General features: G+C 49.3%; 5 protein-coding genes across 5 annotated transcripts in view; 3 read left to right on the forward strand and 2 right to left on the reverse strand.

Annotated features, from left to right (window-relative positions):
• Positions 1-9,564: 9,564 nt before the first annotated feature.
• Positions 9,565-10,482, forward strand: LOC311202445 (olfactory receptor 14J1-like; the record flags this gene model as incomplete). The annotated part of the gene is made up of 1 exon (XM_084277030.1): positions 9,565-10,482. One exon carries the CDS (start codon positions 9,565-9,567, stop codon positions 10,480-10,482), a length of 918 nt encoding a protein of 305 aa, XP_084133156.1.
• Positions 10,483-19,364: 8,882 nt separating this feature from the next.
• LOC311202520 (olfactory receptor 14A16-like) lies at positions 19,365-20,288 on the forward strand (the record flags this gene model as incomplete). The annotated part of the gene is made up of 1 exon (XM_084277101.1): positions 19,365-20,288. The coding sequence occupies one exon, from the start codon at positions 19,365-19,367 to the stop codon at positions 20,286-20,288; it is 924 nt and encodes a 307-aa protein (XP_084133227.1).
• Positions 20,289-36,067: 15,779 nt separating this feature from the next.
• LOC311202446 (olfactory receptor 14A16-like) lies at positions 36,068-36,991 on the reverse strand (the record flags this gene model as incomplete). Its single annotated transcript, XM_084277031.1, has 1 exon — positions 36,068-36,991. One exon carries the CDS (start codon positions 36,989-36,991, stop codon positions 36,068-36,070), a length of 924 nt encoding a protein of 307 aa, XP_084133157.1.
• Positions 36,992-50,059: 13,068 nt separating this feature from the next.
• On the forward strand, positions 50,060-50,983 carry LOC311202447 (olfactory receptor 14C36-like; the record flags this gene model as incomplete). Its single annotated transcript, XM_084277032.1, has 1 exon — positions 50,060-50,983. One exon carries the CDS (start codon positions 50,060-50,062, stop codon positions 50,981-50,983), a length of 924 nt encoding a protein of 307 aa, XP_084133158.1.
• A 17,300-nt stretch (positions 50,984-68,283) lies between these two features.
• LOC311202448 (T-cell surface glycoprotein CD1b-3-like) overlaps positions 68,284-70,897 on the reverse strand; it is a gene marked incomplete at both ends in the record, with an annotated part of 5,978 nt that continues 3,364 nt past the window's right edge. Inside the window, 4 exons of the mRNA XM_084277033.1 lie at positions 68,284-68,311; positions 69,884-69,980; positions 70,131-70,415; positions 70,520-70,801. Of these exons, the coding sequence (XP_084133159.1) occupies positions 68,284-68,311; positions 69,884-69,980; positions 70,131-70,415; positions 70,520-70,801 (692 nt within the window). The remainder of the gene's footprint in view (positions 68,312-69,883; positions 69,981-70,130; positions 70,416-70,519; positions 70,802-70,897) is intronic.

Genomic DNA, 70,897 nt, shown 5'->3' on the forward strand with positions numbered 1-70,897 from the left:
AGCAGATCAGCTCTGGTAGGAAAAGTTCTTGAGGTTTCTCTTTGTAACACCATGGAGGGTTTTGCCAGGGTCTGCTGGAAGTGAAGTTCCGATGTGTCAGTGGTTAATGCGTGCATGTAGAAGCATCTGGTGACTTCTGGTGCCTCAGCAAGAGGCATTAAAGGACATGATAGAAAATAAATAAAAAGAGGAGAGAGTAATTTAAATGCTTCTGGTGGTTCAGCCCCAAACAGTGGCTGAGCACCACACACCACTGGCTCACTCCCAGAGGAGAAAGAGACAGAGCCTCTGTCAGTTGGGATAAGGAGAGATTACTGAAAAAAGCACCATGAAACTAGAACAATAAACAGCCCATGACACTCATACCCGGTGAGAACACAGAGTACCTTACCCACCTGAGGATTACAGAGTGCTGCAGGACAGGAGGACCAACCCAACAGCCCAGCTGCATTCAGACTGCCCTGGAGGCACCCAGGAGTGGTGCCCAAACCAGCTCCTTTACAGAGAAGTAATGTCAGGTGGTGTGGAAAACAGCCAGGGCTAACTCAACCTCCCCAAGCAGCCAGCACAGGTGAGATAACTGCGGCCTGACCAGAACCAGGACATTATCCACCCCTTTTTGCTCACCATCTACATCATGCTCAGATGGGTTTGCCTCTGCACTCCCAGTTGCTTTGTTTCCATTGCTGCAACCATCCCCACAGGGCAAAGGCCACCATCCAGGAGTGAGTATAGGGGTAGAATTTTGGCCACTTTTCTCATTTGGAAATGTTTAAAGCCAGCTGGATGGCTTTTACCTCTGCAAACTTGCCCTCTAATCTTGTTCATCATATTACCTGTTTACTTCTTGCAAAAAACGCTGAGCAGTCCCTTCAAGAGGATCACAGGCACAATAACAGTCTGGTGGGCTGTCTACTGGAAACTGGTGCAGCATTCTTCCTGGAGAAATTTCTTTTTGTAACTGTTTTTCATTGCAGCTTGTTCACTCAGGATTGGAGGTGGGTTTCCCATCTCACCTCCTCATGTCTTCACCATGGTCATGCAGAGAGAACCACAGGATGCCTCTTGGTGTGTACTTTTTTCTGGAACAGGGGAAGGCCTGCTTTGGATAGCTCTTTGAGTTGCCTGACCTCTCAAGACAACTTATCCACAGCTGAGACAAGGGAGGAACAAAGACAGTCTTCAAATAGACAGAGTTGGCCAGATACCTCAGCCACTGTCGGTGCTTCTTCCTTTCCCCAATCTATTACTGCCAGTGAGTTGGCATATGATGCTGGTGCACTCCACACAGACTTACACCACATGGGTGAGGAACATTGGACATCATCAGGATTGGTGGGTAGCTGCAGATCATCAGGATCATAGTAATTCATCTCTCACATGGCTAATCCCCTCAAATACTGCACACTCTGCTCTGTGGTCATGCACTTGCCTGGCCAACACATGACATCTTCACTGAACGGGTACCTTTCCCCCACACTGGACAGAAGTCGCCTCCAGAGGCTGAGAGCTTGAGACTTCTTTCCAATCACCTTGTCAATGACTCCTTCTCTGAACAGGGATCCCAGCTGCTTGGCCTCCCTGTCTTCAAATTCCAGGCTGTGTGCCCCACTGTCCCAGCATCGAAGTAGCCAGGTGATGATGTGCTCCCCTGGAAGGCAGCTGAAATCTTTTCTCATTTCTTCCAGCTCACTCATGTACAAGGGTCAGGTTATAATGCTCACTCCTGGAGGAGAAACAGACAGACCCTCTGTGGGCTGGGAGGAGGACAGTTTACTGACAAAATCACTGTGAAAAAATGATAACAGCACATCACAAACTACACTCACATGCAGTGATATCAGAGAGTACTTTACTGACCAAAGGATCACAAGGTGCTGCACAATGCAAAGACCAACCAAATACCACAGCCACACTCAGACTGCCCTTAAGGAACCCAGGAGTGCCCCTCCCCAACCAGTCCCTTTTATGGGGGAGTGATGTCAGGTGGTGTGGAAAACAGCCTGGGCACACTCAGCTCACTGAACTAACTCAAGTCACTACTGCTGGCTGCTTGGGGAAGTTAACTCTTGCCTGGCCTGAAACAGGACAGTTGTGCATTTAATCTCCCCTGTCTGTCACATATTTCTACCTGTCCAAAGTCAATTGACCGTGTATGAAATCATCATTCCGACAGTGGATCTGCACACCAGTGCTTCTGAATGCTCTCTAGATTTCCCTTTCCCTTCCCCTTGGACCATTCAGACACCTCCCAACCATCCAGCTACTGCTCTGTGTTTCAGGGAGTTAAACACTTGCCTTACTGGCAGTTGTCTGACTCATTCTGTCTTTACCCAGCTCTTGAGTTGTGGTGATTTCACAGTCTCCTTCCTCACTAGAACATTTCACACATAGTTAAGCTTTGTGACAGGTGAACCTCACAGGTGGCAGATTGCACTTGGCACAGAGTGAGGAGTGTTGAATTTAATGGTGAATCTTGTCAGGTTTCTTCTGTTGGTGGGAAAATAACTCCCTGTGTGCTGCCTGTGTGCAGCCAGTTCTCTAAGGAAAGCAGGGGAGCTGGTACAGAGGGGCTGTAATGCCCCACTGTGGAGTGCAGCAGAGAGACCTGATGTAAGGACAAGGGATGCAAGTCCCAGTTGGCTGGTGAGAGTCATGGTGGGCTTGTGGAGATGTGCAGCAAGGTTGTCCCCACTGCCTCAAGGGACCCTTTTTCAGACCATTACAGACCTCCTTAGGAGACACTCTGGATCAATCTCAGTCAGTTTATCACCTCTCCTCTACAGTGAAAATAATAACCTACACCCTTAAAAATAAATCAATTTTACTCTGAGCTCCCTTTGAAACAGCTTCAATGATCTGTACATCTCTTGAAGACTTGAAGATAATTACATCAAGAGACATAGCTCATTAGGGCTTGCTTGTTAGTTTAATGAGCCCTGGAGCGCATTTGGTTCTGAGTCCTTGAAGCTCAGGTACTGAGAGGAAATAACACAAAAAAACTCCATGTCAAAAGTAGAAGCCAAAGTACCTGAAGTATTAATGAGTCCCGCTGAGAGCCATTGCTGGCTGAGCCTCCCCAGGGACTCGTTAGCACAGGTAATTGGAGGCCATGTTGGCTGGTAGGCAAAGGCAATGTACAAGTAGCTGAGATGCTGAGCAAGCCCTGGATTGGTTTGATGGAGCAGAAAGGCCAAGCCCTGACCCCCAGCCCCAGGAAAGACAGGTCCTGTCCCTCAGTCATTGCTTAGGGCTCTTCCTGGTTCAGCGTGGGGTGTGTAACACTGAGGGAAGAACAACAGGATGAGAGTTTCTCCTCATTGTTGGTCCAAAGCCCAGCTTGAAATTCATCTGCCCTCCATTTTAATAGAAGCAAGAGTAGGGAGACCCTCCATCCCCTATCAGATTCAGGAGGAAACGTTGAAAGATGAGGACAAGGCTGAGGTGCTTAATGAAATCTTTGCCACTGTCTTTAGTAATAGGAGCAGTTGTACAGAGAGAATCCAATTCCCTGAGCTAGGAGACAGGGACAGGGAGCAGAATGAGCCCACCTCAATCCAGGAGGAGAAGGTCCTGCTGCACCACAGAGATGTGCAGAGATCTGAGGGGCTGAATGGGATGCAGCCAAGGGTGCTGAAAGAGCTGGCGAGGGGGGTTCACCAAGCCACTTTCCATCAGTCCTGGCTGACTGGAGAGGTACCAGCAGACTGGAAATCAGTCAATGTAATTCCCAATATATGAAGGCACAGAAGAATGATTGGGAAATTACACGTCTGATAGTTTAACTTCAGTCCCAGAGAAGCTGGTGGAGCAGATCATCCTGAGCAGCATTAACCAGTTCATGAAGAACCCCCAGGTGATCAGGCCCAGTCAGCTTGGGTTCATAAGGGCAGGTCCTGTTTGACCAACTGGATTTCCCACTTTGACAGGGTGACCTGCTTCTTGGACAAGGGAAGGGCTCTGGATGTTGTCTACCTTGACTTTAGCAAGGCCTTGGACACAGATTACCAACACCTTCTTCTAGAGAAGCTCACTGCTTGTGGCTTGGAAACTGTGGTGCTTCAGCCCCAAACAATGGCTGAGCACCACATGCTGCTCATTCACTCCAGGAGGAGAAACAGACAGAGCCTCTGAGGGCTGGGATAAGGACAGTTTACTGACAAAAGCACCATAAAAGGGAACAATAACAGCCCCAATTGCACTCACACCCAGTGATAGCACAGAGAGTACCTTACAAACCCAACAATAACAGAGTGCTGCACCATACCATGACCACCCCTCCCCAACCAGCCCCTTTGATGGGGAAGTGATGTCAGGTGGTATGGAAAACAGCCCAGTTGAACTCAGCTCAGCTGTGCAGCCTGCTTGGGGAGGTGAGCTCTGGCCTGTCCATTAGAGGGACATTATCCACCCCTGTTTCCACACCATCTAAATCATGCCCAGATCTTACATTTTCACAGTACTGGGGAGGTTCATAACAGCATTTATTATTTAGACCATCTGCCATGGAACACCATCCAGGAAACAGTATAGAGAAATATGTAATATTTGGCCTTTTTTCTCCTTTGGCATTTTCTAAAGTCAACTGGATGGCTTTCACCTTTGCAAACTGGCTGGATTTGCCTTCTCCATAGGCAGCTTCTGCAATTTGTGTAGGTCTCCATACAGCAGCCTTCTACCTCTGATCTTTGCCAGCTATGCCACAGGACCCATCGGTGAACAGGGCATATTTTTTCTCATTTTCTGGACGTTCACTACACACTATGCATTATTCAGCACGTCACCTGCTTCTCTGGTGATATTCCAAAATCTTTGCCCTCTGGCCAGTCTGTGATCACTTCCAGGGTTTCTGTGCAATTGGGATTTCCTATTCCAGCCCACTGTGTGATAAATGTGACCCACTTGCTCCATATAGCAAGAGTGGCATGGTGTGTAGGAGGGGCCTTCCCATTGAACATCCCGCCCAGCACCAGCAGTCGGGGTGCCAGGAGGAGCTGGGCTTCAGTTCCAATCACTTCTGAAGTGGCTCGAACCCCTACTTAGGCGGCCAGTATTTCCTTTTCTGTTAGAGTGTCTGGATCCTCTGTAGCCCCAACTCCAAAACCAGAGAGACTGACCTTGAGCCTCGCCTGCTGCTTTCTGCCAGAGTATCCAGGTAGGGTCATTCTCCCAGGCTGACCTGTAGAACACATTTTTTACATCTGGCACAGTCTGGACTGGCCCAAAGGCTACTACACAGACTATCTCCTGTTTGATCTCTTCAAAGGCTTCTCACTGCTCAGGGACCCATTGGAAATCATTCTCTTACCAGGTTACATGGCAGAGATGGCTGACAATGAGACTGTGGTTTGGGATATGCATTCTCCAGAAACCCACAGTGCCTAGGAAAGCTTGTGTCTCCTTTTTGTGGGTGGGTGGACACATAGCTGCTATTATATTGATAACATCCAATGGGATCTGACAACACCCATCCTGCTATTTTATTCCTAAAAAGTGGATTCCTTAAGCAGGTACCTTGCCCTGACTCTGTCTGATGGCAAAACCAGCTTTAGCAGAATTCAGATCATTTTCTTCTCTTTCTCAAAAAATTCCTCAGGTGTGCTGTCCCATGTCATGACATCATCAATATACTGTAGGTGCTCTGGGGCTTCATCCAGCTCTAATGCAGACTGGATCAGTCCATGGCAGATGGTGGGGCTGTGTTTCTAGCCCTGGGGCAGTCGATCCCAGGTGTACTGGATTCTCTTCCAACTGAAAGCAAACTGTGGCCTGTATTCTGCTGCCAAAGGAGTCGAGAAAACGACATTTGCAATGTCAATTGTAGTGTAGCACTTGGCTGCTTTTGACTCCAGTTCATACTGGAGTTCCAGCAGGTCTGGCACTGCAGCACTCAGAGGCAGCGTGACCTCATTCAGGGCACGATAGTCCAGCATCAGCCTCCCCTCTGCACTGGGCTTCTGCACTGGCCCGATTGGACTGTTGAAGGATGAGCGTGTTCTACCAATCACTCCCTGACTCTCCAGTTGATGATCAATTTCTGAATGGGAATCAGGGAGTCTCTGTTGGGTGTGGTATTGTTGCCTGTGCACCATCATGGTAGCAACTGGTACTCACTGTTCTTCAACCTTTAGCAGCCCCACAACAGCAGGGTCTTCTGACAGTCCAGGCAGAAGAGACACTTGTTCAATGTCTTCTGTCTCTGAGGCAGCTATTCCAAAAGCCCACTGGTACCCTTTTGGGTCTTTGAGGTACCCTCTCCAGAGGAAGTCTATACCCAGGATGCACAGAGCTGCAGATCATCAGGATCACACTAAATCACCTCTCACATGCCTAATGCCTTCAAATAATGGATATCTCTCTCCATGGTCATCCACTGGTCTGGCCAATACACAACATCTTCAATGAACTGGTACCTTGCCCTTACACTTGGTAGAAGTCACCTCCAAAGGCTGAGAGCTTGAGACTTCCTTCCAATTGCCTTGTTACTGCCGCCTTCTCTGGACAGGGATCCCAGCTGCTTGGTCTCCCTGCCTTCTCCCTGCTGTGTGCCCCATTGTCCCAGCATCGCAGTAGCCATGTGATGATGTGCTCCCCTGGAAGGCGGCTGAAGTCTTTTCTCATGTCTCTCAGCTCAAGGACAAGGATCAGGTTATAACCTCTGGTATTGCCTCTTCAGGTCCTTGCAATGGTCCCAGTTCATCATCATCTTTCACGATGAGGACTGATTTCTCCATGTATTTCTTCTTCTGGATAGAGGTGACTGACAGTCGTACTGGTTGGCTGTCTGGATCAGCTCTGGGGTTGGCCTCTGAGGTTTGAGTACCCATGGTGCTTGTTGGGGAGACTGCAGGAGCTGCACTCTCTGAGGCACGGGTAGCTCCAGTGCCTGTTGTAAGGGTTCTTTCTGGCTCAGCTGTGGTGTTGGTTTCTGAGGCCTGGGCAGCCACAGTGATGTCTGGCGGAGTGATGTCAAGTGGTGTGGCAAACAGCCTGGGCTAACTCAGCTCTCCTGTGCTGCCTGCCTGGGGAGGTTAACTCTGCCCTGGCAAGATCCAGTACAGATGGGATGGGATTGGGATGGGGATTGGGATTGGGATGATGTAGTCAAGGCACCCATCAATCAGGTGGCGTGTCAGTTTGCCAGGGTTGTTTGCCTGTGCAGCTGTAAAGTCACAGGCTGCAGGAGGTGATAACTGCCCTATGACCTGCTCAAATCCTTCCACAATCTCTGTCAGCCAGGGACTGGCTGCTGAGGGACGGGGGAAATGTTGGAGAGACTGTAACAATGATCATTAAACTGTTGCCCAGAGGAGCAGCCAGGAAGATGCCCAGGAAGAGTCAGAAGTGGAGGAGCTGCAGCTCCCATGGGTTCTGCAAAGGCCAGGAGGAGGAACTGGCTGATGGAGCTGCTGTTGGACATGTGGTGCCTCTGGACATGGATGGTCCTAACTGTGACCATCTGGTGTCTTTTCATTTGGCCAAAGGAATTCCCCACCAGGCTCAAAAATGCTCCTCATCCCAGGCAGCATTGCTCTATTGGACCTTGAACCTACTGATGTGTCTTGGACCACCTCTGGCCCTTCTGGCGACAACAAGGTTTGTTCTCTGAGCAACTCTCTCCTGGCCTCCACCCTCAGTAATTGCCATGGGCACTGGGACCAGCAGGTCCCAGGCAGCCATGCTCCTTAACCTTTGCAGGGGGTCAGAGACCCCTGCCTGTCCCTGCCTGGGGGTCCTGTCTCATGGGGAGAAAAGGAAAGGTGATTGTCCTGCACAGCTCTGGTTTGATAAGGAGAAAGGACTCTGCTGGACAGAAGGATTTCTCCCCAGCCAAGGGAGGGAAAGTCAGTGAGAACTTCAGTTTCTTTCCAAGAAGGTTCCCTGGAGCTCTAGGGAGGAGTCCAGAGGGGACAGAGTGTATGAAGTCTTCACCTGCTCCTCTGCTGTGAGCTGGGCTGGGCTCTTGGGTTGGACACTGGGAGCTCAGAAATACTGCAGTGCTGCAGAGAGACAGCTCTGCCCAGGAGCAGCTCCTCTGCCAAGCACACAGGTCTGGGGACACTGCCTGTAGGCACCGAGGGGAGACCTGTGAGGCTGAGAGAGCTAGTGGATGCTGAGAGCTCACTGCAGGAGAAATCTCCACAGCACTCTGCCTGGTATGTCTGTGGGTGCAGGGCAATGCAGGTTCTGTTCCTGGAGGTATCTCCTAAAGCTGGGACATGGAGCAGTGTGTGGGGTCTGTGTAGAAGGACAGGTTCTCTATAGGACCAGAAAGTGCTGCATGGAAAGGATGCTCTTCTGCCCCATCAGAGGACCAGGGAGGACAGCTGTCTTCTCCTGGGCATGGCTGCAGAGGTGGGAAGCATCATGTGCACCCAGGTTTGCACAGGGCTGTCTTTGGGACAAGGGTCCATGTTCCCTGGGGGTCTGTGTGCTGTGGCATGGACTCTGCTGCTGCCAGGGACAGAACTCAGCCTGCCTGGTGGGCTTTCCACAGGCATAGAGACAGCAGCTGTGGGTTGAAGGAGTGACCCAGGGAAGGGCAGCCCAGGTTCCTTCTTCTGTAAGAAAATGCTTCCTGGGTCAGCTTTACTTCCAGCTCCAGCTGATTCTTGAGTCATTCTAAAGGGACTTTGAAAAAAGCACCAAGAAAGCATTTTCCTGCAAGGCAGTGTCTGCTTTGACTGTTCCTCTCATGTTTGCTGTGCTGTGGTAGATGAGAACTTATTTCATCCCAAAGAATATGCAATGAAAACTCAATTCTTATTTGGAGCTTTGCCTGAGCCCTGCACACACAGAGGTTCCCCAGGGCAGTGCCCTGATACCAGGAGGGGTCTGCAGAGCAGAGCTGAGCACAGGGCAGGTTGGATGAGGTCTGTGAGCACAGAGCAGGAGGTGACATGGGCAAAGAGAAGCAGCTGCAGGGACAGCTCCAGGCAGCAGATACATTTGCAAGGAGGAAGAGTGAGCTGCTCCCAGCAATGCCCTGGCAGAGGGGATTTGGTACCTCCCTGACATCACCCACCGTGCTGATACTTTCCCACAGCAACCCCCTGGTTTCTGCCACCCAGCACAGACTCTGAGACAAGACTTCCACGTTTTCAGTCTGAGAAACCTGCGAGTACCTGTCTGTCTGTCCCTGTCCTTGCAGCCCTGGCTGGACTGTTTCTTGCTGTTTCCCTTCCTGACCTTGCTGCCTTTGTCCCACCATTACCAAAGCTCTGCTCTGTCCTCAGGTGAAACTGGAGTGACAGTGCTGAAAAGCTCCTTCCTATCCACAGGGGATTTAGTGTGAGGTCACACCATCCTTCTATTTACTGACTGCTGGAAGGCAGGACTGAGTTCTTGAGAGCCACAGCTGACCCTCCTCCCAGCAGTGGCACGCTCAAGCCAGCACAAAGCAGACCTGCCAAAAGGGACCTGCCAAAAGTCTTCTTGAATACAGAGAGTCAATCTGAGGGCATTCCATAAGAATTAGAAGACGTTTTCCTGAAAGAAGAGTTCCATCACTTCTCACTGTGACTTTTTACTCCTTTCACAGGTCTCCATACCTGACAGCAGCAGATGTCCAACAGCAGCAGCTCCATCAGCCAGTTCCTCCTCATGGCCTTTGCAGACACACGAGAGCTGCAGCTCCTGCACTTCTGGCTCTTCCTGGGCGTCTACCTGGCTGCTCTCCTGGGCAATGGCCTCATCATCATCACCATAGCCTGTGACCACCACCTCCACACCCCCATGTACTTCTTCCTCCTCAACCTCTCTGTTGTTGACCTTGCCTACATCTCCACCACTGTTCCCAAAGCCATGGCCAATTCCTTGTGGGACACCAGGGCCATTTCCTACACAGGATGTGTGGCTCAACTCTTTTTCTTTTTCTTTCTGCTCTCAACAGAGTTCTGTCTTCTCACCATCATGGCCTATGACCGCTACGTTGCCATCTGCCACCCCCTGCACTACGGGACCCTCCTGGGCAGCAGAGCTTGTGTCCACATGGCAGCAGCTGCCTGGGCCAGTGGGTTTCTCAATGCTCTGCTGCACACAGCCAACACATTTTCCCTGCCCCTCTGCCATGGCAATGCCCTTGACCAGTTCTTCTGTGAAATCCCCCAGATCCTCAAGCTCTCCTGCTCAGATGCCTACCTCAGGGAAACTGGAGTCCTTGTGGTCGGTGCCTGTTTGGCTTTTGGGTGTTTTGTGTTCATTGTGGTGTCCTATGTGCAGATCTTCAGGGCTGTGCTGAGGATCCCCTCACAGCAGGGACGGCACAAAGCCTTTTCCACCTGCCTCCCTCACCTGGCTGTGGTCTCCCTGTTTCTCAGCACTGCCGTGTTTGCCTACCTGAAGCCCCCCTCCTTCTCCTCCCTATTTCTGAACCTGGTAGTGGCATTTCTTTATTCAGTGTTTCCACCAGCAGTGAACCCCCTCATCTATAGCTTGAGGAACCAGGAGCTAAACAATGCCGTGTGGAAACTGATGTTGTGATTTTTCTAAGTACCAATAAGCACAATATTGTTAACATTATTTTTTCTTCTAGTTTCTTTATACTATAATAAAATGGTGCATGTTCATCCCATTCCTAATGCAGTATCTCCCAGTCTTCTTAGACCCAAACACTGCTTAATTATAAGCTGTGCTTTCTTTCCATCATGTCTTTCTACACAGTTGCAAATTTTCTTTCTTTTTTTTTCCCTTACATTTAAAAAAAAAAGATATAAGTACATTTTCATCAGCTGAATTACTTGACCACTTGTATGAAATGACAGTGCTTTCCCACCTTGAAAGAATGGGAATTTCCAGGATTGGTACCGATGGCCTGATAAGAAATACTCACCTTCCCCTGTACCTGAAATAGCATTGTCTCTCTCTTTCATCATTCAGGTGTTTCCATCTCTCCTGATGATACGGCCATCTTTTCAGCAGACTAGATGGACGTATGCACTTGCTCACAGGCTTCCAAATCCGTATTGTCCTTGGTCCTTCAGATGAGGCTCAGCTCTCTGGTGTCTCCTTTGAGCTTCAGAGAGTTGGAAAACGTCCCATCTTTCAGAATACTAATGAACTGTTCTGTCAGAAGGTCAGTTTTCTTGATAAGTGACCTTTCTATGTATCTGGTTAAAACTGTTCTGGGAGAGAATCTCCTCTGAAAGCTGACCCCCTTCACACGCTGCTTGGCCATAGCAGGCAGCTGAGGAGAGAGATTTCATGGTTAATAAACCGTATCATGTTTAACTGCTAAACTATTTAAATGGCTAAACTGTTCAAACCCAAGTAAAATCCAAGTAGTTTGGAAGTCTTGAGTTCTTTAATGAAAATTACTTGAAGAGCCATGCTTGTAATGGCTTTCTGGATGCTAATGAGCCCCACGGTACATTTTCTTCTGAGTCCACTGACCTCAGCTACCAAGAGGAGAGTGATGAAACCTCCGAAGAAGTTAAGTCAGGAATAATGCCCGAAGTACCTTGAAACATTTATAGGCCCCACTGGGAGTCACTACTGAAAAAGCCTCCCCATGGGGTCCTTAGAGCAGATAACTGGAGGTCATGAGGACAAACACAGGCAAAGCGCAGGCAGCTCTGATGCTGAGGACACCCTGGCTTGGTCTGATGATGCAGCAATGCCAAGCTCTGACCTCCAGACCCTGGGAAGGGAGATCTTGACCCCCACCTGTGTCACCCTCCTGAGGTGTGTGATGCCAAGGGAAGGACAGGGCTATGACACATGTGGCCTCCCCTGCAGTGGGTGCAAGGAGGCAATGATGCTCCATGCCTGTGAGGACAATATGGCTCCTCTGAAGCCTTTGTGTCAGGTACATCAGCCATAACCAAGGGAGCAAAGACCTTGTTTCTATCAGGGCATTTCCACCTGGCCAGCACCCATGGCCTTCTGCACCACAGGCCATTCCACCCTGTCCCACACCTGTGCCTGTTTCCCTGCAGGCTGTAGGAACCCAATGCACTTCCCCACCTCATTCTCACCTCACCATGTCCCTGCCTGTACTGCTGTCTCTCCCTCCTTGCCAGCTGTTCTCACAAACACAAAGCCACCAGCTCAGCCAGGCTTCCTCCAAGGGATTTCTTGCACCACAGCACTACCAGAATGTCAGAATGACATTTCTTTATCCTCATGTCCACTCTCTGACCTCCAAAGCTGTGGTTTCACGTGGACTTCCTTTCTTATTTCTATATAGCACAAAGTTGGCTTCCCTCAGCACTCCACTGGCCCCTACAAAGAAAATTAACTTTATCTTGGCCAGAACCAGGCCACCTTTGCAGACAACAAGTGCAACACAACAGTTGTCTCACTCCTGTAGTCACACAGTATGGATAAACCTGTCGGTCAGTTATGGTCAGCTGGGCCTGTTCTGTCCCCTTCCAGGTACTTGTGTCCTAGTTGAATCATTTCTGGAGCAGAATTAGACAAAAGCCCTTGATGCTGTGCAAGCCCTGCTCAGCAAGGAACAAACAGGTTTATTCAGACTTTTTTGCTTACAAATCCAAACCATAGAACTCTAGGGGCTGCCAGCATGGGAATTCATTCCAGTCCAGCCCAAATATGGTCAGGAGGAGAAGATCTCTCCTGGTTTAAAACATTCTCAATATTCCTGTTCATCAAATTCCCAGAGTTTGTCAAGGTCTGTTTGAAGTGACATTTTCTTAAAAGTTCACATCTCCTTGCAGGTGGCTCTTCAAAGTTGTGGTGCATTAAAATAAATGACAGCAAGAGGTGTCAAAGAAACTGGGACTCTATTGATGGATGTGTAGCATCTTCAAAGGTCGATTATCATAGAGCCTGGAAATGACATCAGGCATTGCTAGGATCATTTCCATGGCTTGGAATGCCCTGAGCTCCCAGCTTTGCAGTGCTTCTAATGTGGTACCTGGGGAGGTTTCAGGCCAGGAACATCTTTCAGCCCTCGCACCTTCTGTTTTGGTGGTGTAGTTGCACATTCAGAAGTTATGAATGTGGATGCTGGCAGAGCCGGAAAATGACGTCCAGCGCTGTTAGGATGATGCCCTTGGCTGGGAATGCCCTGAGCCCCAAGGTTACTTGGGCTGCTTGTGAGCTACCTGGGGAGGTTTCTGGCCCAGAACATCTTTCATCCCCCCCACCTTTTGTTTGGGAAATACTGCTGGACCATTAGCATGTTTGAAGGTGGACACTGGTAGACCCCAAAAATGACGTCATGCAGTGTTAGGACAGTTCCCTTGGAAAGGACAGTCCTGACCCACAAGGTTACTGGGGCTTCTTGGCTGCTCCCTGAGGTGATTTCAGGCCAGGAACATCTTTCATTCCTCACACCTTTTCTTTGTGTGTTAATACTCTACATTTTGCATGTTCAAAGTCAGATGCTGGTAGAATCCGAAAATGGCATCAGGTACTTTTAGAACCGACCCTTGGAAAGGAAAGCCCCGAGGCCCAAAGTTACTTGTGCTGCCAGTGTGCAACCTGAGGAGGTTTCAGGCCAGGAACATCCGTCATCCCTCTCACCTTTTGCTTGGAATGTACTGCTCTATGGTTAACAGGTTGAAAGGTGGATGCTGGTATAGCTGGAAAGTATAGCACCATATTACTCCCATAATTTTTCCTCTTCCCCCACCCAGATCCCCCCATATCCACCCCCAGAACCCTCATTCAAAATCCCCATATCCCCTCCCAGCACCCATGGTTGCCCACCCACCCACACCTTAAACCCTACCTCAGCCCACCCTTAACCCTCTGTTGTGGTTTGGCCCTGGCTAAAGGTCAAATGCCCACCAAGCTGCTCTGTCACTCCCCTTTTCAGCCAAAAAGCGGAGAAAATATATATCAGAAGGCTTAGGACTTGAGATGAGGACAGAGGGATCACTATCCAATTAGCACAATGGGCAAAACAGACTCAACACAGAATAAAAGAAAGAAAGAAAAGTGATTTATTACTACCAGAACTACACACTGAGTGAACTAGAGTCAGGTAATGAGAAGCACAGCCAGGTCTTAAAGCACCTTCCCCCTGCCCCTTGCTTCTTAGCAGAGTTAAACTCCATCACGATTTTACTCCCTTCTTCCCCCACCCAACACAGCATGGGGAGGGGCAGGGAATGGGGAGTGGGGTTCTGGAGGTTCCTCTAAAGCTGCTTTCCTTGCCCAGGTCTTAACACTTCGTCTTCCCCCACCCCCCTTCTTCACACACTTGACTTTAATCATCAATTCGCTCCCTTCTTTCCCCCATCACAGCACAGGGAGTGGCAGGGAATGGGGGTTTTCATTCCATTCCTCCCAAGTTCTCTTCCATCTTAGCTCAGGGGTCATTCCACACCCTTCCCCTGCTGCACCGTGGGGTCCCTCCCACACGAGTCATATTCACAAACTCCTACAGTGTGAGTCCTCTCTACTGGGGAGTCATCTCCTCACCACAGGCCTCTCAGCAGGACTCCCTTCCATGGGTGCTGACATTCGGGCCCAGACTCGCCTGGCCTGGTCCCCCAGAGTCACAAGTGCCCTGGCAAACCTGCTGCAGGGTGGGTCAGTCTCTGCACAGGCCATAGGTGGTCTCTGCTCCCCAGCCTTATCCATGGGCTGTGAGGGGACATCCGCTACACCATGGTCTTCACCACAGTCTACAGGGGAATCTCTCTCTCTGGCACCCATGGGTGGGGATAAGGACAGTTTACTGCCAGAGATCACCATGACTGTGGAACAATAATGGTGAGTTACACTCACACCCAGTGCTAACACAGAATACCTTATTGACCCAAGGATAACAGAAGACTGCCCACCAGCAAGGACAGCACAACAGACAAACCATCCCAGCCACACTCAGACTGTCCTGGAAGCAGCCAGCCAGCTCCTCCCCAACCAGCTGCGTTTATGGGGAAGGTGGTGTGAAAAACAGCCTGGGCCAACTCAGCTCACCTGGGCTAACTCAGATCACCTGTGATGGCTGATTGGGGAGGTTAACCCTGGCCTGGCCAGAACCAGGACAGTTGCACAATTAATGGGTCGACACCCAAAGATTTCCAGACCTGAAGGTCCAATCATACACACTGTGACCCACAAAACCTTCATTGTTGTCATTCCAATTCAGACAATATTCCCCCTTTTCTGGAACAGGGGTTTTCCATGGGTTTGTTTCCTCATTCCAATAGAATGAATCTTTTCCAATGGTTATGTCACTTAGATCACTCAGGAGCCATTTCAGGGATATTGTTTCAACATCCATGGCCAGTCTTTAAATCCTGAAGGGCTCCCACATCCCCAACAATTTGTCAGGTTAAAAGAGTTGGGAACCTGCTGGCCTAAAGATATAAATCCATTTTGCCACCCCAGGCTGAAGAGGGGGGCAAAAACATTTCCCCAGATATTAAAGGTGGTGAGAATGGTCGACCAAAACAGTGTTTGTGATAGTCTGCTAAACGTCCTATAAATATTAACAAAGCAGTTATTAACTAAACTATACAGACAATTAACAGCTTCATCTATTCCTTCAAGCAGGGGTCAGAGATTCCATCTGGAAAAGAAAATAGAAGAAACCCAGACTCAGTTTGTATTAAGGAACTGGTCGTAGATTGTTATTAGAAGGATGGAATAATCCACCTTGTATTGACTTTGTGTTCCTTCCCATGGGCATCTTTTGCTTTCCAAGCGTATTTGTTGAGGGGCTCAGCCAGTACGAGGGGAACGGTCCCAATGGTCGGCATTTCTACCAAGACTGGCCGAACAGGAGAGAAAATGGCTTTTCTGGGGTGCTGGGAGTGTGGGGCTTGGAGATTAAAGCTGGGGGTTTCGTTGGGACAAAAGGCATTTACATGGGACATCCACTTATTCCCCAGCAATCATTGACTTGGGGAACTGCATCCCAGAGTCGTTCTGCCCAGTGTGGCTTGTGAGCTTTTAAAAACCCTTTCAAAAGCCCATTAGTTCTCCCCACTATCCCATTAGCTTGGGGGTAAGACGGGGGGTGAAATCCCCACCTGACTCCTCCTTCCTTGGCCCACTCCTGCCCCTTGGCAGCAGTGAAATGACTGCCCTGGTCTGACTGAACAGACTGGGGGTTGGCAGAAAGCGAAACCAGTTTGTCAGGGCCCGCCCTGGGTGTTCTCCTGCTGCTCCTGGAAATGCCTGGGCTTGGACTAGGCCAGGAATGATTTCCACTCCCACTAATACTCTTGTTTCCCCTCCACCTTCCCAAGGGCTCCAATAGAGTCGATGTGCCAGGCCTCCCAAAGGGTCTTTTTCTCTCTCAGCTGGAGGGGGGTCTCTTCCATGTGGTGCCGCTCTAACCGCAGGCAGCATTGTTCATAGGCCCAGAGCCAGGTGGGGCAAGCTTCCCAGTGACAGGCCACCCCCTGGCATGTGCCTCCCTGTGGGAATCCTTGGATCCTGCCTGGCCACGTTTCACATGCAGCCATTCCAGGAGCCTGTCCCAATGTCCTCTGAGCTGGTCCTCTTTCTGCAGAGGGGCAATGCTGGCCAGTTCCTCTGAGCTGAGGGAGCTGGGCCTCGTTAGCTTGGAGAAGAGGAGACTGAGGGGTGGCCTTATTCGGGTCAATGGGTAAAAGCAGGAGCAGAGGAAGTTCCATGTGAATGTCTGGGGAAACTCTTTCACTGTGAGGGTGCCAGAGCCCTGGGACAGACTGCCCAGAGAGGTTGTGGAGTCTCCTCCTCTGGAGACATTCACACCCACCTGGATGTGTTCCTGTGTGGTTTAGTCCAGGTGATCCTGCTCTGGCAGGGGGGGTTGGACTAGATGACCTTTTGAGGTCCCTTCCAACTCCTAACGTTCTGTGATTCCTTGACCTTGGATCTCCCTGCACATCTCTTGGAGCACCTCTGGCCCCTCAGGTTTCACTGGGTGTTGGTGTTTGAACACCTCCTTCTTGGCCTTCCCCCCCATTAATTCCCATGAGAGCTGGGACCAGCAGCTCCCAGGAAGCAGGTGCCTCTTTTGTGCCCACTGGAACTGTGGCAAGAGGAATCCCAGGTTCCATTGGTTTGAGGCAGCCATGTGCCAGAGCTGCATCCCCTTTCAGCCCCAGGGCTGCAAAGCAAGGATGAGGTGCCTCTAGTCACTTGTCATAATTTTTACCCTCCCCAAGGGGAAAGAGTCCCCTTCCCGTCATCTTCTGGGGGTCCTGCCTCATGTGGAGACAAGAAAAAGTGATTCTTCTGACCAGCTCGTGTTTGATCAGGAGAAAGGACTCTGCTGGACAGAAGGACTTCTCCCCAGCCTAGAGAGCAGATGGCAGGGAGGACTTCAGTGTCTTTCCAAGTTGGTTCCCTGGAGCTTCAGGAATACCTCTGTGGAGCCGAGGGGTACATGACGCCTTCACCTGCTCCTCTGCTGTAGCTGGGCTGGACTCCTGGGACAGTGGGAGCTGATGAAACATTACAGCACTGATGAGGGACAGCTCTGCCACAGAGTAGCTCCTCTGCCAAGTGCACAGGGCTGGGGACACTGCCTGTAGGCATCAAGGGGAGACCTGAGAGGTTGTGAGAGATGATGGATGCTGAGAGCTCACTGGAGGAGAAATATTCTCAGCACTCTACCTGTGAGTATATCCGTGGAATGTCTGTGGGTGCAGGGCAATGCAGGTTCTGTTCCTGGAGGGATCTCTTAAAGCTGGGACATGGGATAGTGTGTGGGGTCTGTCAGGAGGTCAGGTTCTCTCTAGGACTAGAAAGTGCTGCCTGGAAGGGATGCCCTTCTGCCCCATCAGAGGGACAGGGCAGGACAACTGTCTTCTCCTGGGCATGGTTAAGGGGTGCCCAGGGCTGTCCTTGTGAGCAGGGTCCCTGTGCCCCGGGGTCTGTGTGCTGGGGCAGGGACTCTGCTGCTGCCAGAGTCAGCACTCAGCCTGCCTGCTGGGCTTTCCACAGGGATATAGACAGCACCTCTGGGTTGAAGCAGTGACCCAGGGAAGGGCAACATAAGGTCCCTCTGCTGTAAGAAAGTGCTGCCTGGGTCAGCTTTGCTCCCAGCCAGAGCTGATCCTTGAGAAATGCCAAAGAGAATATTTCTCCAAAGGCAGAGTCTTTGCTTTGACTTTTCCTCTCCTGTGGGCTGTGCTGAGTGTGGTAGATGAGAACTTGTTTCTCCCCTAGAGAATATGCAGTGAAAATTTGATTCTCATGAAGATGTTGGAGCCTGGGCTGAGCCCTGCACACACAGAGGATCCCTGGGGCAGTGCCCTGATGCCAGGAGGGGTCTGCAGAGCAGAGCTGAGCACAGGGCAGGTTGGATGAGGTCTGTGAGCACAGAGCAGGAGGCGACATGAGCAGAGAGCAGCAGGTGCAGTGACAGCTCCAGGCAGCAGAGACATTGTCAGGGAGGGAGAAGGAGCTGCTCCCAGAAATGCCCTAGCAGTGCGGATTTGGGACATCCCTGACGTCCCCAGCAGTGCTGAAACTTTCCCACAGCAACCACCAGGTTTCTGCCACAGAGCATTGAGTCAGCACCCAGAGTTCCAGTGTTTCAGGCTCAGTCTTCTCCTTGACTACATAACCCACATGAGGAGAAACCCCTGAGTGCCTTTCTGTCTGTCACTGTCCTTCCAGCCTTGACTAGAACATTTCTCAATGTTTACCCTCCTGTCCTTGCTGTCTGTGTCCCAGCATTTCCTGGAGATCTGGTGGAGCTGCCACGGAGCTGACCCTCACTTCAGGACCCCATTCTGTAGGACTGAGGAATTACAGGCAGCTCCTGCTGGGCTGCAGCTGCCTCCCACAATGGCACTGCTCTCCCAGGGACTCTTGTTCCCCAGTGAGGAGCCCCATGCAGGAGACATCTCAGCACAGAGGCCATGGCAATGCCACTCATCACCTGTGTGTGGGCAGCTGCACTGAGCCCTGTGTGTCCCTGGCTGGGAGCGGAGAGCTGAGATCCTCCTTGGGTAGGATGAGACTGCAGGAGGCCTTTGGAGCTCTGCCCTGTGAGACTGGATTCCTCAGCTCCCTGTGGGATCCAGTTACTTCTGCAGGGAACAGCAGGGTGTGATCACAGAGCGTCCAGCACAGGGCAGCTGAGAGCAGGGCTGATGGACAGAGCAGCTCTCCCCTCTCTGTACCCAGGGGAAGGTTTCACTGGCACTGCAGCAGCAATGTCAGGGAGTTCTGACAGGAGAAACACTCCTCAGCTCCATCCTATCCTTCTGTATCCTTACTGCTGCCAGGCAGGACTGAGTTCTCCAGAGCCCACAGCTGACCCTCCTCCCAGCAGTGACACGCTCAAGCCAGCACAAAGCAGACCTCCCAAAAGGGACCTGACAAATCTCTTCCTTAATATAGAGAGTCAATGTGAATTGGAAGAAGTTTTCCTCAAGGAAGAGTTCCCTAACTTTTCACTACCTTTTCCTCCTTGGACAGGTCTCCACACTTGACAGCAGCAGATGTCCAACAGCAGCAGCTCCATCAGCCAGTTCCTCCTCCTGGCCTTTGCAGACACACGGGAGCTGCAGCTCCTGCACTTCTGCCTCTTCCTGGGCATCTGCCTGGCTGCTCTCCTGGGCAATGGCCTCATCATCACCATAGCTTGTGACCACCACCTCCACACCCCCATGTACTTCTTCCTCCTCAATCTCTCTATTCTAGACCTTGGCTGCATCTCCACCACCATTCCCAAATCCATGGCCAATTCCTTGTGGGACACCAGGGCCATTTCCCACACAGGATGTGTGGCTCAACTCTTTTTCTTTGTATGTTTGATCTCAACAGAGCTCTTTCTTCTCACTGTCATGGCCTATGACCGCTACGTTGCCATCTGCCACCCCCTGCACTACGGGACCCTCCTGGGCAGCAGAGCTTGTGTCCACATGGCAGCAGCTGCCTGGGCCAGTGGGTTTCTCCATGCTCTGCTGCACACAGCCAACACATTTTCCCTGCCCCTCTGCCATGGCAATGCCCTTGACCAGTTCTTCTGTGAAATCCCCCAGATCCTCAAGCTCTCCTGCTCAGATGCCTACCTCAGGGAGATTGCAGTCATTGTGGTCAGTGCCTATTTAGCTTTTGGGTGTTTTGTGTTCATCGTGGTGTCCTATGTGCAGATCTTCAGGGCTGTGCTGAGGATCCCCTCGCAGCAGGGACGGCACAAAGCCTTTTCCACCTGCCTCCCTCACCTGGCCGTGGTCTCCCTGTTCGTCAGCACTTCCTTCTTTTCCTACCTGAAGCCTCCCTCCATCTCCTCCCTATTTTTGGACCTGGTAGCAGCGTTGCTTTACTCGGTGTTTCCACCAGCAGTGAACCCCCTCATCTACAGCATGAGGAACCAGGAGCTCAAGGATGCTGTGTGGAAACTGATGACTGGATGTTTCTAAGCAACAACAAACTGCTCATCTTCTTCTGCATATCACTGACCGTGTAACTCACATAAGGACCAGTCTCTATTTAGTATGGGTTTTAGTTGCTGTTTCTTTGTTTCCCACTAATTTATTTGAACTGGAATATGATGGTCCACATGCATCCCATTGCTGATACAGTGTGACCCACACGCTGGGTAACAATGGACTGTGCTCTCTTTGCATCATGTCTGTCTGAAAAGGTGCACAAATTCTTCTTTCTTAAAATTTCTCCTGACATTTATTAAATATTTATAAGAACATTTTCATTGCCTGAATCACTTGACTACTTGTCTGAAATGGCAATGCTTTCCCACCATGACAGAACAGGAATTTCTTTGAAGTGTGACAAACATAAAGTCACAGAGTCTTCCACAAAGTCCAACCACAGCCTAACCCTGCCTCGTCCACCTCTAGACCATGTCATCAAGCACAACATCTGCACACCTTTGTAATACTTCCAGGGATGGTTACTCCACCATGTCCCTGGGCAGCCTGTTCCGATAGCTGAATACCCTTTCCATAAAGAAATTCTTCCTGATGTCTAACCTAAATCTCCCCTAGTATAATTTCAAGCCATTCCCTGTCATCCTATTTCTTGTTACCTGATATAAGAGGCCAACCTCCACCTCTCTATATCCTTCTTGCAGGTACTTGTAGAGAGTGATAAGGTCTCCCTCAGCATCCTGAAGACTAAAATGCCCCAGTTCGCTCAATTGATCCTCACAGGTCTTGTGCTGCAAAACTTTCACTGTCTACTCTGCCATTCTCTGGACACAATCCAGCATCTCAACGTCACCACATGTGATGTTCTGCCAGCTGGATTTAACTCCATTCACCAAAGCTGTTTGGGCCCAGCCTTCAGCCAGTTTCTATCCCAGCAAAGAGTATACCCATCTAATCCATGAAAAGATGCTTCAGCAGGGTGCCCTGGGGGAAAATGATGAAGGCTTCACTGAAGTCCAGGTACATCACATCCACAGCCTTCCCCTCATCCACTAAGCAGGTCACCTTGTCATAGAAGGAGATCAGCAGCTTGAAGCACAATCTGCCTTTCCTAAACCCATGCTGACTGGGCCTGATGGCCTGAGTGTCCTGCAGGTGTTGCATGATGGTACTCAAGATGATTTGTTCCATCAGCTTCCCCAGCACCAAGGTCAGGCTGACAGGCTTGTAATTCCCCAGGACCTCCCTCTGTCCCTTCCTGTAGATGGGTGTCACATGTGCCAGCTTCCAGTCAGGTGGAACCACCCTGGTCAGCCAAGACTACTGGTAACTAAGGGAAAGTGGCTTGGGGAGGAAATCCACCAGCTCCCTTAGTACCTTGGGGTGTTTCCCATCCAGACCCATCTACTTGTATGGATCTAAGCAGCTGAGCAGGTCAGTAACCAGTTCCCCATGGATGATGGGGACGTCAGTCCATTTCCCATCCCCATCTTTCCACTCAGGGTCTGGGTATCAGGAGACCAATGGTGTTACTACTAAGGACTTGGGCAAAGTACATCAGCCTTCATCCTCCATCACAGTGGTTCCCCCCCGATCCAGTGAAGGTGGGAGATTCTCCCTGGTAATCCTTTTGGTATTAAGTCTATAAATTCATTAATAACAAAAGGATTACCAGGGAGAATCTCCCACCGGTATTGTAGGTCGCAAACAAAAGGTGCAAGGGCTGAAAAAATTTCCTTTCTAGAAACCTCCCCAGGTAGCCCACTTGTAGCCCCAGTATCTTTGGGGGTCAGGGCTTTCCTAGCCAGAGGAACAGTCCTACGATTGCCCCACACAATTTTTGTGGCTCTACTAGGTTCTGCCTTTGAAAATTCTAAACATCAATAGCTCCCAAATACATCTGTGAAGGCTGAAAGGTGTTCCTGGGCTAAAACCTTACCAGTTAGCCAACAATCAGCTCTTGTAAACTTTGGGCAAAGGGCATTCCTGGCTATGGGAATTGTTCAATAACACCAGACATCATATTCCAGCTCTACCAGCGTCCAAATTCAAAGACGCTAAATGCCCAACAATAGCTCCACAACAAAAGGTTTGAGGGATGGAAAATCTTGGGAATCTGAAAACTCCCCAGGATGCCCAAAAGCAGCCCCAGTAACCTTGAGGCTCAGAGCTTTTGTAGCTGAGGGAATGATCTTAATAGTGCCTGATGTCATTTTCAGTCTCTTCCAGCATCAAACTCAGACATCCCATTAGCAGCCTCAGTAATGTTGGAGCTCAGGACTGTCCTTGTCAAAGGGCACAGTCCTTACAAGTGCCTGACATAATCTGCCTGCTCCAGCAGCATCATGTTTCAAAAATGCAAACTGTACAGCAAGAGCACCTAAACCTCCCCAGGTTGTGCACTGGGAGCACCGGTAAAGCTGACCCCCTTCACACGCTGCTTGGCCGTAGCAGGCAGCTGAGGAGAGAGATTTCATGGTTATTAAACTGGATCATGTTGAACTGCTGTTTGTTGTCAGAGAAATCTGTCTGTGCCTGTGAGCACAGATGATGGGAGGAAAAGAGTTGGGAGTCCCAGGAGGCCAGGGAGGGAACTGCTGGGCTTGGGGAAGGGCAAGGTTCTCCATGCAGGGTTGGGTCTCAAGAGACTGCTTTTCCTGCCTGTCCAGATCTCTTTAGGTGACCTCAGGACCAGCCCCCATTGCAGCATGCTGCTGAACTTTCTTCCATGATCTGAGATATGACAGATACATTTTTCCTATGGAAAAACCCTCCATTGTGAAACTCCTTTGAAGTTTTCATCACTCAAATAAAATCTCTCCAATTAGTTGTACAAGGCTTATTTTTTGTTAAAGAAAATGACTTGAAGAGCCATGGTTGTGAGGGCTTTCTGGATGTTAATGAGCCCCATGGTGTGTTTTATTCTGAGTCCACAGACCTCAAGGTAGCAAGAGAAGAATGATGAAACCTCTCCAGATGTTTAGTCAGGAATAATGCCCAAAGTGCCTTGAAGCACTAACAGGCCCCACCGACAGACACTACTGACAAAGCCTCCCCATGGGCTCATTAGAGCAGACAACTGGAGGCCATGAGGACAAACACAGGCAAAGCACAGGCAGCTCTGATGCTGAGGACACCCTGGCTTGGTCTGATGAAGCAGAAATGCCAAGTGCTGACCCCCAGCCCCTGGGCAGGGAGATCCTGACCCTCACCTGTGTCTCAGGGCTCTTCCTTGGGATGTGGGGAGTGTGACACCAAGGGAAGGACAGGGATTTGACACATGGAGGCCTACCCTGGGGTGGGTGCAAGGGGAAAACAATGCTCTGTGGCCATGAGGACGATGTGTCTCCTCTGAAGCCTCTGTGGCAGGGACATCAACCACAGCTAAGGGGGCAAAGACCTCGTTACTATCAGGCCCTTTCATCCTGGCTGGCACCCTTGTCCCTCTACACCACAGCCCATCCCACACTGCCCCACACCTGTGCCTGTTTCCCTGTAGGCTGCAAGCACCCAGCACCCTTCCCAACCTTGATCTCACCCCATGATGTCCCTGCCTGTTCTGATGTCTCTCCATCCTCACCAGCTGTTCCCAGAGACACAAACCCACCAGCTCATCCACACTTCCTCTGAGTGACTTTTCACACCACAGCACTGCCCTCACAGTGACATTTCTTTATCCTCACGTCCACTCTGACCTTCAAAGCTGCAGTTTCAGTGGATTTGATACCCTATGTTCTTTCCACATACCACAGACAGGGCTTCCCTTAGCCTCCCCTCTCTCCGCCCTAAAGAAGCAATGGTCACTCAACCTCTCCACACAAGACCCCTAATTGTAACTTGGCATACTTTTACTGCCCAAACGAGTGTTCCTCCCCATTTCTCCAGACTGGGGAGCCCCACACTGAGACTGACTGGGTCTGACTGCTCCAGAAGTGGCCTCACCAGTGCTGCATTCAGATGGACAAGAAGGGCCCTTGTCTGTGTGGCCACACTCCTCCCAGTGCAGCCCAATGTGCTCATGGCCAGATCCCTGTTCAGCACCTCTGACTGCTATGGCAGCCCCCAGAATGACCAAATTCTTCTTGTGCCCAGTTCTCCACCCATCATGTCTGAGCTGCCTTGATGTGCGGGTGTTGTGCTGGAACCTTTGGTCATGGTTTCATCCCAGCTGAGGGCCGGGTACCACACAGCTACTCTCTCTCTTCAACACGGTGTGGGGGGTGGATTATGGCTGGGGTGAAGGGAGAAAAAAGGAAACCAAAACACCCAAAAACATCGTGGGTTGGGATAAGAACAGTCTACTGGGCCAGCAGAGAGAGACTGACAACAACAACAGGACTTTGTAGCACAATATACAAACTGGGGCTGCACAATGCAGTTTCTCACTGAACCGCACAGCTCAGGGGGAACAGCTCAGAGCTGTCCTGAACCTGGACAGTCCCCAAAACTGCATGTCCTGCATCTGCACGATCCTCTCCCCTCCAGCCATCATCTGAGCATGACACAATTGAATGGAATACGCTCTTTGGCCAGTTTGGGTCACCTGGCTGTGTCCTGGCTGTGTCCCCACCCAGCCCCCTGGGTGCAACTCGTGTTCTCGGAAACAGGGCAGCATAAAAAACTGGAAAGTCCCTGACTGCTTGGACACAACTCGACCATCCCTGTGTTATCAGCACTGCTCTCATCTGAACTCCCAAACACGGCATTACACCCATTGCCAGAAAGAAAATCAACTCTATCCTGGCTGAAACCAGCCCACCTTTGCAGACAACAAGTGCAACACAACAGTGGGCTCACTCTTGTAATTATACAGTATGGATAATTCCTTGGGTCAGTTATGATCAGCTGGGCCTGTTCTGGCCCCTTCCTGGCACTTGGGCACTCCCAGTTGACTCATTTCTGGAGCAAAATTAGTCCAAAGCCCTTGATGCTGTGCAAGCCCTGCTCAGCAAGGAACAAACACATTTAGTTAGACTTTTTTTGCTTACAAATCCAACCCACAGAACTCTGGGGGCTGCAAACATGAGAATTAATTCCAGCCCAGACAAAATATGGTCAGGAGGAGAAGATCTCTTCTGGTTGGAAACATTCTTGATCTTTCTGGTCTGGAAATCCCAGCGTTTGTCAAGGTCAGTTTGAAGTGCAGCTCCATTTTGTTAACAGTGCACATGTGTGCATGCAGGTATCTCTCCAAATTGTGTTCCCTCTAACAAAATGACAGCAACTGGTGTTAAAGAACCTGGGACTCTATGGCTGGACATTCAGCATGTTTGAAGGTCGATGAAGGTAGATGCCGAAAATGAAATCAGGGTTTTTTAGGACCATTCTCGTGGCTAGGAATGCCCTGAGCTCCAAGCTTACCAGTGCTCCTAGTGCAGTGCCTGGGGAGGATTCAGTCCCCACACCTTTTGCTTTGGTGCTATTGTGTTACATGTAGAAGTTTTGAATGTGGATGCAGGTAGATCTGTAAATTGACATCAGGCCCTGTTAGTACTGTTCCCTGTCTGGGAATGCCCTGAGCCTCAAGGTTAATGGGGTTCCTCATGGGCTACCTGGGGGAGTTTCAGGCCAGGAACCTCTTTAATTCCTCACACCTTTGGTTGGGGAACTATTGCTCTACATTTAGAATATTTTAAGGGTGACGCTGGTAGAGCTTGAAAATGACATCAGACTCTGTTAGGATCGTTCCCATGGCAAGGAATGCCCTGATCTCAAGGGTTACTGGGGCTACTTGCCTCTCACAGTGGAGGTTTCAGCCTGCGAACATCTTTCATCCCTCAAATTTTATTTAGGAAGGAGTTATTGCTGGAGCTTTAGCTGTTTCGAAGCTGGATGGTAGCAGAGTCTGGACATGACATCAAGAACTCTTAGGACTCTTCTCCTAGCAAGCAAATCTCTGAGCCCCAAGGTTACTAGGGCTGTTAGTTGGCTACCTGGGCATGTTCCATTCCAAGCAACTTTTTTCAACCCTCTCACTTTTTCTTTGGGAGATATTGGTGGACATTTAGCAGTTTAGAATTTGGACACTGGTAGAGCCAGAAAATGACATCAGGCACTGTCACCACCATTCCCTTCGTAAGGACTGACCTGAGTCCAAGTGTAGCTGGAGCTGATAGTGGGCTACCTAGTGGGGTTTCAAGGCAGGACAATCTCTCAGCCCTTGATTTTCTTTTGGGGGATTTGTTGCTGGACATTTTGCAGTTTCAAATCTGGACATTGTTAGAGCCCGAAAAATGATGTCAAGCACTGCCAGGAAGATTCTGTTGTCTATGAAAGCCGTGAGCCCTAAGGGTACTGGGGCTGCTTGTGGATTATCTCAGAAGCTTTCAATCCAGGAACATCTTTCATCCCTCAAAGCTTTTTTTAAGGATCTACTGCTGTTCGTTTAGCAGTTGGAAAGTGTATACTGGTAGAGCCCAAAAGTGACATCAGGCACTGTCAGGATTGTTCCCTTTCTAAGGAAAGCCCTGAGCCCCAAGGTTCCTGGTGCTGCTAGTGTGCTACCTGGGGAGGCTGTAGTCCAGACCCATCTTTCATCCCTCGCACGTTTTGTTTGGGAGATATTTCTGGATGTTCAGTGTGTTTGAAGGTGGACACTGGTAGAGTCCTAAAATGGCATCAGGCAATTTTAGGACCGTTCCCTTGGTAGTCATGTACAAGGGTCAGGTTATAATGCTCACTCCCGGAGGAGAAACAGACAGACACTCTGTGGGCTGGGATGAGGACAGTTTACTGACAAAATCACTGTGAAGAAATGATAAAAGCACATCACAAACTACACTCACATCCAGTGATAACAGAGAGTACTTTACTGACCAAAGGATCACAAGGTACTGCACAGTGCAAGGACCAACCAAATGCCCCAGCCACATTCAGACTGTCCTTAAGGAACCCAGGAGTGTCCCTCCCCAACCAGCCCCTTTTATGGGGGAGAGATGTCAGGTGGTGTGGAAAACAGCCTGGACTAACTCAGCTGAGCTGTGTTAACTCAGGTCACCTCTGCTAATTTAGCTCACCTCTGCTGTCTGCTTGGGGAGGTGAACTATTTTCTAGCCTGAAAGAGGACCGCTGTGCATTTAATCTCCCCTGTCTGTCACATATTTCTACCTGTCCAAAGTCAATTGACCGTTGTTCCAACAGTGGATCTGCACACCAGCGCTTCTGGTTGCTCTCTAGATTTCCCTTCCCCTTCCCCTTGGACCATTCAGACACCTCTCAACCATCCAGCTGCTGCTCTGAGTTTCAGGGAGTTAAACCCTTGCCTTTCTGGCAGTTGTCTGACTCATTCTGTCTTTAGCCAGCTCTTGAGTTGTGGTGATGTCACAGTCTTTTTCCTCACCAGAACATCTCTCACAGGGTTAAGCTTTGTGGCAGGTGAACCTCACTGGTGGCAGATTGCACTTGGCATAGAGTGAGGAGTGTTGAATCTAATGGTGAATCTTGTCAGGTCTCTTCTGTTGGTGGGAAAATAACTCCCTGTGTGCTGCCTGTGTGCAGCCAGTTCTCTAAGGAAAGCAGGGGAGCTGGTACAGAGGGGCTGTAATGCCCCACTGTGGAGTGCAGCAGAGAGACCTGATGTAAGGACAAGGGATGCAAGTCCCAGTTGGCTGGTGAGAGTCATGGTGGGCTTGTGGAGATGTGCAGCAAGGATGTCCCCACTGCCTCAAGGGACCCTTTTTCAGAGCAGTCCAGACCACCGTAGGAGGCACCCTGGATCAATCTCAGTCAGAGGTTGTCACCTCTCCTCTACAGTGAAAATAATAACCTACACCCTTAAAAAGAAATCAATTTTACTCTGAGCTCCTCTTGAAACAGCTTCAATGGTCTGTCCATCTCTTGAAGACTTGAAGATAATACATGAAGAGACATAGCTCGTTAGGGCTTGCTTTGTATTTTTAATGAGCCCTGGGGTGCATTTGGTGCTGAGTCCTTGATGCTCAGGTACTGAGAGGAAATTACACAACAAACTCCATGTCAAAAGCAGAAGCCAAAGTACCTGAAGTATTAATGAGTCCCGCTGAGAGCCATTGCTGGCTGAGCCTCCCCAGGGACTCGTTAGCACAGGTAATTGGAGGCCATGTTGGCTGGTAGGCAAAGGCAATGTACAAGCAGCTGAGATGCTGAGCAAACCCTGGGTTGGTTTGATGAAGCAGAAAGGCCAAGCCCTGACCCCCCAGCCCAGGGAAGACAGGTCCTGTCCCTCAAGCATTGCTCAGGCTCTTCCTGGGGCAGCATGGGGTGTTGGTCCAAAGTCCAGCTAGAAATTCATCTGGCCTTCATTTAAATAAAAGAAAGAGCAGGGAGACCCTCCATCCCCTATCAGATTCAGGAGGAAACATTGTGGAATGATGAGGCCAAGGCTGAGGTGCTTAATGAAATCTTTGCCACTGTCTTTAGTAATAGGAGCAGTTGTAGAGAGAGAATCCAATTCCCTGAGCTGGGAGACAGGGACAGGGAGCAGAATGAGCCCACCTCAATCCAGGAGGAGATGGTCCTGCTGCACCACAGAGATGTGCAGAGATCTGAGGGGCTGAATGGGATGCAGCCAAGGGTGCTAAAAGAGCTGGCAAGGGGGGTTCACCAAGCCACTTTCCATCAGTCCTGGCTGACTGGAGAGGTACCAGCAGACTGGAAATCAGTCAATGTAATTCCCAATATATGAAGGCACAGAAGAATGATTGGGAAATTACACGTCTGATAGTTTAACTTCAGTCCCAGAGAAGCTGATGGATCAGATCATCCTGAGCAGCATTAACCAGTTCATGAAGAACCCCCAGGTGATCAGGCCCAGTCAGCTTGGGTTCATAAGGGCAGGTCCTGTTTGACCCACTGAATCTCCCTGTATGACAGGGTGACCTGCTTCTTGGACAAGGGAAGGGCTCTGCATGTTGTCTACCTTGACTTTAGCAAGAACTTAGACACAGTTTTCCACCACCTTCTCCTAGAAAAGCTCACTGCTTGTGGCTTGGAAACTCTGGTGCTTCAGCCCCAAACAATGGCTGAGCACCACATGCTGCTCGCTCACTCCCGGAGGAGAAACAGACAGAGACCCTGTGGGTTGGGATAAGGACAGTTTACTGACAAAAGCACCATAAAATGTAAACAATATCAGCCCCAATTGCAGTCACACCCAGTGATAGCACAGAGAGTACCTTACAAACCCAACAATAACAGAGTGCTGCACCATGCTATGACCACCCCTCCCCAACCAGCCCCTTGGATGGGGATGTGATGTCAGGTGGTGTGGAAAACAGCCCAGGTAAACTCAGCTCAGCTGTGCTGGCTTCTTGGGGAGGAGAACTATGGCCTGTTCAGTACCAGGAAATTATCCACCCCTGTTTCAACACCAGGGGTGCTACATTTTCAGAGTATTTGGGAGGTTCATAACATCATTTTCTATTTAGACCATCTGCCATGGACCACCATCCAGGCATCAGTATAGAGCTACATATGTGGCCTTTTTTCTCCTTTGGCAATGTCTAAAGCCAGCTGGATGGCTTTCACCTCTGCAAACTGGCTGGATTTGCCTTCTCCATAGGCAGCTTCTGCAACTTGGCGTGTGGGACTCCATACAGCAGCCTTCCACCTCTGATGTTTACCAGCAATGCCACAGGACCCATCAGTGAACAGGGCATATTTTCTCTCATTTTCTGGCAGATCACTGTACAGTGAGGCCTCTTTAGCACGTGTCACCTGTTCCTCTGGTGATTTTCCACAGTCTTTGCCTTCTGGCCAGTCTGTGATCACTTCCAGGGTTCCTGCGTGATTGGGGTTTCCTATTCCAGCCCACTGTGTGATAAGTGTGACCCACTTGCTCCACGTAGCATCAGTGGCATGGTGTGTAGAAGGGGCCTTCCCTTTGAACATCCAGCCCAGCACGGGCAGTCGGGGTGCCAGGAGGAGCTGGGCTTCAGTCCCAATCACTTCTGAAGTGGCTCGAACCCCTTCACAGGTAGCCAGTATTTCCTTTTCTGTTAGAGTGTCTGGATCCTCTGTAGCCCCGACTCCAAAACCCCAGAGACTGACCTTGAGCCTCCCCTGGTGCTTTCTGCCAGAGTCTCCAGATAGGGCCATTCTCCCAGGCTGACCTGTAGAACACATTTTTTACATCTGGCCCAGTCTGGACAGGCCCAAGGGCCACTGCATGGACTATCTCCTGTTTGATCTCTTCAAAGGCTTCTCACTGCTCATTAGAAATCGTTCTCTTACCAGGTTACACAGCAGAGAGGGCTGACAGTGAGACTGTGGTTTGGGATATGCATTCTCCAGAACCCCACAGTGCCTAGGAAAGCTTGTGTCTCCTTTGTGTTGGTTGATGGAGACATAGCTGAAATTGTATTGATAACATCCACTGGGATCTGATGACACCCATCCTGCTATTTTATTCCTAAAAAGTGGATTCCTTAAGCAGGTCTTTTGCCCTTACTTTGTTTGATGGCAAAACCAGCTTTAGCAGAATTCAGATCATTTTCTTCCCTTTCTCAAAAAATTCCTCTGCTGTGCTGTCCCATGCCATGACATCATCAGTATACTGTAGGTGCTCTGGGGCTTCATCCAGCTCTAATGCAGACTGGATCAGTCCATGGCAGATGGTGGGGCTGTGTTTCCAGCCCTGGGGCAGTCGATCTCAGGTGTACTGGATTCTCTTCCAACTGAAAGCAAACTGTGGCCTGGATTCTGCTGCCAAAGGAGCAGAGAAAACAACATTTGCAATGTCGATTGTGGTGTAGCACTTGGCTGCTTTTGACTCCAGTTCATACTGGAGTTCCAGCAGGTCTGGCACTGCAGCACTCAGAGGCAGCGTGACCTCATTCAGGGCACGATAGTCCAGCCTCAGCCTCCACTCTGCACTGGGCTTCTGCACTGGCCAGATTGCACTGTTGAAGGGTGAGTGGCTTCTACCAATCACTCCCTGACTCTCCAGTTGATGATCAGTTTCTGAATGGGAATCAGGGAGTCTCTGTTGGGTGTGGTATTGTTGCCTTTGTACCATCATGGTAGCAACTGGTACTCGCTGTTCTTCAACCTTTAGCAGCCCCACAACAGCAGGGTCTTCTGACAGTCCAGGTAGAATAGAGAGTTGTTAAGTTTCTTCTGTCTCTGAGGCAGCTATTGCAAAAGCCCACTGGTACCCTTTTGGGTCTTTGAAGTGCCCTCTCCAGAGGAAGTCTATGCCCAGTATGCACAGAGCGGCAAATCATCAGGATCACACTAAATCATCTCTCACATGGCTAATCCCCTCAGATAATGGATATCTCTCTCCATGGTCATCCACTGGTCTGGCCAATACACAGCATCTTCAATGAACTGGTACCATGCCCTTACACTTGATCAAAGTCACTTTCAGAGGCTGAGAGCTTGAGACTTCCTTCCAATTGCCTTGTTACTGCCTCCTTCTCTGGACAGGGATCCCAGCTGCTTGGCCTCCCTGCCTTCTCCCTGCTGTGTGCCCCATTGTCCCAGCATCGCAGTAGCCAGGTGATGATGTGCTCCCCTGGAAGGTGGCTGAAGTCTTTTCTCATGTCTCTCAGCTCAATGACAAGGATCAGGTTATAACCTCTGGTATTGCCTCTTCAGGTCCTTGGAATGGTCCCAGTTCATCATCATCTTTCACAATGAGGACTGATTTCTCCATGTATTTCTTCTTCTGGATAGAGGTGACTGACAGGTGTACTGCTTGGCTGTCTGGATCAGCTCTGGGGTTGGCCTCTGAGGTTTGAGTACCCATGGTGCTTGTTGGGGAGACTGGAGGAGCTGCACTCTCTGAGGCACGGGTAGCTCCAGTGCCTGTTGTAAGGGTTCTTTCTGGCTCAGCTGTGGTGTTGGTTTCAGAGGCCTGGGCAGCCACAGTGCCTCTGGATCTGTTTTTCTTGTCTAGGTATTTTTTCATGCCCTCCCACACCCCATGCCACCCCTGACCCTTCAGCCCAGGGAAGACCCCTTGGCAATATTCTTGGAGCAGTTGTTGGTAACACATAGGTCCAGACAGACATTCAGGAGAGAGAGCAAGACACATATGCTGGTCTGAACATCCCAGGGATAGTCAACGTTCTCAACAGATGCTGTAAAAAGCCTAAAGGGAAAGGGGGAGGAGAAAGCACCCCTCACCTCATCCTCTACTGTTATCACAACCCTTCAGGCCCCACCTTGGACTCCAAAAAGGGCTGTTGTGGTTCAGCTCCAACCAGTGGCTGAGCAGCACATGCCACTCACTCACTCCCACAGGAGAAACAGACAGAGCCTCTGTGGGCTGGCCTAATGACAGTTTACTGACCAAATCACCATGAAAGGCGAGTAGCCCACAGTGAATTTCACTTATACCCAGTTATGACCCAGTAACTGCACAACATGATGACCAACCCGATGACTCGGCTGCACTTTGACTGCCCTGGAGGCACCAGGAGTGCCCCTCCCCAACAAGCCCCTTTTCTGGGGGAGTGATGTCAAGTGGTGTGGCAAACAGCCTGGGCTAACTCAGCTCACCTGTGCTGCCTGCCTGGGGAGGTTAATTCTGCCCTAACAATATCCAGGAAAGATGGAATGGGATTGGGATGGGGATGGGATTGGGATGGGGATGGTATTGGGATGATGTAGCCAAGGCAACCATTGCACAGATGGTGTGTCAGTTTGCCAGGGTTGTTTGCCTGTGCAGCTGTAAAGTCACAGGCCGTAGGAGGTGATAACTGCCCTATGACCTGCTCAAATCCTTCCACAAACCCTACCAGCCGGGGACTGGCTGCTGAGGGAGGAGGAAATGTTAGAGAGACTATAACAATGATCATTAAACTGCTGCCCAGAGGAGCAGACAGGAAGATGCCCAGGAAGAGGCAGAACGGCAGGATCTGCAGCTCCCATGGGTTCTGCAAAGGCCAGGAGGAGGAACTGGCTATTGGAGCTGCTGTTGGACATGTGGTGCTTCTGGGTATGGATGTTTCTAACTGTTACCATCTGGTGTCTTTTCATTTGGCCAAAGGAATTCCCCACCAGGCTCAAAAATGCTCCTCATCCCAGGCAGCATTGCTCTATTGGACCTTGAACACACTCATGTCTCTTGGACCACCTCTGGCCCTTCAGGTGACAACAGGGGTTGGTGTCCGAGCAACTCTCTCCTGGCCTTCATACTCAGTAATTCCCATGGGCACTGGGACCAGCAGGTCCCAGGCAGCCATGCTCCTTAACCTCTGCAGGGGGTCAGAGACCCCTGCCTGTCCCTGCCTGGGGGTCCTGTCTCATGCAAAGACAATGAAAGGTGATTGTCCTGCCCAGCTCTGGTTTGATCAGGAGAAAGGACTCTGCTGGACACAAGGATTTCTCCGCAGCCACGGGAGGGAAAGTCAATGAGAACTTCAGTTTCTTTCCAAGAAGGTTCCCTGGAGCTCTAGGGAGGAGTCCAGAGGGGATGGAGAATATGATGTCTTCACCTGCTCCTCTTCTGTTAGCTGGGCTGGGCTCCTGGGATGAATAGAGGGAGCTCAGAAATATTGCAGTGCTGCAGAGAGACAGCTCTGCCCAGGAGAAAGACTCATTGCTTGGACACAACTAGCAACTAACACTGCTCCCTGTTATCAGCAGTGTTCTCATCCTAACACCCACACATGACACCACACTGGCTGCTAGAAAGAAAGTCAAATGTATTGCTCCCAAAATTAGGCCGCCTTTGTAGACAACAAGTGCAACACAATGGTGGGGTCACTCCTGTGCCCTTTCAGGCACTAGTGCACTCCTAGTTGACTCATTTCTGGAGCAGAACTAGAAAAAAGGCCGTGATGCTGTGCAAGCACTGCTCAGCAAGGAACAAACATGTTTATTTAGACTTTATGACTTACAAATCCAAACACCAGAACTATGGGGGCCACCAACATGAGAATTAATTCCAGCCGCAGAGAAAATACGGGCAGGAGGAGAAGATCTCTTCTGCTTGGAAATCTTCCTGATGTTCCTGTTCATCAAATCCCAGAATTTCTCAAGATCTCTCTGAAGGGAATCTCCATTTTACTAATGGTTCACATGTGCTTGCAGATGGGTCTCTAACTTACGGTGCTTTTAACAAAATGCCAGCAATAGGTGCTAAAGAACCTGGGACTCTACTGCTGGATATCCAGCATGTTCGAGAGTGGATGATGGTAGAGCCTGAAAATGACATTTTTAGGACTGTTCCTGTGGCTAGGAATGCCCTGATCCCAAGGTTAATGGGGCTGTTAGTGGGATACCTGGGGAGGTTTCAGGCCAGAAACCTTTTTCCACCCTTGCACCTTTTGCCATGGAGCTGGTGCTGGACATTGAGCAGTTTCAAAGGTGGACACTGTTAAAGCTGGAAAATTACATTGGGCAGAGTTACATCCACTCCCATGGCTACAAAAGCCCTGACCCCCATGTTCCTGGGGCTGCTAGTGGGATACCAGGGGATATGTAAGGCCATGAACATCTTTCATGTATTGCTGTGCATTTAGCAGGTTCAAAGGTGGACTCTGGTATAGCCAGAAATTACATCAAGCAATGTTATGACCCTTCTTTTGTCTCTGAACACTCTGAGCCCTAAGGTACTGGGGCTGCCAGTGATCTACCTAGGCAGGTTTCATGCCAGGAGAATCTTTCATCCCTCACACTTTTGTTAGGGATCTCTTGCTGTTCGTTTAGCAGTTTGAAGGTGTATGCTGGTAGAGCCCCAAAATGACATCAGACTGTTCCCTTTCTAAAGAAAACCTTGAGCCCCAGGGCTACGGGGGCTTCTAGTGGGATACCCAGGCAGGTTGAAGGTCAGAAACATCTTTCACACCTCAAACTTTGTCTTTGGGAATTATAGCTGGACTTTTTATGTTTTCAACGGTGGACACTGTTAGAGCTGGAAAAAGACAACAGGCAAATTTCATACCATTGCATTGTCTATGAAAACCCTGTGCCCCATGGTTACTGGGGCTGCTAGTGGGCTACAAGGAGAGTTTTCAGATTTTTATGCCCTCGCATGTTATGTTTGAGGCTACTGCCTTACATTTAGTGTGTCATGTTGGATGCTGGGAGAGCCTGTAAATGTCCACAGGCACAGTTAGGAAAGGTAAGCCCTGAGCCCTAAACCTGCTTGGGCTGCTAGTGAGCTACCTAGATAGGTTTCAGGCCAGGAACATCTTCCAGCACTCAAATCTGCTTTGCAGCCCTACTATACATTTAGCACTTCCTAAGGTGGACACTGGTTGAGCCTGAAAATGATAACAGGAGCTTTTAGGATCATTCCACTGTGTAGGAACCACAGAATCACAGAGCCACAGCATGACCAACGCTGGACTCTTTCAAGGAGTTCCCTGTCATTCGTGAACTGAGAAGCCCAGAACTAGACACAGCATTCCAGGTGCGTTCTCACCTGGGCAAGGAGGAGAAAGACTTCTCTTGACCTACTGAACACACCCCTTCTAATACACCCCAGGGTGCCATTGGCCTTCATAGCCAGGAGGGCACATTGCTGGCTCATGCTCATCCTGCAGCATATGAAGGGGGTCAGCTTTCAGAGGAGATTCTCTCCAAACCAACTTTTGTTCAGATAGATAGAAAGGTCACTTATCAACACACTGAACTTCCAAGAGAACTGTTTATTAGACATCTGAAAGATGGGAAGTTTTCCAAGTCTCAGAAAACACTGGAGAGCTGAGCAGCATCGAAATGACCAAAGCGCAAGCAGAGGTGGAAATCTGCTGAGAAATGTGAAGTGCCTACATGTATCTAGGCTACTGAGAAGACTAAACAACCACCAAAATTCGTACTAAATACAGATTAGTCCTAATGTGAGTTCCATGGCCAGTGATATGCCAAAGATGAGCTGCTTAGAAACATCCAGTCATCAGTTTCCACATGGCATCCTTCAGCTCCTGGTTCCTCATGCTGTAGATGAGGGGGTTCACTGCTGGTGGAAACACTGAGTAAAGAAATGATGCTAACAGGTCCAGAAATAGGGAGGAGATGGAGGGGGGCTTCAGGTAGGCAAAGGCGGCAGTGCTAAGGAACAAGGAGACCACAGTCAGGTGAGGGAGGCAGGTGGAAAAGGCTTTGTGCTGTCCCTGCTGAGAGGGGATCCTCAGCACAGCCCTGAAGATCTGCACATAGGACACCACGATGAACACAAAACACCCAAAACCTAAACAGGCACTGACCACAATGAGTCCAGTTTCCCTGAGGTAGGCATCTGAGCAGGAGAGCTTGAGGATCTGGGGGATTTCACAGAAGAACTGGTAAAGAGCATTGCCCTTGCAGAGGGGCAGTGAAAATGTATTGGCTGTGTGCAGCACAGAATAGAGAAACCCACTGGCCCAGGCAGCTGCTGCCATGTGGACACAAGCTCTGCTGCCCAGGAGGGTCCCATAGTGCAGGGGGTGGCAGATGGCAACGTAGCGGTCATAGGCCATGACTGTGAGAAGAAAGAGCTCTGTTGAGATCAAACATACAAAGAAAAAGATTTGAGCCACACATCCTTTGTAGGAAATGGCCCTGGTGTCCCACAAGTAATTGGCCATGGCATTGGGAACAGTGGTGGAGATGTAGCCAAGGTCAAGAACTGAGAGGTTGAGGAGGAAGAAGTACATGGGGGTGTGGAGGTGGTGGTCACAGGCTATGGTGATGATGATGAGACAATTTCCAAGAAAAGCAGCCAGGTAGATGCCCAGGAAGAGGCAGAAGTGCAAGACCTGCAGCTCTCGTGTGTCTGCAAAGGCCAGGAGGAGGAACTGGCTGATGGAGCTGCTGTTGGACATCTGCTGGGATCCAGTGTGGAGACCTGTCCAAGGAGGAAAAGCGGCAGTGTGAAAAATTAGGGAACACTTCTCGGTCAAAAACATCTTCCAACTCTTAGGGAACACCCTCAGATTGACTCTCTGTATTCAGGAGGACTTTTGGCAGGGCCCTTTTGGGAGGTCTGCAATGTGCTGGCTTGAGCGTGCCACTGCTGAGAGGAGGGTTGGCTGTGGGCTCTGGAGAACTCAGTCCTGCCTCGCAGCAGTGAGGATACAGAAGTATGGCCTGAACTCAGACTAAATCCCCTGTGGATAGGAAGGAGTTGAGGAGGGTTTCTCCTGCCAGAACTCCCTGACATTGCTGCTGCAGTGCCAGTGAAACCTTCCCCTGAGTGCAGAGTGGGGAGAGCTGCTCTGTCCATCAGCCCTGCTCTCAGCTGCCCTGTGCTGGACGCTCTGTGATCACACCCTGGTGTTCCCTGCAGAAGAAACTGGACCCCACAGAGAGCTGAGGAATCCAGTCTCACAGGGCAGAGCTCCAAAACCCTCCTGCAGTCTCATCCCACCTAAGGAGAATCTCAGATCCCCTCTCCCAGCCAGGGACACACAGGGCTCAGTGCAGCTGCCCACACACAGGTGATGAGTGGCATTGCCACAGCCTCTGTGCTGAGATGTCTCCTGCATGGGGCTCCTCTCTGGGGCACAAGAGTCCCTGGGAGAGCGATGCCATTGTGGGAGGCAGCCTGCAGCCCAGCAGGAGCTGCCTGGAAATCCTCAGTCCTAAAGATGGGGGTCCTGAAGTGAGGGTCAGCTCAGGGCCAGCCCCACCAATGGACGTGCTCAAAGCCCCAGGTAATGGTGGGACAAAGGCAGCAAGGACAGGAGGGGATACAGCAGGAAATGCTGCAGCAAAAGCTTTAGGGTCAGGAACAGACAGACAGGCCCTCAGAGGTTTCTCCTCACTGCTGGTTTGGCTGCCAAGAAAAGACTCAGCTTGAAACCCAGTAACTCTGGCTGCAGAGTCTGTGCTGGGTGGCAGAAACCAGGGGGTGGGTGTCGGAAAGTGTCAGGGAGGTCCCAAATCCCCACTGCCAGGGCATTTCTGGGAGAAGCTCCTCCCTGCCTGACAGTGTCTCTGCTACCTGGAGCTGTCCCTGCAGATCCTTCTCTTTGCCCATCTCACCTCCTACTCTGTGCTCACAGACCTCATCCAACCTGCCCTGCGCTCAGCTCTGCTCTGGAGACCCCTCCTGGCATCAGGGCACTGCCCCAGGGAACCTCTGTGTGTGCAGGGCTCAGCCCAGGCTCCAACATCTTCATGAGAATCAAGTTTTCACTGCATATTCTCAAGGGGAGAAATAAGTTCTCATCTCCCACACTCAGCACAGCCCACAGGAGAGGAAAAGTCAAAGCAAAGACTCTGCCTTTGGAGAAATATTCTCTTTGGCATTTCTCAAGGATCAGCTCTGGCTGGGAGCAAAGCTGACCCAGGCAGCACTTTCTTACAGCAGAGGGACCTTATGTTGCCCTTCCCTGGGTCACTGCTTCAACCCAGAGGTGCTGTCTATATCCCTGTGGAAAGCCCAGCAGGCAGGCTGAGTGCTGACTCTGGCAGCAGCAGAGTCCCTGCCCCAGCACACAGACCCCGGGGCACAGGGACCCTGCTCACAAGGACAGCCCTGGGCACCCCTTAACCATGCCCAGGAGAAGACAGCTGTCCTGCCCTGTCCCTCTGATGGAGCAGAAGGGCATCCCTTCCAGGCAGCACTTTCTAGTCCTATAGAGAACCTGTCCTCCTGACAGACCCCACACACTATCCCATGTCCCAGCTTTAGGAGATCCCTCCAGGAACAGAACCTGCATTGCCCTGCACCCACAGACATACCATGGACATACTCACAGGTAGAGTGCTGAGGATATTTCTCCTACAATGAGCTCTCAGCATCTGGCAGCACTCTCACTCTCTCAGGTCTCCCCTTGATGCCTACAGGCAGTGTCCCCAGCCCTGTGTGCTTGGCAGAGGAGCTACTCTGTGGCAGAGCTGTCCCTCATCATTGCTGTAATGTTTCATCAGCTCCCACTGTCCCAGGAGTCCAGCCCAGCTACAGCAGAGGAGCAGGTGAAGGCGTCACGTACTCCTCGGCTCCTCAGAGTTGTTCCTGAAGCTCCAGGGAACCAACTTGGAAAGACACTGAAGTCCTCCCTGCCATCTGCTCTCCAGTCTGGGGAGAAATCCTTCTGTCCAGCAAAGTCCTTTCTCCTCATCAAACACGAGCTGGGCAGAAGAATCACTTTTTCTTGTCTCCACATGAGGCAGGAACTCCAGACAGAGACAGGAAGGGAACTCTTTCCACTTGGAGAGTGTAAAAAGTATGACAAGTGACTAGAGGCACCTCATCCTTGCTTTGCAGCCCTGGGGCTGAAAGGGGATGCAGCATTTTTGAGCACATGGCTGCCTCAAACCAATGGAACCTGGGATTCCTCTTGCCATAGTTCCAGTGGGCACAAAAGAGGCACCTGCTTCCTGGGAGCTGCTGGTCCCAGCTCTCATGGGAATTAATGGGGGGGAAGGCCAAGAAGGAGGTGTTCAAACACCAACACCCAGTGAAACCTGAGGGGCCAGAGGTGCCCCAAGAGATGTGCAGGGAGATCCAAGGTCAAGGAATCACAGAACGTTAGGAGTTGGAAGGGACCTCAAAAGGTCATCTAGTCCAACCCCCCTGCCACAGCAGGATCACCTGGACTAAACCACACAGGAACACATCCAGGTGGGTGTGAATGTCTCCAGAGGAGGAGACTCCACAACCTCTCTGGGCAGTCTGTCCCAGGGCTCTGGCACCCTCACAGTGAAAGAGTTTCTCCTGACATTCACATGGAACTTCCTCTGCTCCAGCTTTTACCCATTGACCTGAATAAGGCCACCCCTCAGTCTCCTCTTCTCCAAGCGAACGAGGCCCAGCTCCCTCAGCTCAGAGGAACTGGCCAGCATTGCCCCTCTGCAGAAAGAGGACCAGCTCAGAGGACATTGGGACAGGCTCCTGGAATGGCTGCATGTGAAACGTGGCCAGGCAGGATCCAAGGATTCCCACAGGGAGGCACATGCCAGGGGGTGGCCTGTCACTGGGAAGCTTGCCCCACCTGGCTCTGGGCCTGTGAACAATGCTGCCTGCGGTGAGAGCGGCACCCCATGGAAGAGACCCCCCTCCAGCTGAGAGAGAAAAAGACCCTTTGGGAGGCCTGGCACATCGACTCTATTGGAGCCCTTGGGAAGGCAGAGGGGAAACAAGAGTATTAGTGGGAGTGGAAATCATTCCTGGCCTAGTCCCAGCCCAGGCATTTCCAGGAGCAGCAGGAGAACATCCAGGGCGGGCCCTGACAAATTGGTTTCGCTTTCTGCCAACCCCCAGTCTGTTCATTCAGACCAGGGCAGTCATTTCACTGCTGCCAAGGGGCAGGACTGGGCCAAGGAAGGAGGAGTCAGGTGGGGATTTCACCCCCCGTGTTACCCCCAAGCTAATGGGATAGTGGGGGGAACTAATGGGCTTTTGAAAGGGTTTTTAAAAGCTCACAAGACACACTGGGCAGAACGACTCTGGGATACAGTTCCCCAAGTCAGTGATTGCTGGGGAATAATTGGATGTCCCGACTCAATGCCTTTTGTCCTAACCCCAAACTTAATCCCCAAACCCCACACTCCCAGCACCCCAGAAAAGCCATTTTCTCTGCTGGTCTGCCAGTCTTGGTAGAAATGCCGACCATTGGGACCGTTCCCCTCGTACTGGCTGAGCCCCTCAACAAACACGCTTGGAAAGCAAAAGATGCCCATGGGAAGGAACACAAAGTCAATACAAGGTGGATTATTCCATCCTTCTAATAACAATCTACGACCAGTTCCTTAATACAAACTGAGTCTGGGTTTCTTCTCTTTTCTTTTCCAGATGGAATCTCTGACACCTGCTTGAAGGAATAGATGAAGCTGTTAATTGTCTGTATAGTTTAGTTAATAACTGCTTTGTTAATATTTATAGGACGTTTAGCAGACTATCACAAACACTGTTTTGGTCGACCATTCTCACCATCTTTAATATCTGGGGAAACTTGTGTGCCCCCCTCTTCAGCCTGGGGTGGCAAAATGGATTTATAACTTTATGCCATCAGGTTCCCAATGCTTTTAAGATGACAAATGGTTGGGGATATGGGAGCCCTTCAGGATTTGAAGACTGGCCATGGACGTTGAAACAATATCCCCAAAATGGCTCCTGAGTGATCTAAGTGACATAACCATTGGCAAAGATTCATTCTATTGGAATGAGGAAACAAAACCATGGAAAACCCCAGTTCCAGAAAAGGGGGAATATTGTCTGAATCGGAATGACAACAATGGAGGTTTTGTGGGTCGTAGTGTGTGTGATTGGACCTTCAGGTGTGGAAATCCTTGTATCTTCCCTGGGTGTTGACCCATTAATTGTACAACTTATAATCGCTCTTTTCCTGTCAAAGGTGACATGCTGTGGTGCATGTTGAGCAACACCACTGATGAGCAAAACTCATCCCTCCATGGCTAAATTGGGCATGGGTCAATGAAATTGGTCATAAGAAATGATTTTATAGCTTTAGGTCTAATAGGAATCTTATGGGAATTGGGATATTGAGGGAAGCCAACCCTTTGGCTTGTGGCAGAACCTGGTTGGTGTAACCAACCAGGAAGTTGCCATTCAGTGTAACTATAGCAATCGGGTAGGAGCAAAAAGATGCAACCTTTGGATTAATAGCATAAAATCAAATAATTGAATTAATCATCCTTTGGCTTTAAAAAACAGCATTTATTTTGAATCTCCATGTAGTTCTGATTTAAGACTCAAAGGGAACGGAACATTTGGCTTTAAAAGGTCATTACTGGATTGGTGGCCACCATGCTTATTGAAAATGACCAAATAATTGGAGCAGAACATGTTCTGTAGGTTATATACACCCCTTCTTTTTGTTGTTGTTCTGTCCAGACCAAAGTGGGAACAGTTTGGGAAGTAAGGTCTATGACAACCTTAGTCGGTATCGAGGGTCCCTTGATGTTTCTATAGCAGGTCATTGCAAAGTGTCTGGGTCACACACGACCAAGAGATGCTGCATTAGGAAAGGATGACAAACCAGGAGGAAAAACCCAACAACTCACAAAGCTACTAAATACACACGGGTCCTCACGGGAGTTACATGGCCAGCTCTGTGCAGAAGAGGATGAGCAGTTTATTGCTGCTTAGAAATATCCAGTCCTCAGTTTCCACATGGCATCCTTGAGCTCCTGGTTCCTCATTCTGTAGATGAAAGGGGTTGACAGCTTGTGGAAACTCTGGGTAAAGAAATGCCATTACCAGGTGCAGAAGGCAGGCAAACACATCATTTTGAGGATAGTGCTGTGATCAAGAAGTCACTGGGAGGAAGAGTGGATGAGCTGGTGGCTTTGTGTTTGTGGGAACGGCTGGTGAGGTGTGTGAGACAGCAGTGCAGGCAGGGACATCGTGGGGTGGGAATGAGATTGGAAAGCGTGTTGCGTCCCTGCAGCCTAAGGAAACATGCAGAGGTGTGAGTCAGCGTGGCACGGGCTGTGGTGCAGATGGCCAAGGGTGCCATTCAGGTTACAAGTGCCTGATAGGTCTTTGCCCCCTTGGCTGTGGCTGATGTCCCTGCCACAGAGGCCTCAGGAAAGACACATTGTCCTCATGGCCATGGAGCATGGCTGACTCCTTGCACCCACCCCAGGGGAGGCCACCATGTGTCCTTCCCCTGTCCTTCCTTTGGTGTCACACTCCCCACATCCCAAGGAAGAGCCCTGAGACACAGGTGAGGGTCAGGATCTCCCTGCCCAGGGGCTGGGGGTCAGCACTTGGCATTTCTGCTTCATCAGACCAAGCCAGGGTGTCCTCAGCATCAGAGCTGCCTGTGCTGTGCCTGTGTTTGTCCTCATGGCCTCCAGTTCTCTTCTCTAACGAGCCCCTGGGGAGGCTTTATCAGGAATGGCTCCCAGTGCGGCCTGTTAATGCTTCAAGGTACTTTGGGCATTACTCCTGACTTGAACTTCTTGAGAAGTTTCTTCAGTGTCCTCTTGGTATCTGAGTTCTGTGGACTCACCAGAGACACCATGGGGCTCATTAACATCCAGAAAGCCCTTACAAGCATGGCTCTTCATGTAATTTTCTTTCAAAAATTAAGACTTGTATAAGTAATTGGAGAGGTTTTAATTGGGTGATGAAACAATCACAGTAATTTCACAATGGAGGATTTTTTCATAGAAAAAAAAATTGTTTCAGTCATTTTTCAGTCCATGGAAGATGTTTTAGCAGCATTCTACAAGGGATGTTTGTCCAGAGATCTCGTAGAGGGTTCTGGACAGGATGGGAAAGCAGTCCCTTGAGATCCAACCCTGTCTGGAGAACCTTGCTCATCCCTAAGACCAGCAGTTCCCTCCCTGGCCTCCTGGGACTCCCAACACTTTTCCTCACATCATCTATGTTCACAGACACAGGCAGATTTCTCTGACAACAAACAGCAGTTCAACATGACACAGTTTAATAACCATGAAATCTCTCTCCTCAGCTGCCTGCTACAGCCAAGCAGCATGTGAAGGGGGTCAGCTTTCAGAGGAGATTCTCTCCCAGAACAGTTTCGGATACATAGAAAGGTCACTAATCAACACACAGAACCTCTGACAGAACAGTTCATTAGACTTCTGGAAGATGAGATGTTTTCCAGCTCTCTGAAGCTCAAAGTTCATCAGCATCTGAATGACCAAAGAGCAAGTGGAGGTGGAAACCTTTGAGCAAAGTGAAGTGCACACATCAGGGTAGTCTGGAGAAGGTGTCCTTGGGCATGGCCGTATCACCAGGAGAGGTGGAGACACCTCAGTGATGAGGGTGATGAAGAGAAAAACTGGGGGTAATGCAGGTTCAGGGGAAGGTGAGTATGACACTTCCTGGCAATTCCCAAGTTGTGAAGTGATTCAAGGAGTCAAGTGATTCAGCTGATGAAGATGCTTGTAAAGTGTTTATAAAAAGAAAATAAAGAAAATAAAAGGAAACTTTTGGCTGTTTTCAGACAGACAGGATGCAAAGAGAGCACAGCTCGTCATTCCGTAGTGTCACGGTCACACAAGGCCTGGAGATACTGCATGAGGAATGGGATGGCTGTGGCCCATGTTATTACAGCTTAGACAAACCAGAAGGAACAAGGCCCACGCCTTTTGAAATACCAACAGGGATGGTGACTCCACCCCTTCCCTGGGCAGCCTGTTCTTGACTACCCTATCAGGAAAGAAATTCTTCCTGATATGAGAAATAAATCTCCCCTGGAGCAATTTGAAACCATTTCCTCTCATCTCAACTCTGTTCACCACAACTCTTTGGGCCTGGCCTTCAGCCAGTTTCTAACCCAGCACAGAGTATACCCATCTAATCCATTAGATGCTAATTTCTCCAGCAGGATGTCTTGGGAGGCAGTGATGAAGGATTTACTGAAGTCCAGGTAGATCACATGCACAGCCTTCCCCTCCTCCACTAAGCAGGTCACCTTGTCATAGAAGGAGATCAGCTTCCTCAAGCACATTCTAAACCCATGCTAACCGGGCCTGATCACCTGAGTGTGCTGCATGTGCTGCATGATGGTACTCAAGATCATTAGTTCCACTCCCTTCCCCAGCACTGAGGTCAGGCTGACAGGCCTGTAGTTCACTGGGTCCTCCTTCTGTCCCTTCTTGTAGATGGGTGTCACATGTGCCAGTTTCCAGTCAGGTGGAACCACCCTGGTCAGCCAGGACAGCTGGTAAATAAGGGAAAGTGTCCTGGGGAGCACTTCTGCCAGCTCCCTCAGTGATTTCGGGTGTGGCCCATCCAAATCCATTGACCTTTGCAGATCTAAGCAGGGCCTCAGTCTACTTCTTGTCCCCATCTTTCCACTCTGGGGTCTGGGAATGGAGAGACAACTGTTCTTACCACTAAAGATTGAGGTAAAAAAGGCATTCAGGTCATCAGCCTTTTCTTCATCATCCATCACAGTTGTTCCCCCCTGGATCCAATAAAGGTGGGAGATTCTCTCTGTCCCATATAATATTAATGTATTCTATAAATACATTAATAACAAAAGGAGGGCCAGGGAGAATCTCCCAACTTCATTGTAGCTTGCAAACACAACTTGCAAAGGCTGAAAAAGCTTCCTGGCCAGAAAACTCTCCAGGTAGCCCACTAGAAGTCCCACAAACCTTGTGGGTCAGGGCTTTCCTAGCCAAGGGAATGGTCCTATAACACCAGACATCATTTTCTGGCTCTACCAGTGTCCACATTCAAAAAATGCTAAGCATTCATTAATAGCTCCCAAACAAACCATTTGTTTGAGAGCTGAAACAACTGGGGAGCCCTAAACTTCCTTTGGCAGGGGGATCAGCCCCAGTAACTTCGGGGCTCAGAGCTTCTGCAGCTGAGGGAATGGTCTGCAGAGTGCCTGGTGTCATTTTTGGGCTCTACCCGTGTCCAACTTCAAAAATGCCAAACGTCAGGAAAGAGCCCCCAAAGAAAAGATGTGAGGGCTGAAAGATGTTTCTGGCCTGGAACCTCCCCAGGTAGTAGAATAGCAGTGCAACAAACCTTGTGGCTCAGGGCATTCCTAGCCAAGGCAACTGTCCTAAGAGTGCCTGACGTGATTTTTCAATCTACCAGCAACAACCTCCAAAACTGCTAAACCTCCAGCAACAGGTCTCAAACAAAAGATGTGAGATCTTGAATATAGTCCTGGCTTGAAACCTCCACAGGTATCCCACTAGCAGCCCCTGTATACCATTGGGCTCAGGGCATTTCTTCCAAGGAAGCGGTCCAAACTCTATCAGAGATACTATTCCCGATCTAAAAGCATCCAAATTTGAAACTGGTAAATGTCCAGTAATAACTCTAAACCAAATGTGTGAGGGCTGAAAACATTCCTGGCTTGAAACTTACCCAGATGGGACACTAGCAGCCCTGTTAACATTTCAGCTCAGGGCTTTCATGCTCAAGGGTATCATCCTAACAGTGCCTGCAGTCATTTTCAGGCTCTAGCAGAGTCCATCTTCGAAACCTCTAATCATCCAGCAACAGCTCCCAAACAACAGTGCGAGAGCTTAAAGATGTTACTGCCCTGAAACCTGCTCCAGGTGTCAACTAGCAGCCCCAGAAACCGTTAGGATCAGGGCATTCCTAGTTTGGGGGAATAGTCCTCACAGTCCCTGATGTTGTTTCCAGGCTCCACCAGTGTCCATATTTTAGACTTCTAAATGTCCAGCAATAGTTCCTAAAAAAAGGATTGAGGGCTGAAAGAGGTTCCTGGCTTGAAATCTCCCTTGTTAGCACTCTAGCAGCCCCAGTAATCTTGGGGCTCAGATTTCTCCTTACAAAGGTAATGCCATAACAATGTTTGGTGTTATTTTCGGACTCTCTAAGTGTCCAACTTTGAAACTTCTAAATGTCCAGCATTAGCTCCCAAACGAAAAGGGGCAAAGGCCAAAGATGATCCTGGTCTGAAACCTCCATAGATCACCCACTTGCAGCAAGAGTAACATTAAGGCTCAGCACATTCTTAGCCAAGGGAATGACCCTACTGGTGCCTGACATCATTGCACAGCTCTGCAGTGCTCCACTTTTTAAATTGCTAAACTGCACAAATGGCTATAAAACAAATGGTGCAAGGGCTGAAAGAAGTCCCTGGCCTGAAACCTCTGCAGGTAGCACAGTAGCAGCACAAGTAACCTTGAAGCTCAGGCTTTTCCTTTCCACAGGAACAGTCCTGACAGTGCCTGACGTCACTTTCAGGTTGTATCAGCATCCAGCTTCAAAAATGATAAACCTCCCAAAAAAGTTCCAAACAAACTGTGTAAGGGCTGAAAGATGTTATTGGCCTAAAACCTCCCAGGGTAGCCCACCAGCAGACAAGGTTACCCTCGGGATCAGGGCATTCCTAGCCACAGGAATGGTCCTAAAGTTGACTGACATCTAAATCCGACTTCACCACGGTCAAAATTTGAAACTGCTAAATGTCCAGCAATAGCTCCCAAAAAAAAGAGAAAGGGTCTAAAGATGTTCCTGGCTTGAAACCTCCCACATTATTCCACAAAACATAACAAATTTAAACAAGTACTAAATACAAAAATACCAATCTCCCTGGGGTAGGCATCTGAGCATGTGAGGCTGAGGATTTGGGGGACTTCACAGAAGAACTGGTCACCAGCATTGCCCTTGCAGAGGGGGAGGGAACATGTCTTGGTTGTGAGCAGCACAGCATGGAGAAACCCTCTGCAGCTCCCCTGTGTCTGCCAAGGGCAGGAGGAGGAAGTAGGGAATGAAGCTGCCATGGGACATTCTCTGTCTCTTTGCAGGAAGCCCTGAGCAAGGAGAACAAGGCAGTGAGAACTTGGGGCACTGTTCACTGGCTGTACTGGGCTCTGATGGGAGGTCTCCAGGTATCAGTTTGTCCTTGCAGCAGCAGGTCTATCTTTTTTAATATCTATGATCATTTCTGGATTGTGGTTTCCACTTCCCCCAACTGCAGAGCAGAGCTTTGTGGATTTCTTTCCCCTGGTTTTGTTCTCTGGAAACCCTGAGAAATGCCCAAATGCTCACCTAAACCCCTTCCTTTCACAGGTGGAAAGAGATCACTCCATGCCTGCTCCAGGCCTGGGGGTCCTGTCTCATGGGGAGACACAGAAAGGTGATTCTCCTTCCCAGCTCGGGTTTGATCAGGACAAATTACTCTGATGGACACAAGGATTTCTCCCCAGCTGAGGGAGGCAACATCAGAGATGAGAACACATAATGATCCCCATGAGGCCTGAGGCACCAAGAGGGAGCCTAGAAGAACTGGTCTTCTCCTGCTGAGCTGGGCCAGGCTCCTGGGGTGGAGGGAGCTCATGGCAACCCGGCAGCACTGCAGAGAGACAGCTCTGCCCAGGAGCAGCTCCTCTGCCAAGCACACAGGGCTGGGGACACTGCCTGTAGGCACCGAGGGGAGACCTGTGAGGCTGAGAGAGCTGATGGATGCTGAGAGCTCACTGGAGGAGAAATCTGCACAGCCTCTGCCTGGTATGTCTGTGGGTGCAGGGCAATGCAGGTTCTGTTCCTGGAGAGATCTCCTAAAGCTGGGACATGGGACAGTGTGTGGGGTCTGTCAGGAGGACAGGTTCTCTACAGGACCAGAAAGTGCTGCCTGGAAGGGATGCCCTTCTGCCCCATCAGAGGGACAGGACAGGACAGCTGTCTTCTCCTGGGCATGGTTGAGGGGTGCCCAGGGCTGTCCTTGCGAGCAGGGTCCTTGTGACCCTGGGGGCTGTGTGCTGGGGCAGGGACTCTGCTGCTGCCAGGGTCAGCACTCAGCCTGCCTGCTGGGCTTTCCACAGGAATATAGACAGCACCTCTGGGTTGAAGCAGTGACCCAGGGAAGGGCAACGTAAGGTCCCTCTGCTGTAAGAAATTGCTGCCTGGGTCAGCTTTGCTCCCAGCCAGAGCTGATCCTTGAGAAATTCCAAAGAGAATATTTCTCCAAAGGCAGAGTCTTTGCTTTGACTTTTCCTCTCCTGTGGGCTGTGCTGAGTGTGGGAGATGAGAACTTATTTCTCCCCTTGAGAATATGCAGTGAAAACTTGATCCTCATGAAGATGTTGGAGCCTGGGCTGAGCCCTGCACACACAGAGGTTCCCTGGGGCAGTGCCCTGATGCCAGGAGGGGTCTGCAGAGCAGAGCTGAGCACAGGGCAGGTTGGATGAGGTCTGTGAGCACAGAGCAGGAGGTGACATGGGCAAAGAGAAGCAGCTGCAGGGACAGCTCCAGGCAGCAGAGACATTGTCAGGGAGGGAGAAGGAGCTGCTCCCAGAAATGCCCTTGCAGTGGGGATTTGGTACATCCTTGACATCCCCCACAGTGACTCTCTGGTTTCTGCCACGCGGGGTAGACACTGACCACAGACTTCCAGGGTTTCAGGATGAGTCCTCTCCTTGGCAGCTCAAACACAAATCAGGAGAAACCACTGAATTCCTGTCATTCTGTCCCTGTCCTTCCACTTTTGCTGGAACATTTCTTACTAGTTTCCCCTCCTGTCCTTGCAGCTTTTGTTCCACCATTACCTGGGTCTCTGGGCACAACCATTGATGGGGCTGTCACTGAGCTGACCCTCACTTCAGGACCCCCAACTGTATGACTGAGGACTGCACGGGGGCTCCTGCTGGTCTGCAGGCTGCATCTCTCCTTCGCACCACATTCCCAGGGACCCTTGTGTCGCAGAGAGGAGCCCCATGCATAAGATTTCTCAGCACTGTAGCTGTGGTAATACTGCTCATCACCTGTGAGTAGGCAGCTGCAATTAGTGTTCCTGGCTGAGAGAATCATAGAATCATAGAATGGTCTGAGTTGAAAGGGGCTCAAGGATCATGGAGTTCCAACCCCCTGCCACAGACAGGGCCACCAACCTCCAGGCCTGGATCTGCACAAGGTTGCCCAGGGTCCCATCCAATCTAGACTTGAACACCTCCAGAGATGGGGCTTTCACCACCTCTCTGGGCAGCCTGTTCCAGAGCCTCACCACTCTCTCTGTAAAAAACTTTCCCCTAATATCCCATTTAAACCTTCCTTCCTTTAGCTTTAGTCCATTCCCCCATGTCCTGCCATTGTCTATCCTTTGAATAAGTTTATTTCCCTCCTGTTTCTCTGCTCCCTTCAGGTACTGAAAGGCTGCAATGAGGTCCCCCCACAGGCTTCTTTTCTCTAGGCTGAACAAGTCCAGCTCCCCCAGCCTATCTCCGTAGGGGAGGTGCTCCAGCCCTGTAATCATCTTTCTGTCAGGAGGCTGAGATCTATCGCAGGAGGGCTTTAGAGCTCTGCCCTGGGAGATTGGATTCCTCAGTTCTGCGTTGTCCAGTTTATTCTATGGGGAACAGCAGGCTGTGATGACAGAGCGCCCAGAACAGGGAAGTTCAGACCAGGGCTGATGGACACAGTAGCTCTCCCGACTCTGCAACCAGGGGAAGATTTCCCTAATTTCTCACTACCTTTTCCTCCTTGGACAGGTCTCCACACTTGACAGCAGCAGATGTTCAACAGCAGCAGCTCCATCAGCCAGTTCCTCCTCCTGGCCTTTGCAGACACACGGGAGCTGCAGCTCCTGCACTTCTGGCTCTTCCTGGGCATCTACCTGGCTGCTCTCCTGGGCAATGGCCTCATCATCATCACCATAGCCTGTGACCACCACCTCCACACCCCCATGTACTTCTTCCTCCTCAACCTCTCTATTCTAGACCTTGGCTGCATTTCCACCACTGTTCCCAAATCCATGGCCAATTCCTTGTGGGACACCAGGGCCATTTCCTACACAGGATGTGTGGCTCAACTCTTTTTTATTGTATTTTTGATTGTCACAGAGTACTGTCTCCTCACTGTCATGGCCTATGACCGCTACGTTGCCATCTGCCAGCCCCTGCACTACGGGACCCTCCTGGGCAGCAGAGCTTGTGTCCACATGGCAGCAGCTGCCTGGGCCAGTGGGTTTCTCCATGCTGTGCTGCACACAGCCTGTACATTTTCCCTGCCCCTCTGCAAGGGCAATGCAGTTGACCAGTTCTTCTGTGAAATCCCCCAGATCCTCAAGCTCTCCTGCTCAGATGCCTACCTCAGGGAATTTGGAGTCATTGTGACCAGTGTTTGTTTGGCTTTTGGCTGTTTTGTGTTCATTGTGGTGTCCTATGTGCAGATCTTCAGGGCTGTGCTGAGGATCCCCTCAGAGCAGGGACGGCACAAAGCCTTTTCCACCTGCATCCCTCACCTGGCTGTGGTCTCCCTGTTTGTCAGCACTGCCGTGTTTTCCAACGTGAAGCCCCCATCCATCTTCTTATTTCTCAACCTGGTCATGTCAGTTCTTTACTCGGTGTTTCCACCAGCAGTGAACCCCCTCATCTACAGCATGAGGAACCAGGAGCTCAAGGATGCCCTGTGGAAACTAATGATTCGATGCTTTTAAGCAGCAACTAAGTGCATCTTCTTGCATATCACTGGCCTTGTAACTCATTTTAGGACCAATCTCTATTTAGTAGGGTTTTTAGTTGTTGGTTTCATTTTTTTGCTTCCTAAATTGTCTAAGCTATAATAATATAGTGCACCTTCATCCATTTCCTAAGGCAGTATCTCCTGGTCTTATGAGACCCAGACACTGCTCTCTTTGCATCATGTCTGCCTGTGTGTCTTCCCCTTATATTTCTAAAAATATAAGCACATCTTCATCATATGAATCACTTGACTACTTGTCTGAAGTGGCAATGATTTTCCACCAGGTCTGAAAGGGAATTTCCAGGATATGTACCCATGGCAGCAGAAGAAATACTCACCTTCTGCTGTACATGCATTACTATCAGTTTTTCTCTTTCTTCTCCCTCAACATTCAGGTGTTTCCAACTCTCCTGACAATATGGCCAAGCCTATGTTGATATTTTCCAGAGACCGACTGGACCTATGCACTTCATTTTGCTCACAGATTTCCACCTCTGCTTGCTCTTTGTTCATTCAGATGCTGCTCAGCTCTCTCTGGGGTCTGCTTTGTATTCCGAGAGCTGGAAAACATCCCATCATTCAGAAGTCAAATGAACTGTTCTGTCAGAAGGTCAGTGTGTTGATAAGTGCCCTTTCTATGTATCTGATTCAAACTGTTCTGGGAGAGAATCTCCTCTGAAAATTGCCCCCCTTCACATGCTGTTTGGCCATAGCAGGCAGCAGAGGAGAGAGATATCATGGTGTGGTGGTTTAGCCCTGTCTGGTGGCCAGACACCCACCAATGTCAGTGTATTACTCCCCTTCTTAGTTGGACGGGGGAGAAAATATATATTAAGAGGTTCAGGAGTCAAAATAAGGACAGGGAGAGATCATTCTGTAGTCAACGTCAATGGGCAAAACAGACTCAACACAGAGTGAAGGAAAAAAACCTCTCTAATTTATTACACTGCACTACACAGACAGTGACACCAGAGTCGGATAATGTCAGCAATGACATGGGCAAAACAGACTCAACATAAAGGGAAGAAGAGAGAAACTACTCTACTTTATTACAAAGAAGGGAAAAAAACGGAGTTGGGAGCACGACCAGATCTTAAAACAAATGCAACTAGATCTTAAAACACTTTCCCCCCACCATTCCCTTCTTAGCAGACTTTAGTCAGGATCTTGCTCCCTTCTTCCCCCCTGTTCACAGCACAGGGGGACAGGGACTGGGAGAAAATGGGTTTCTCGGTTACATCGCCATGAGCTGTTTTCCTTTTCCAGATCTTAAAACACCTTTAACCTCCCTCCCCGCTCCCTTCTTTGCAGACTTCACTCTAGTCATGATTTAACTCCCTTCTTCCCCCCCATTGCAGCACAGCGGGGCAGGGACTGTGAGATGGGGGGGTTCAGTCTGTCCCTTGCAAGTTGGTTTCCTTCTTGGCCAGGGTGTGCAGGGGGAGCATTCATTCCACACCCTCCCCCTGCTGCACCATGGGGTCTCACCCACAGGAGACAGTCCTCCACAAACTTCTCCAATGTGAATCCTTTCCCCAGGGCTTTATTCATCGGCTGCCCTGACGTGGGTCACTGCTATGGGTGCAGTCATAAATCACAGTGTCTCTCAGTCCCAGTCCTCTGTGGGGTCACCAGCCTCCCCCAGCAAACCTGTTCTGGTGCAAATCTCTCTGTCACTCGTCTCTCTGTCTCTGATTCTCCTCATGGCTGCAAGTGCTGGCAGGGGCTTGTTCCAACGTAGGGTCACAGCATTTTCTCTATGTCACCACCTGCTCCATCCAGCGTGGAGCCCCTCCACGGGCTGCGGGGGGGGGGGTCTTTGCCTTTTCCATGGGTTTCTCCAGGGGCTGAAGGGGCATCTTTCTCTCCGGCACCTGGGGTGCATCGTCCCCCACCCTTCCCCGGCCTTGGTGTCTGCACAGCTCGTTGCATCTTCTCACTCCCTTCTCCGTTGGCAAAATGCAGCTGCTGCCGGGTTGTTTTCTCCTCTGTGTGATTCTCAGAGGCGCTCGACCATCTGTCAGGCCTCAACTCTGGCCTTGAATTGCTCGTTGTTTATAGTTTAGGCTGGCAGAAAACTCTAACTGCTGCTTAAAGAAACTGTCTCAGCAGCACAGCCTCACCAAACTGACACAGATGCATAAAAGCACTCACTACCTCTTTGGGAAAAACTCCAGAAGATGTGGAAGACAGCTGATGTTACACATGAGCTGCAGAACCCCATCAAGGACACAGGACACTTGATTGGGACATATGTTTTGGAGTTTTATGGGTGGATTACTAATCTGTTCCAAACACTAGTCATTATTATAATTTGTGTTACTGTAATAAGTATTGCTGCCAAATTGTTTTAAAATAATGATGTTAAAATCTTTCCTTCAGGTAAGGGTTCACCTACAAACTGAGGAATACTTCACTGAAGTGTGCAGAAGAAACTTATGCCCTTAAATTGGCCAATGAAAACATCTAAGTAGTTAAACTGTGACTCAGGTCACTGGTGGAATTTTAGGATCGCCTGGCTCTAGTACACCAGAGACTTATGGGGGGCTATAAAAGTGACTCTGCCTTGGACTGTCTCGATGCCCTATCTCTGCAGAGACAGCCCATGGGGAGCTGTGTAGATTGCTCAAACCTGAGTTGTCCTGTAAGCTGAGACTAAACAGGGCAGTGTTGCATAAATCAAAGAACCAAAAGTTTGGGTGAGCCTTGAATTCCTTCAACAGATAATATGCCCAAACCAAACCACTATTCAGCTGACTAAAGTCAAGCCAGAGGGTTTCCATTTGGCTTCAATGGGCCCAGACAACATGAGAGAGAGCAAAAGAGAGAGCATACAGGAGTGAACCTCTCCGTGAACAAAGACAGATAAGGGGGAATGCTGCTAATGACAAACCCCCAGGTGATATCATCTTCTCCCTTACAGTCCTCCCTGCTGTCAGGTGGAGCAGGGAATCCAGGGCTGAAGAATGGCCATGACTATGGACAAAGGAAGCCCGAAGGTCAACTAGCAGACAGTGTGAGGAAGATTATGGATGACCACTGGAGGGTGAAAAGACCCTAACCCTAATTTTACTGCACATGTTTGGACTATGTAAATGAATTCCAACAACACATCAGCACAGGACCATCCTTTCCAGGAAATCTGATGAATATGCATGAAATTTGTGAACTGATGTTCACATACAACTGATGTTCATATGCTAACTAACCCATTGGAGCTCTCATGGCAGAACAATCCACAGTGCTGCCCAGCGCTGTATTAAAGCGTGCCTGCTTAATAACAAGCTTGCTGTTACTGAGTTATTCACCTTGGAAAACCATACTGACTGCAGGTTCAGTACAAACTTTATTGTTTCAGGGACAATGCTGCATGCCAGCCAGCTCCCTGGCAGTGGTATGGTAAAGGAAGTCGCATGTGATCCATAGCCCAGCTGAAAAAAAGTCTAATGAGTTATGGAACAGAAAGGTACAGGGGGGGTTGTAGAGTGTTACTTCAGTTTATGTGTTTTGGGAAGTCACAGATTTTATTGACATCTTCTATAATTGCTGTATTAATTACTAAGAAATTGAATTCATATTAAATTCTCATTATTCATAATTAAACTGTTTTATGAAAGCAAAATGTATCATTGTGGTCAATGTCAGCAGCTGGTAACTGAGGCAGGGCTCAACTTTAGCACTTGGAAATATTACTGTGTGGATTAAAGACTGTAGCAGTCAGTTCTGATTTTATACCTCTGGTTAGAAATAGATTCACACCTTTGTCCTTGTCCTTAGTCTTTACCCTTTGATGTCTGTCCCTCTGCTCTGGCCTTAAGGTAATGCTGCCTTCTCAGAACTGATTAAAAACACTGGCTATCAAGAAACCATAAACCAACCAACCCCCCAAATCCAGAAGGCAGCAACCCCAGGTGACAAAAACCATCAGACATATCAAAAGGGGATCACTCTAATGTATTTATGGGGGCAGTGTTTTCACTAGATGTTAAAATCCACAATTAAAATATAATAAAATGCCTTACTACTCAGTTTAGAGCCCCTGTGGGAAGGCTCAGGGGAACAGAGAAACACAGCACCAAGTTACTTGCTCCTTGTTAAATGCAGCCATTTAAAGAACTAGACCTTAATGGGATACTCTCTGTACCCACTGCAGTTTTAGACCTTTGAATTACTTTCCAAAGCAGCTTTCTGGGCAGACGTAGAGGTGCATTGGCATAGGATGTACACTTTCAGGCTGTGTAGCAGGTACCCATTCACACTAGTTATAGACAAGTACAACTGTACTGTCTCCACTGGAGATACTGGTGGTACACAGCAAGAGTCAAGTCCCTTCTACAGAGAGATTTGCTTATAAAGCATTTACATTTATAAAAACCCCAGAGGTGTGGTACTTCAGAAGTATATGCTGGTACCCAGCAGTCAAATTCCTTGCTGCTCTAAACATAATTAATTGCATAGACGGATAAAAGCAGATATGCCACAGCTTTTTCTAAGTAATGTCTGTTGGACTAGGTGCCTCCACCCATAGGATCAGCCTGCCAGACTGACCACTAGGACCATGCAAGGGAAGAGGTGCACTCTCCTTTTAGCACATGCCCCACAGTAGCTGACCAGGGCTCCCCATATGATGATGGGCCATCAATAACACATAAAAAAAGATAACAGTTGACAAAAATATGAACAAAATTCAAATTAGACTTTTGCTTTCTTCTTCTGTCAGGAAAGGAAAGCTGCATCTAACCATATCTACCAAAAGACTTGTAGTTGGAGGAAACTTTTAGTTGGAGCTTGTATCAGCAATAGCAGAACCAGCAGGACCAGGGCAATGATAGTCCCGTGTACTGGACACTGGTGATGCTGCACCTTGAGTGCAGTGCTCAGGTTTGGGCCCCTCACTACAAGGAGGGCATTGAGGTGCTGGAGCAGGTCCAGAGAAGGGAAATGGAGTACTGAAAGGTGAACATACAAACAGGAGGGGAATCAACTTTTTAAAAGGGTAGACAATGGCAGGACAAGGGGGAATGGATTAAAACTAAATGAAGGAAGGTTTAGATTAGATATTACGGGGGAAGTTTTTTACAGAGAGTTCTCCCATAGCTTGGTTCAGCTACTCCCAGCCTCTCTGGGTAACTTTTCCAATTTTGCTGCTTCTCCATTTATGCAGAACTGCTGGTGTGTGATGGCCTCACTACCCTTCTCCCAGCTATGACTACAGATCTCAGAGTCACAGGATCACAGACTGCATTAGGTTGGCAGAGACCTTTAAAGGCCATCGAGTCCAACCCTCCTGCAGTGAGCTGGGACACATTTAGATCAGATTGCTCAAAGCTTCCTCAAGCCTGACCTTGAATGAACCCTCAGGCTGCACATTTCATTTCTTCAGCTTGCACTGAGCAGAAACCTTTCAGCCCACACCCACATGTGAGCCCTTAAGACAGGCAAATCTGCCCATGCACGGCAGCTGCCCTCCAGTGAGGAACAAAGAGGCGTGCCAGGCTGGAGGGTCACAACTGACCTTGCCTCCACAGCTCTCACCAGCCAACTCCACTGCCTGTTGACCTAACAGGAATAAGCAGGGGATAGAGAGCACGATCCTGAGCCTGGCACATACAATTACTATTTCTTGTCCACCACAGCTTCTTTCCAGCAGAACAAAGGCAGGATATCCCCCTAACCATATTACTCATGTGGTTGCGGCTGTTATCTCGACACTGCCTGTTGTGGTTTTGCCGGCTAAACCACCCCACTGTGGCAAAAGAAAGCAGGAAGGAAATACTGAAGAGGAAGTGTAGGAAGGAGAAAAGAGAATGGATTCTCCACCCAAGTCTTGGAAGGCGAGACAAAGCCAGGAGGATTCCTGCTTTTAGAAAAATCATACCTATTTTTAACAAACTGACATACAGATGAACTGTAATCAGGTATCTTGAGTTCTTCTGCTGGCTTCAAAGGCACCGACCAGAAGGTTGCAATTTGCATAGAGACATTTGCATTTATTCCCTTTAGAAAAGAGCTGAGATTGAACCATGAACATCTTCAGCCTGGCAACCCATGTCACTCTGAAGGAAATACTGAAGGATGAGGTAGAAAGAGACAAATCGATTGAACAAATATAAACCCCGTGGCTTTATATGCGAGGCTAGAATAAAATACACAACTTGGAACATAAGCTCAGTTTATAACATGGTCCCAACACTCACCATGTGCCAAAATTCCCTACACAAATAAAACATTTGTGGGGTAAAATGAAGTCTGCTTGTTTCTGCTGTTTCTGTAAACAAGCAAATTCACTGTCAGCTCGAAGGTCCCTTGAGTGCATGTGCTGGCTACAGAGAGCTAAGGCTGCACATCACTGTTAAGGACTTTTCTATGCCAGTGATTCACCTTGGGCAGAACTGAAACTCCCCCATTTCCCCAAAAGCTGACAAAGTCAACAGATGAAGAAAGGGATTCATTTCCCCAGTATTTTTGCCTGGTTCTGCAGCAGGCTCTGGCTGCAGTGTAATTTCTTAATTACAACCGAGGTGAGAGTGGGCAGTAAGAAAGTAAATTAGAAGACTGAGATCTGTGAGGGACCTTTGGAGACACCTCAGTGAGGCTATACCATGGCCTCCTCATTCCCTTGTACTCCATTAAACTATTTATAGGTTATGTAACCTAAGACTGAGTGGAACCAGAGTGCTTTGAGAAACAGATGCTGAGGTGGCCCTTTCCTCTTTCTGCACTTCTGGCAGACAGATGATGTTTCCAGTGATGTTCGTGGGGTTGAATTTCTCTTCTATTCAGTTTTCTTTTTTCCTGTTTGCTCACACTGCTTGTCTGTCCAGCAGATCTGTAAAAGGCTCAACCCCAGCTTTACATCAAACATTTGCAGATGACCACAACCACCTTTACTAGAGCTTTATCATCATAGTCTTCAGCTCAATTCCCTCCATAATTCTTTCTCCTGCATGGTTGCATTCCCCATGTTCCACTTGGAATGCTTCACTGCACGGCCCCTGCTTTGTCGCTGTATCTGGGCTATATAAATGTTGCAGGAAACATTTGTTGCAGGCTTTTGGCCTGTCTGTCTGTCTGTCACTGGGTCACCAGGAGCAGCTCGGCAAGCTTGGTTTCCTGCATCCCAGCTTGTTTTCCCACAGGATCACTGCAGCTGCGACACTGTGAGATGCTGAAATACATCCTCAGCACTTTGCAGATGTTAAGGAGGACAAACCGTGGTGTTGCACACCCAGAAAGGGAAGCTTCAGCTGCCTGGGAAGAGATGTCATCACAGAAGGAATGCAAGTGAAAAGACTGTGCTCAGCAGAGAAGGGTGGAAGTGGCAAGACCTGACCAGTGAGCAACAGCCACATAGGTACAGAGATGCCTCCACACCTACTTTGTTGAGAACCAGTAGGTCTTGCATCACTGAAAATGGGTTTAATTATATGTTAAAGTGCCAAATGATTTCTCCAAATATTCATTTACTGAAAAAAAAAAATAAGCCAAGGATAAAATTTGTAGGTACTAGGTTTGTCAGAGCAAAGCCACTGAAGTCAATCCTCACCGACTGGGAGGAAGATGGGCCTCTTTTACAGAACACTGGGAGCCTTCAAAGTCTTCTGCTAACGTTCTTGACCTATCACATAGCGCTGCTCTCTCTGTCCTGCCAATAACTGAGGGAGTGGTGGCTGTAACAAGAAGGCTGCCTCAGGTCAATAATGGTGTGAATTGTACATGGGCTCTTGATACTATGAATTTTTCCAACCATGACACTTATCGTGCCAAACACAGTTTTAGCAGCACACGGTGCTCTCCCATAGTACAGAATCCTGTGCAGCACCTTGCCCCGAACAGACATGTTTTTATTTTTCTAGATTAAAGTCAGTATAAGATTATAAGGGATTTTTTCATGTTTTGGAGGAAAATAATAAGGTATAATTTAAATATAAAAATAATTTTGCAAAGACAAAAATGTTATATAGTAATTCTTCCCTCTCCCTATAGCATCAGTTCAAGACACATTCATCTGGCTGCTTAAGAACATTATTAACTGTAAATTCTTCAGAGTAATGAGACTTAATCATCCCTTTCATAATTACACCTACTCCCTGGCCCTGGTGAGCTTCCAACTGAAGATAAGCATAATCCGACCTGAGACAACAGTGCAGGAAAAAGAGGATGTGGAGATTACTGACAAGGAGAGAAAGGTAAGACCAATTGCTCAGCCGGCCAAGCTTTTTGGGAAGGATTATAAAAAAGGAAAAACAACTTCAGTGTGGGAATGGAGAAGTTACCAGGAGAGAGCAGGGCAGCTGTGACAGAATTAGCAACTGGGCGGCTCCTGGGGGTGGGTGGAATAATGAAGACAATGTTTGTACAGTGCTTCATCTTTGGGAAGACAAGGAAAAAGAGAGCAGGAATGAAGAAATAGCTGGGAATATGGTGGCAGAAACAGACAAAAGGGGAAAAATGGTCTCTTGGGTTCTGGGAGATGACTGTAGTGGGAAAAGTTGAAAAAAATACTGCCACTGACTGCTGTCATTCCCTGCCCTCACCGTTCGCCCAGCACTGCCTGACTCTGGTGCAGGTCTGGTAACATAATGCTGTGACAGAAGGTTGTGCAGTGTGCCAGCCGAGTGCCTCGAGTGGGGTGTGGGTCCCCCAGCCATGCTCTGATCCAAGTGGGGCTGGTGGCAGGGGAAGGCAGATGTAAGGGATGTTGAGATGTGTTTTGTGTCCTCTCAAGTCCATTTTGTTCCTTGCAAGGGGTGACCCTGTACATCCCCTGGGCAGAACCAGGTAAGACTTCCATCTAGTGGGCACCTGGGCAGGTCCATGCTGCTCTGCTCCAAGGTCTGGGCCACGGGCTGCTTCTCGCTTCTCACCGTTTTATAAAAAGCTCCTAGAAACAGCACCAGCCAGTTCTTCTGCATCAATCCTGCTGGGATCAGCTTACCTGGGAGAAAAGCTCTCAGGTTTCTACCTGGGCATGCAAATTCAGAAAGTTCAATCTGAATGCATAGGTTGCTGAGAATGTTTATGCCTTGGGACATCGGTATTTCATCCAGGAGTGTTAAGGTAGAGTTGAGACGTGACTGACAGGCTTCAACAGCTCATTTCCAAACCTAATCCCAGTTCCATCAAAGCTCATCCGAAGTTTAGATGAACAGGTAGATCAAGGATAATGAGTGACCTGCAGGCCAGATAAAAATGAATGTAAAGTCATCCATGCCATTGGGTATATGTAGTCTGTGTCAGAGGGGAAAAACCCCACTGCTTTTCAAAGTGTTAAATCTCATTCTGAAGAAAAAAGGAACTGCCTGATCACCTTGAAAATACTCAAAGAGGGTTTCAGAAGAGAAGCTTCTCCCATCTGTTCTACCCAACAACCACTGTAAAACCCAGAGAAACTGTCTGGCAGCACCAACACATTCAATGCAGGTTGCAAGAATGAGTTGGATGATTTTTGCCTGTTTTTTACAGCTGTGGGGATTAAAAATTGACATGCTATTGCTAGGAACACCATGTATTTCTGAAATCCTTCTGTTTCAGGCCTCTACACACAGATTGTCAACAGAAATTTAACAAACAGAACACAAATACCCAAGTCCCAGACCCTAAAGGGAGATAATATCTCCACCCTGTTTTCTGAACAGCTGGTGACTCTGACCGGCTGAATCACTTAAGGTGACCCTATGATCTGCAAGGAAAATTCCCAAGAAAAGAGCTAAATCAGCTGATGAGTTAGCACAAATGCTCTGATTAGGCTGAGAAGGGACAGGGAGAGAGGCGAGATTATATACGTTCAGATTTCAGCTTTGTTATTCAAATCGATCTGCATAGCTCTCAACATTGCTGTTGCTTGAGCTGCTACCCCATTTCCATTGGATCACTGCCACTCTCAATGCTGCTCTTTCCTTTACAGTCACTCATTGCTCTTTCCATCAGAATGTGAAACCAAGGCAGTGCTCCGGCTTCCAGGTGCATTGCGGATGGAGGTGTTTGACACAGTTACAATTTAGTCAATTCGGAATTTATTAATAGCATAAAGTAAATCAAAGGTTAAATTTTAACAGCACTTAATGTTTGGCTATTTTTAAAGGTTTACAGGTAATCTGTAAAATATATTATGATCACAACAGCTACTTAATTACAGATCCAAAGATGACAAGATTCACGCTACCTTGCTAGAAGGTATCTTAAATCAGAGTGTATAGCTAGACACACGCACACATATATATATATATATATATAAAAACATAAACCATAAGACAAATAGGTGCAAACAAATAAACAGAAATACTTGTCCCCAGTGCTATATGCGTTGGATGGGGCCCTGGGCAGCCTTGTGTAGATCCAGGCCTGGAGGTTGGTGTCCCTGCCTGTGGCAGGGGGGTTGGAGATCTGTGATCCTTGGGGTCCCTTCCAACCCAGACCATTCTATGATTCTATGATTCTATGCCACGAGTGTGTGTATTTAAACACATATGTAAGTTGTGAGGCAGATGAAGGCTGCTTGTAGCTGAAATTTTCCTCTTCACGTTTAGAATAAATACTCACAGTGCATCAGCGTTCCCGGCAGGTGATGGCTGGGACCCGAGAACCCGGCTTCCCCTGGCAGGTGATTCTTGCAAGTTTTGTTTGTGCCTCCGAGGTGTCCCACCTCAGGGTGGGGAGATGCTGGTCACAGCCTGCTGTGATGCAGGAGGACAGCTCCAAGGGTCTCGCTCAGAATTGCTGTTTATGGGGTCCGAGGTAACTGACTTTTCTCAGGCACTTTTCCATTCCAGCCCAGCTCGGACAGTGACATGTTCTGGTGCTTTCCACCTGCTGCGCAGACTCAGAACGTCTCTGGCATCACCCACGCTGGGCCGCAGCCCAGGTACAGGTGTACCAGGCTGTCTGGAGGTGATCAATTGTTGTTATTGTTCCAGAGTAATGAGGGAACAAGAATGTCACAGTTCGAGCACAGACATACCAGGCCATTGTTGCTACCAAGTGAGCAAGAACCAGACACGTCACAGAATCACATGAAGATTGCAGAACGATGGGGGTTGGCAGGGACCTCTGGAGATCATCCAGTCCAACCCCCTGCCAGAACAGGATCACCTTGAGCAGGCTGCACAGGACAGCGTCCAGGTGGGGTTTGAATGTCTCCAGAGATGGAGACCCAACAGCCTCTCTGGGCAGCCTGTCCCAGGGCTCTGCCACCCTCCCAGGAAAGAAGTTCCTCCTCATGTTTAGGTGGAACTTCCTGTAATCAAGTTCATGCTCATTGCATTCGCCCAGAGACTGAGGAATGTTTTTATGATTACTTAGCAAAAATATATGACTGCGAGTGTTTAAAGCCTAGGACCTTTCAGTATATCCAGGCTACTGGCAATACTGTTGAACACAACTGTCTTCTGCTCAGTAATTCCCAGCATCTGATAAGGCCATGGGTGGCCAGGCCGTGCTCAGGGAGTGGTGGCTCACATCTTTCACTGGTAACAAGTTTTTGTTATAGATAGTTATAGATAGTCTGAGTGTTTGTCATATGTGTACAGGGTTATTTGAGTATTGTCTCCTGTATAGCATATGTGTAGTTTATGTCCTAAAACCCTTAAAGGTTTAACCAAAACCCTTCATGTTTATGCTCCATTTCTCCATGAGGCTGCTGAACACAAATGACACTGGTCTGTTATCCATTATGAATCTGCTAAAACAAATAAACCATTCTTTTCAATATAATGTTACTAAAGCTTTTGTCGTTTTTATTTTGTTTGTTTGCTAACAGTCTTTAGAAGTAAAAATAGAACAAAGAAGGATCAAGCAGCAATAGAAGTAACCAGAACATCTCCCCATCCCTCCTCCTAGGGATGTATCCCATTGTTTCATGGGGACACTTTGCCAGCCTTAGTCTTTCTGGGTTGAATCAAATGGAACTATTCAGCTAACCATAGAAAATGACAAGAAGTTCCGACTTTTTATATGCCTGATACCAAATGTGATTCTTTTCCCTTTAAAAACACATAAAAAAATCAAGATATAGGTTTGTTTTAAGAACATAAGCTGACATAGCTCACACATATTTCTCAGGTCCTGGTAGGAAAAAAATATTTTTTATGCTTGTTGGTTTGCATCTTTTCTACTATGTCAAGTTCTTGGCCATCCCTACTGGCCTGAATGCTTCCCAGAGAGTCCTGCTTGCCTGTGCCATCCTGAATTGCACTGATGGTCTGATTAGAGCAATCACATTGATTTGTGACAGCTGCAATTGTTCTCCATGAAAAGACTTAATGTTAGGGAGCTTTTTAAGTTAACTTCTTTACAATGAGCACATTCAAGTAACAGTAAAAGTCTTTGTGTCATTGTAACATAGATAAGAGTAGTAAGCAACCTCTTCTTCCTATTCAATCCTTGCACTCTATTTGTGGTTAAAGCATCTACCTTCAAGCACAGACATCGAAACATACAGCACCTTGCATTTGCTCATACGGTTGACTGGAATAAATGGGAGAAAGACTGTACTAACCCTCAATAGCACAGCACTAGCTACAGCACAGATATGCTGCTACATGAGAGCACAGTTCAAGCTCTGGTTTTACCTTTGTCAGTCAGTTATTAGCAGACATAGTCAAGACAGGAGTATTCAAGATGGTAAATCTCCCCTCTTCTGATTTAAAATCATTTGTCCTTGTCCTGTTGCAACATGTCTTACTAAAAGGTCTGTCCCCATCTTTCTTACAAGCTCTCTTTAAGTACTGAAAGGCCACAATCAGGCCTCCCCAGAGCCTTCTCTTCTCCAGGCTGAACCACACCAACTTCCTCAGCCTGTCTCCAGAGCAGAGGTGCTCCAGCCCTTGGATCATCCGCATGGCCTCCACTGGACTTGCTCCAATAGCTCCATGACCTTCTTATCCTGGGGACCCCCCAGCTGGAACACCACTGCAGAGTGGAGTCTACTGAGAGAGGAGCAGAGGGGCAGAATCCCTCCCCACCCCCACCCAGACCTGCTGGTCACGCTGCTGGGGATGCAGCCCAGGACACAGTTGGCTTTCTGGGATGACAGTGCACGTTGTCAGGTCAAAAATGAATTAGTGATCTCCACACCTGAAAAAAGTGATTGATTGGTTGATTACGATTCCAAGTGCAGTGGCTCTGTATCTTAAAGATCTATTACTGATTAGGCCACAAAGAGCATAATAAGTTACATCTCCACACAAAGTCATGTAATGCTGTGATTCTTTGAAAATTACAAGGTCAGATGATAACAGAGCATCTTACTAAGTCTTATCTGTTTCAGTTTGTCTGTTTATATTTCAGCTTACCAGTTTATTATTTTTTCAATTTATCTGTTTCAGTGTCTGTGAAGACAGGACAAGGGGCAATGGCTGCAAGTTGGAGCATAGGCAGTTCCACACCAACATGGGGAAGAACTTTTTCACAGTGAGGTTGAGGGAGCCCTGGGACAGGCTGCCCAGCGGGTGTGGAGTCTCCTGCTCTGGAGAGATTCAAGACTTATCTGGACACTGGCCTGTGTGACCTGTCCTAGGGACCCTGCTTTGGCAGAGGGTTGCACCCGATGTTCTCTGGAGGTCCCTTTCAACCCCTGTGATTCTGTGAATCTATTCTGGGAAGCTATGGTCCATGTTAAAAAAACAAGTCATACAGGTTCCGTTGTATAAGCTGGTGAAGCCAAACACAGGAAGCACCTTTAAAAACCCAAACCCCTGAATGGCATTATGCCATTGGCAACTTTAACAGACTAATCTGACCAGCCTGATTTATTGGGCACTAGATGAGAGACAAACCACTCCATGCAGTTGAATGGTTTCTGGTGCATGAGCATCTGCTACATATAACCCAGTGCAAGAAGGGTCATAGGTACTGAGGAAGGATTCTCCCTAAAACTGGCTTAATTTTGATTCTTTGCATATGTGGTTGATAGTGGCACAGCATTGAGCGAAGCGGGGAGAAAAGAAAACAGATAATCAGGGCTGATACTTGGTTTTCTTTGGGTCCAGAGGAGTGCTACAAGGATGACCCAAGGGCTGGAGCACCTCTCCTACAAAGACAGGCTGAGAGAGTTGGCCTTCTTCAGCCTGGAGAAGAGAAGGCTCCAGGGAAACCTCAGAGCCCCTTTCAGTCCCCGAAGGAACCCACAGGAAAGCTGGGGAGGGACTGTTTGCAAGGGCACATAGCAATAGGATGAGGGATAATGGTTTGAAACTAGAGCAGGGGAGGTTTAGATCAGACATTAGGAAGAAGTTCTTCACTCTGAAGGGGGTGAGACACTGGCAGAGGGTGCCCAGAGAGGTGGTGGAGGTCCCATCCCTGGAGACATTCAAGGTCAGGCTTGAGGAAGCTCTGAGCAACCTGATCTAGTGGAGATGGCCCTGCTCACTGCAGGAGGGTTGGAGTAGATGGCCTTTAAAGGTCCCTTCCAACCTAAGACAGTCTGGATTCTGTGATTCTACAATTCCTCAAATTATTAGAAAGCTTGCTGTGATTTACCATGATATAGGCAAATCCAGGCAACAGGACCCCTGAGCTGTCTCAGTGGATGGTATACAAGTGCATTGCTCTGCAGATTGTGAGGCAGATGACATACAGTCTGGTAACTCTTCTGCTCCTTTGCAATTTCTCTTCCCTCTAGCAGCTCTTGACAACAGGCCATGGCCAACAGAGCTGAAAAATAAAAGTCTAACTGTACAAAACTTAGAGACGTGCTTTGAGCATGTGAATGCTGAAATACAACAGCAGAAAATATTTAGGGGCCATAATACTTCATTGTTCACCTACAGTGCACTAGGTACCCACAAAGTTAGGAACTGTCTCAAGATAGGTTTGGCAAATCACAATTCATGTGTACATAGAAAGTGAGAGTCCATCAGATATATTCTCTGGGATAGTTGCTTATCAAAGGCTTCTGTTTCTTGCTGAAGAATTTCTGAATGAGAAAAATTATACCAAGAAAGGAAAACCTTATCAGGTCTCCCTTTTCTGTACTCCCAGCCTACACAGGGCTTCGAGCAAGGCTTGGTTAATGCGGCATAACCTACTTTCTACTTAAGGACATAAAAAGATAGGAGGCTTGGGTTTGGTTTCAGTCAGTGACTCATTCTTACCTTGCATTTATTTAGAAATACAGAAAGGGAAACAATCTGCTCAGATGTCTTTTTGGGGGTTTGAAAATCAGAGATCTATGATGTTGAATCATCATGCCAGTTCATACTCTAGTTCACTTTTGATGAAATGGGTCTACGCTACTTCCCTTTTTCTCTTTCGATTTGACTTGTTAAATTCTCTGGAAACAATGCAAATCCTGGAGCACTGCACTGCAACGCCTCTAGCACACCGTGTGTCTGCTGACTAGGAGTTGAGCTGGTTCTCCCCTACCGAAAGGGTTGGTGTGCTGAAGGGGAGGCTCCGACTCTGCAACATCCTTGTAAATCCATGTCAGTCAAGGTACAGTCATCCAGGAGCAAAAAAGGGCCTCCTAAAACCCTCCCATGGACAAAACAAACCAGCAGATATTTTACCACTTCAAGGATCCTCCCATTCTTCAGTGAAATCAACACTGCCAGCTCTGCTCCACTGTGCTTTTCCCAAAGAGCCTCCTTGTTCCAAACACAAGGGCAAGGGTGGGCCAGGGTAAACGGTTGTTGGCTTTCTCTACACCATGTTGGCCGTCTGTCTTCTCCACAGGGCTGTCCATGCAGCTGAACAAAGCCCTAGCAAACCTTTACATCAATCTTCACCATTTCTACACAGGTGACAGGCCCCAGCATGACCATGCAGCCCAGGCACTGTTCTGACAATGGAGATCGGGCAAAGAGGAAACAGGGTCTTGGCTTCAGAGAGCTCCAGCAAGGCTGTTTGAGGACTTTGGGGTATTTTGGAATGAACCCCTGCACTGAATCCTCATCCTCACCACTGTTAAGTCAGCAGCCCTTACTAAAACTCCGATTACTTTCTTAGTGTCTGTTTGGGTCATTTAGTGCAGGTTTCAGACAAGTTTCCGTGTTTACCTGCTGCCTGGAACAAACAGAGGCTTCCTGAGCCAAAGATGCACCTTCACAACCATCTTCTTCAACTACAAGACATGCTTGGTTTTGTCAGTTTTTATTTCAGTGCTCATTGGATGGTCTATAAGAACTCGTTATTACTGCTGATCAAAACACAGCATAGTAAAGTAAGTGCAAAGGCCCTGACAAGCTGGTGCTTTATGGTGTTGATGCAGAGGTAGAGATAAACTTTCCTGTGACATCAAACACTGAGGCATTTCTTTGCACCAACACCCAGAGAAGTCCCCAACACATGTACTGGATCACAAATCATAGAAAAAGTTTAAGCCTTTTCATCCATTTGGCACCTGTTTTCCAGGGCCTATTCAGGTTCTTGTGATGTTACAGGTTTGGGGTAGATGTTAGGGCAGGAGCAGGCACCTGGCTTGGGCAGATGCTTGTGATATCATTAAGAAACCACAGGTTCAGGATGTAGATTGGGATGTTATTACTACTCTCACAACTTAAGAGCTCTAGGGTGTATGGTAAATGACCCAAAACACACATAATCACTCACCTGTATCAGATGAAGTCTCTTGATCTGAACAGAAGATGAACTGTAAGTGGTGTCTCAAATCCTGGGGAGAGCCCCAGATTGCAGACCCGCTACTCTGAGGGAACGTGCCTCAAAATGGCACTCTCACTGGGCCCCATTTATACCCAATTTGAATCTGACCTGTGGTCACATAGCCCTCCCTTTGGCCAAAGACCCCAACTTCTTCACTTTTCCACTGAAGTGACCACGACCATGTGTGTATAACACAAGCTGCACTGGGAAGTTTTTGTCAGGTTTTTGTTTGGTTTTCATGGGCTTTTTTCAGATCTTCTCTGATCTTTATCTGGACTTTGTCAGAGCAGGTGCATGGGGTTGGAAGGGATGGGGGGCGGGCAGTCTGAGGCAGACCAGAGCAGTGTGAGGTAGCCTTCTCCCTCATCCCTGGCCATGCTCACACCTCATCCACCTGAATAGTTGGTGACACTAGGAGGATCATGGATCACCACTGGTGAATGGGCCATGGCATGGCCAATGGCAGGGTGAGGAGGGCAGGGGTACCAGGAAGGCTGGCTGGGATGGGCAGGTCAGCTAGTCTGCTGCTTGTGGCCCTGGGGAAAGGCAGTGACATAAGGTGCAGCATGTGTCACCACTGACAGGTGCTCAGGCAAAATAAAGCTGGACAGACCTCGGGCTGCTGGTAGGGATATCAGGCTGTGAGTGTAGGAACCTTGGGACCCCATCTCACCCTTACACCACGTGGGAAGTAGGAAGGGACCTGTGAGGACAGAGGAGGGACAGGTGGGGCAGTGGGAGTTTGAGATGAGGAAGGGGTCCAGGTCCAGGGATGCGTGGGGAGGAAAAGGGACGTTGCAGTTGGGGGAAGGTGTCAGGGTTCAGCCCCAGACAGCAGTTAACATCAACCAGCTGCTTGCTCATATCCCCTTGTGGGATGGGGAGAAGGAGAAGGAAAAGGCAAAGGCAAACTGTGTGGCTTGGGATAAGGACAGTTTATGGGGACAGCAGAGGGTCAACAGCACTTAGAATATACAGAATGGTGATACCCGTGCAGTTTCTTCACCCAATGACTACACAACTCAGACTGCACACTCAGATCCATTCCAAAGCCAGACCATCTACCATCTGTGTGTCCATTCTGGAGCTGTGCCACCCCTCCCCTCCTTGCCCCATTTTATGCTGAGCATAGTGTCAATGGCATGGAATGCCCCTTTGGGTGGTTTGGGTCTCCCGTCCTGGCTGCCCCCCGCCCAGCTTCTGGAAAAAATTATCCTAGTTGAACCCAGAACAGAAGAGGACACTGTGGGAAGAGGGATAAGGAGGGTGCAAGGGAGAGTGCCTGGGTGGGCAGGTAAGGGGAAGCCCCTTACCCAAGGGATCACAGAAGGATGGAAAGGCTGGGCTGGGCTGGGATGCCCTGGCATGGGGCTACAGGTGCTGGGGGCATTTGGATGGGAGAAAGGCCATCCCTGTGGCTACAGATGGGGTCCCCATGACCACAGTGGCACCTTGACACCTGAGGCAGTGTGGGTGACTCAAGCACTCTTCTCTAAACCCAGTGCAGGTGTAGGTGCCTCGTAGATGTGAACTGAATCCACTGTCCTCAATGAGAATGTCCTTTGCTGATGCACCTGACTAAAGACCCTGGTCCTGCTCTAACAGACATCTCTTTCCCATCTGTGCTGCTGCCCCCAGCACTCAATGAGGCAGGTTTTTCCCAGTGCATTTGTGTTTCTCATGGGGGATCTGAACCCTGCTCCCACAGCTGGCTGCATGCCTGGGCTCCCAATGCCCCTAAGCTGTGTGGTGACCCCATGCCTGTTTGTCACCATTCCCTGGTCCCAGGGACTGGGATCTGGAACAGAGGTCTGTGAAGTACCCTGAGAAGTGTGGGTGGGTAGAAAATAGTCATTCCCAGCCCTGGTCTGCATTGGTGCTGGCTAAGCCGTGCTGTTATGTGCAGACCCTGGTGCCCCCTGGACGAGGGTTTGGGGCCAGGGATACCATGTTGGTGTTGGGGGCTGTCCTAGTGTTTCAACCTGGGATGAGGAATGTGAGGTGCCCTGGGCCTCTTCTTGTCTTTCCTGGGGTGGGCAGAAGATGTGTGATGCCATATGCATGTGGGCACTGGACACAGCACACAAGGAGGTGTGGGTGTGGAGGGCTGGGGCCTCCCTGTGGTATTCCTGGTGTGGTGTGTCCTTTACTCTCTTCTCCTGCAGAAGAAGGTCAGTGAGGTTGGATGGGGCAGGCAGCGCTGCCCAGGCATCTCCCACCCAATGTGGCTGGGAGCTGATGGAGCTGGTGCATCTGGGTTAGGAGGAAACCTCACCTGCTCCTGTAGCACCAGATGGCCCCAGCCAGGGATGCAGCTATGGTCAGCAGAACTGCAATGATGATCCCAACACTGGAAGCTACCTTAGAGCTTTCTGTAGGAGAGAGGAGAAAGGAGAGAGCAGGGTTGCGGGCACACAGGAGGCCATGGCTGGACATGCCATCAGACCCATCCTCCAGGAACCTGCATGGGACCAGTGGCTGCTACCAGCACCCTGTGCCCCATCCCCACAGGTGGCACCTACCCCATGGGATGAGGAGGCTGTGGGTGCCCAGGCTGCGGTGATGCACACGGCAGGCGTAGCTGTGCCCATCATGGGTGGCCACGGCCAAGATGCTGCGGAGCTGGTAGGTGAGGTCGGCGTTGGGCAGGATGGCGCTGGTGTGGAGTGCTGGGCCTGGCGGCACCTCCTGGCCATCCCGCAGCCAGGCCACACTGATGGGCCGTGGGTAGAAGCCGGTGACATGGCAAACCAGCAGGAGCTGGTCTGGTCTGGATGTGCGGGCAAAGACTGTGGCCACAGGCATCTCTAGGGTGAGAGAAGGAAGGGGTGGGGGGAGCCCCGCTGGGGCACTGCTTGGCCCCAGTGTGTGGGGCTTTGGGGTGTCTGTGCCAGGGTCGGGGTGCTCTCACCTTGTCTCTCCAGAGTTGCCTTTCCATACTCGATGAATTTCTTCATATGGTCAATGCAGGTGACATTGAGAAGATACCGCAGGGTCACGGAGAATTCAGTGAAGGTGGTGTACTGCCTCTGAACTTGTTCTGCCAGCTCACTCTCCTGATGCCTGTCCCAGCTGCTGTTGTCCACATTGAAGCTGACGAAGTCATGGGCCTTGTAGGCCAGACGATAGAATCTGGTGTAGGAGCCGTTGGAATACAAGTCGCAGCCAGCCATGCCCTGGAACACAAAGGGGTCTGGGGGGGATGATGGGCATCATGAGTGCAGCTCGACCTGGAGCCTGAAATTGCAGCCTTGCACTCACTTCTTTGGGCACAGCCTTTTCCCCTTCC

Source organism: Gallinula chloropus (assembly GCF_964237585.1).
Source record: "Gallinula chloropus genome assembly, chromosome: 30".
NCBI lineage: Eukaryota > Metazoa > Chordata > Aves > Gruiformes > Rallidae > Gallinula > Gallinula chloropus.